We start from the raw sequence: 72,089 nt of genomic DNA, 5'->3' as shown, positions 1-72,089 counted from the left end.
AACCTGCTCCAGAGAGCTCTGGACCTTAGACTGGGGCGAAGGTTCATTTTCCAACAGGACAATGACCCTAAACGCACAGCCAAGATAACAAAGAAGTGGGACAACTCTGTGAATTTCCTTGAGTGGCCCAGCCAGAGCCCAGACTTGAACCCGATTGAACATGTCTGGAGAGATCTGAAAATGGCTGGGCATCGACGCTCTCCATCCAACCTGATGGAGCTTGAGAGGTCCCGCATGGAAGAATTGGAGAAACTGCCCAAAAATAGGTGTGCCAAGCTTGTAGCATCATATTCAAAAAGACTGTAATCCAGGGGTGCCCAACCAGTGGGCCCGCAGAGCCCTCTGATGTGGCCCGCGACCTCCTGCTCTGGAATACAATATAATAGAATACTGTTATTAAAGGTAAGTTTATTACTAAAATCACAGTGTATATAAGGACATATCTGTTCTGCAGTGGTTACTGGGCTGCTTTTAAACTGATTACCTGCACTGAGCCATAGACTTCTATTACCTGAGAGTTTGGTGAGCTTTCTGAAAGTGCACCAAACCTACAAGATATAATTGAAGTCTTTGGCAAAGTGCAGCTAACCTGCAGGAAAGCCCCAGGTGAACTGTGCTGCACTCGTGGTGTGGGTTAACAACCATGCATCAGTGTGAAAGCAGCCTTAGGCCCCTTTCACACAGTCAGTCCGACCCAATCGAACCCGCCATTTACCTTTAAGAAGTGGCAGATGTAAATGGCCTTGTGTCTATTTACAAACGCCTACCTCCATTCCGATCCACTAAAAAAAGAGTAGAGTGGGCTGCCTGCCATCCACCCACCCACTCCGCTCATTGTGGCTCGCGACTGGTTACCAAGTTGCTTACGTGGCCCTCGCTCTTCAAAAGGTTGCGCACCCCTGCTGTAATTGGTGCCAAAGGCGCTTCAACAAAGTATTGAGCAAAGGCTGTGAATCCTTATGTACATGGCATTTTTTTCATTTTTTATTTTTAATACATTTGCAAAGATTTCAAACAAAGTTCTTTCATGTTGGCATTATGGGGTATTGTTTGTAGAATTTTGAGGAAAATAATGAATTTATTTCCTTTTGGAATAAGGCTGTAACATAACAAAATGTGGAAAAAGTGAAGCGCTGTGAATACTTTCCAGGTGCACTGTAAAACCTGTATAATAATAATAATAGTACTGCTTCCATGAATTGCGGAGCTAGGAGAGAAGGGCGGCATAGTTGGGCACCTTTGATGAGTGCGCATCAAAGCCCTTTAGTTCTTAGAGGTAGTAAATCACGTTTAAAAAATAAATAAAAAACTGGTCCCCCCCACAGTATAATGTCATCTGTCCTCCAGTTCACAATTCCTTAGATAATTTTGTATCGTACTTTAAAGCGGGAGTTCACCCATTTATTAAATTTTTTTTTTCTCCCCTTAGATTCCTGCTCGTTCGGTCTAGGGGAATCGGCTATTTGTATTAAAATATGAGCAGTACTTACCCGTTTTCGAGCTGCATCTTCTTCCGTCGCTTCCGGGTATGGGTCTTCGGGAGCAGGCGTTCCTTCTTGATTGACAGTCTTCCGAGAGGCTTCCGACGGTCGCATCCATCGCGTCACTCGTAGCCGAAAGAAGCCGAACGTCGGTGCGGCTCTATACTGCGCCTGCGCACCGACGTTCGGCTTCTTTCGGAAAATCGTGACGCGATGGATGCGACCGTCGGAAGCCTCTCGGAAGACTGTCAATCAAGAAGGAACGCCCATTCCCGCAGCCCATACCCGGAAGCGACGGAGAGGATGCATCTCGTAAACCGGTAAGTACTGCACATATTTTAAAACAAATAGCCGATTCCCCTAGAGAAAACGAGCAGGAATCTAAGGGGAAAAAGTGCCCTCTAAGGGTGAACCCCCGCTTTAAGAAATGTTTTAAGACCCCTTACTCGGGTAACATTTTTAAGTTGCAATTATTACTATAATATTAATGAACAAAGTGCTTTACACATATTATTTTTTTTTCTGCAATGATGTAATTGTGATCTTCAATAGACACAGTCCTTTGGGAGATTTACTAAAACTGGTGCACATAGAATTTGGTGCAGCTGTGCATAGTAACTATAGTAATGACAGACTTACCTGTGAAACAGATCCCTTCAGGGGTGCACTTTTACCGCTAACAGGGAATCCACTTTCACCCGCGATGACGTCACTCCTGCACGCAGGCCATCAATTGAGAGCACAACGCACATGCGCAGGTGACATTGCATGTTTAGGAGATAGTTACTGTACCTACAGGTAAGCTATATTATAGGCTTACAGTACAAGGCAACAAATTGATTTTACTCCCACTTTTACCCCCACCGCACTGCAAGATTACAGCAGTGGGGATGAGGGGCATTGAAGGATGATTTCAGCTAAAGGATGACACAGCAGCACATGGGACACATCACATGTCCCTTGTGCTGATTTTTTGTTTTAAGTAAACTTTGGGTTTAAAAGGCCAGATTCACGTAGGGCAGCGGCGGCGTAACGTATCACTAGACTAGCGGCGACGTAGCGAACGCGAAAATCCGACGCAAACTCCCCCCAGCGGCGGCCGCGGTATTGCATCCTAAGATCCGACAGTGTAAAACAATTACACCTGTCGGATCTTCTGGCTATCTATGCGTAACTGATTCTATGAATCAGTCGCATAGATAGAAACAGAGATACGACGGCGTATCAGCAGATACGCCGTCGTATCTCTTTTGTGAATCTGGCCCAAAGTGTTAATAAACCCACAACAGTAAAATCAGTGGGCTAGATTCAGATAGCCCGGCGTAATTTTCTGCGGGCGTAACGTATCTCAGATAGGGATATTCATAAAGAACTTGCGCCCTAAGTTATGGCGGCGTAGCGTATGTGGTCCGACGTAAGCCCACCTAATTCAAATGTGGATGATGTGGGCGTGTTTTATTAAAATTACTTATGACCCCACGTATTTGACGTTTTTTACGAACGGCGCATGCGCCGTCCGTGAAAGAATCCCAGTGCGCATGCTCGAAATTACGCCGCAAATCGTCAATGCTTTAGATGTGAACGTAACTTACGTACAGCCCTATTCGCGAACGACTTACGCAAACGACGTAATCGACGGAAAATTCGACGCTGGCCCGTAACTTTACGCCGGAAAAAGCCTAATGTAAAAAATGCGCCGGGCGGACGTACGTTTCTGAATCGGCGTATCTACCTAATTAGCATATTCATTGCGTAAATCAATGGAAGCGCCACCTAGCAGCCAGCGTAAATATGCAACTAAGATACGACGGCGTAAGAGACTTACACCAGTCGGATCTTAGCCTAATTTCGGCGTATCTTGCTTTCTGAATACAGAAAAAAGATACACCGGGGCAGCTTTGAATTTACGCAGCGTATCAATAGATACGCCAACGTAAATTCTTTCTGAATCTAGCCCTGTCTGTATATGCAGTAAAGCATGCTTGTTATACTAAGAACTATACTGCGGAACCTAAGGGGTAATCTTCTGCATTGTGTAAAAACGCTGATCCTGTCTTTTCTGATCCTGCCCTTCTTCTACTGTCCCCAATCCATTTGTTGATAGTACAGAGTTCTAGGAGGCACTCTGCACATGCTCAGTTTGGTGTGTATTGATAGAGGTTTTTTTTGGGGAGGGTACATGTGATTGACACAGAGCCAATCAGCACTGTCCAGACAGAGGGTCAGGGCTCCTGCAGCCTAATAGGACATTCAGAAGAGAATGAAAACTCCTCCTACAAGCTTTACCTAGACACTGATAGAAGTCACAAGACTGGTATATACTGCTGATCAGAAAAGGTATTTAGCGGTTTATATTCACTAAAATAATTGAATTTCCAGGACAGTGGGAGACCAGATATAGTGAATGCAGGCTCCTGGGTTAATAACACTTTAACTTGTGATATTCTTGTGTATTCTTTGACTTTCATCATTATTTGGAAAGGAGCAGATAACGGTTTCCAGGAAAATTGATCCTATAAATTTGCACTTCAAGCATTTTTTACATATTTCCGATCTCCTTCATTTACTTCCTGATATCTTTGTTGGATTGAACTAAAAAATTGTCTCATCTATCAAATTAGCTGGCAGCACAAAGATGTGAAATGTCAGCGACAGAAAATGCTTTTCTTTATTATGTAATAAGATCAAAATCTTTGTTAGCAATCTGTTTTTTAGCCCCAGGCCTGAAAATGACACACAATAGGGATCTCAACAATAAACAGCACAATACTTTGTCTCTTCCATTATTTACATGTCGGGCCTTGTTGTTCTGCATATACATTAGGCCCCGGGGGCAGAGGCAGAAACAGATGTATGGCAGGAATATGCAGCGAAAATGTCACAATTACAGGAAAGAACTTTCTGAAACTCTTTTTTTTTTTTTATCTCCTCTTTCCTGTCAAGTGACTAAAGTTCAGCCTGAAATAGGTTTCCGATAACAAAAAAAATATCAAATAATATTTTGAGTTTGGTTACTGCAGGGGACATTAGCAAATTCTTAGTGAAAATATGGCATGCAGTTAAAGTGACATTAACCACTTCCAGCCCAAGGACGTCATATGACGTCTTTGACTTTTAGTGGGGATATCTAAATGATGGGTTCAGCTACAGGCATCATTCTAAGATCATCTTTTTACAGCTGGCGATTCTGTGCACCCCAAGAACAATCATAGCAGCAGTTCAGCCACTTGATCGTTCTTACAGACGGCGCAAGGGGACACCCTTCCCCACCCTCCCGCCACCCTTCTGTGCTTCTACCGGATCAGCAAGAAGAAATCCACCACCACTGGACATTGATCATAGAGATTTCCAGAGACCAGATGGTCCCAAGTCATTTCTATGACCTTTGGATGCCCGGGTGCGACGTGATGACGTCACACACGGCCGGCAGAAGTAAACGATGCAGTGGAATCGGCAGGAAAGAAAGAGATCATTCATTTTTTTTTTTTTGATCTCAGTATTTCCAGCCTAGAGGAGAGATCTGGGGTCTTTTAGAACCCAGATCTCCCCATAAAGAGGACCTGTCACGCACCATTCCTATTACAAGTCCTTGTAATAGGAATAAAAGTTATCAAAACAAAAAAATTTAAAGAGAAAGTGTAAAAGTAAAAAAATATAAGCAAAATAAACAAAACTTTTTTTTAAATGTAAAGCGCCCCGTGCCTGCGCGCGGAAGCGAATGTATACGTAAGTCGTACCTACATATGTAAACAGCATTCAAATCACATATGTGATGTATTGCCACGTGCATTAGAGCGAGAACAACAATTCTGGCTCAAGACCTCCTCTTTAACTTTAAACTGGTAAGCTGTAAAAAAAAAATATTAAGCATTGCCTATGGAGGTTTTTAAATACCAAAGTTTGGTGCCATTCCACAAGTGTGCTCAATTTTCAGGCATGACATGTTAGATATCTATTTACTTGGTGTAACATCGTCTTTCACATTATACAAAAAAATTGGGCTAACTTTACTGTTTTGTTATTTTTTAATTTATGAAACATTTAAATAAAATGTTTTTTAAAAATTGTTGCGCAAATACTGTGTGACATTAAAAGTTGCAATGACCGCCATTTTATTCCCTAGGGTCTCTGCTAAAAAAAAAACATATATAATGTTTGGGACTCTGAGTAATTTTCTAACAAAGAATCCTAATTTAAACAAAAAGTCCAGAAAAGGCCCGTTCTGGAAGTGGTTAAATAATATCCTTACTTTCCAAAAAAAATAAAAAATCCATACACATCCACTACTTAATGGCTCAGTAATGCATTTTTCGTGAAATTGTTTCTTGCTGTGTTATTCTGCCTCCTTGTAACATCATCTCTGAGCTCCCAAACCTCTCCTTTTCCCCTTAGTACCCTTTGTTTGCAACAAGTAGTGTAGGACAGTTACTGCTCTGTGCACACTCCAAATCCCAAAGCCCTTAGTCCATCTCTGGAGTTACACCGTTGCCCAATGATGACGTCCTTTAGGACAAAATGCGTCGGACAGAGCTACAGCGATGACGTCATCACGTCCGCTGAGGCAAATATTGTATTTCTATCTGCCTACGTTTGTAAGTAGTTTTAACTTTAATAAACTTTGTATTTTGTGATCTACTACCCTATGAGATACTTTCTTCCTCTTGCCCAATATTGAGCTTTATATACCATGTGGAATGTTCTGGCTGGTGGAATGAGTTCCATCTGACACCTGGGATCATCATCCATCCACTCCTGTGGGCCTCCTTCTTCGAGGTCCTATTATCTGGTAAGCAGCTTGTGAGTGGCGGTGCACACCTGGATGAAGAGTGGCATTTACTTTTGTTGGATCACCGGAATTTAATGGCACATGAATTTGTTATGGACTTTGCTCTAAACACTTTTTTGATGATGTGGAACTTATTTGGATGATTTTTTTGAGCACTTATATGGAATCTTTATTGATTTTCTTTTTGAGCACTTATTTGTTTTCATTTATATATGTTGCAATCTTCACTTAATAAAAACTGTTCAGGCTCTGGTTGCTCAAGAGAACATATGGTCACTCGATGAAGTTGGAGAAGTGATTAAACCTTAAACTGTATAAGTGGTGCTTTACTGTTATAACAGTAAAGATGTGCAAATCCCTTCCACAGTTGGTGGTGTCAGCGGGAAGTGTTAACAATTTAAAAAAACTCTTAGACATCTTAGCCTAACCAATATGCAGGGATATGGTGTCCGGTGTCACATTTGGTACCATTTAGGGGGGTGAAGATATCTGTATAATACAGGTATTTGCACCCACTTCCAGGAATAGACTCCCGCAGGAGTCACACCCTTTCCCCCCCCCCCCCCCCCCCCCGCTGTCTTCTGGAAAACACACTGGAGATAACGGGGACCAATGAGGACGTGCCGCGCCAATCACACATGCACAGTAGGGAACCAGGCAGTTAAGCCGCAATGCTTCACTTCCTGATTCCCTCACCGAGGATGGCGGCGGGGCCAGCCGAGAGATGAGCGATTGCTCGGCTTTGGCTGCCGACATCGCGGGCACCCTGGACAGGTAAGTGTTCATTCATTAAAAGTCAGCTGAAGTATTTGTAGCTGCTGGCTTTTAATAAAAAAAAATTGAGTGGACCTCTGCTTTAAATCCTAACAGTTAACTCCTAACCTTTGACTCTTGGTCTTATCCTAGACCTTCTAACAATTAAACCTTAACCCTTAAAAATCTGCTTTTACCTGATTGGCACAAAAATACAACAATCCTGCTTTGACAGCTGTCAGTTTCAAAAGACGATAGTACATGCAGCCTACATAATTATCTGAAAACAGTAAACTGAGGAAAAGGAAATACCTTGCCTAAAATAGCAAGCAACACTTCCAGGTTGCAGCATCATTTGTCTGGGTCTCCTAGAGGACAGTAATGATCTTTTCTTAGTCAGAGGACTTCCAGAGAAAGTTGAGGAAAGCCCTTTCTCTTCCCAAATGAGTAGACAGCTTCCCACTGGTTGTTCTCAAAAAGTCCACCTTGGCCAGCCTTAGTGTACCCAGGTATATAATGCAAATGTAGACGGAAATGTAAAATCTCAAGGTGATGCTTTTCTCTTGGTAGCCCACACAACAGGTTACTCTGAGGCCTCGTACACAAAAACCAGCAAGAAACATGCTGGGAGATATTTTTTGCAGAGGAAACCGGTCGTGTGTACATTTTCGTTGAGGAAACTGTCAAGAAACTCGACGAGCCAAAAAGAAAGCATGTTCTCTATTTCCTTGATGGGAATGGAGAAAATTGGCTTGTCGACGGCTTCACAAGGAACTCGACGAGCAAAACGATGTGTTTCGCCCGTCGAGTTTCTCGGTCGTGTGTACGAGGCCTCACCTTCCCATTGCTCTCTTTGAGAAGAAACCCCATGTAAGCTTTAAGTCATGACATGGAGCCTACACTGGTCTGAAGACTTGCCCACCAGTTATAGGACAGCACAGAGTGCATGACTGGTCAATCACAAAGCTTCTGTCACATCGAAAGATGGGGAGCAAGTCACATGCTCCCCATTACCGGATGTATTAGACATTTCATTTTTTTGCTTCCTTTGGCCATGCAAAGGGAAGGAGAGTATGTTATGTTACAGTAGTGACCTCTAAAGTGAACTTGCATGGTCAAACCCCAGGTTCACCTAAGGGTTGAGATGAAACAAGTACACAAATGCTATGTACACAAGAAGCATATATCACGTGGTACTTACAATAATGGTGGGATTGGGAACTCTAAAACCAAATTGAGGACCTCTTGTCTTGAAAAAGTATAAAGAAAAGCATACATGATAATTACAAAAGCATTACTGTTCCTTTAAATAAATCCTTTTTCAAGTCTTGTGACATTGATTATAAAATGTAGAACAAGAAAAACAAATTCCACTTTTTAATTCTATCTATTCACTTTTATTGGAACAACCAGATAAAACGTTCTCACTGCAGCTTCCCAGCATGCAACTTTTAAACAAGTCTTTCATAAACATAAATTAAACCATTCTTCAAGGATACAAAAATATTTATAGAGTGCTAACGGTGTACGCAGTGCTGTATAGGGTTTGAAAGAAAGGGTAGTGAGCATGGCGCCGACAGTATAGAAAAGGGCTGGGTTGTATACATCCATCCAGCTGCTGGTGGGCTACAACTTTCAGTATGTCTTTCCAGCATCTGGAGGGTCTTGGTTTAGATGGAACATCCAGCAGAAGGGCACAGTTTCCAAGCAGTCACCGAAAAAAACGTTTTACACAGCTTAGCCAAGGTCGCTTTTCTGCAACTCCCTAAAAAGGGGCATAGGGGCGTAGAATTTAAAGGGAATATTTTCAGAGCATTCAATTTTTAAGGTATTTGAATGTGATTGGATTTCATCTTGGAAATTGAATGTTCATTTTCGCTATAGGTTTTGACATAAACATTCAAGGAGCCATATTTGCATATTAAATATGTGTCTTGTGCTTCCAATTTTGCAATGCAGCAGTGATAGTTCAATATATCTATTCTCAACTCGGTGCACATTAATGGACTGAGCTGTCAATGAAGTTTTATTGGAAGTCTTGAGCTTTGTAGAAGCCTGTCCTGTATTTTTTTCACAGCAAGGTAATTATTACTGACACAAAGAAGGTACAAGCAGCTACAAGTCTGTGTAAAAATAAAAATATGGAACATCAGTGAAATGTGGAAAAAAAACTATTTACTTGAAAACTACTTTCAAAGTAAGGTTTAAAATATAAACTCCAAATGGGTACCGACTAAAAACATATGTTTCTCTTTGATGCAGACAGACTGAAGTTGGGTTGGCTTTGATCTCATGGGTAAGTAGGGGGGGGGGGCACAAAAAAAAATTAGATTAGATTTTCTGTCTCAGGTTTTACGACTTGAAGTCAGTACATCAGGTCACATGACCACTAACAGCTGTGGGCAGCGACTTTAGAGTCTTTCCATTTATAATGAAGACTTTGTTGCTGTCAGCACTCCAGTGCACTTATGCCATGGCTTCAGTTCACATGATCCTGGTTAAAAAAAAAGGCAGCTTGATAACCCTGCTGCTCCCTAACCCCTACCTGTGTGATTAAAATGGATGCAACATTATGGTTACAATGCCCTTTAGATTAACCCAAACTTTCTTAATCATTTGATATTGTAAGGCAGGACATGAACTAATCGGCTTTGTTATCATGTTTTCTTGCGTAAGCTGTAGCCAGAGTAAGGTCAGAATAGCATGCATAATCTGATAGTTTTCAGATTTTTTTTTTTGCCAGTTTCTGCCCAAACAGGAATGCCGTATTTGCATGAGCGTTCCTGTTCAAGACGATGGAGAATGGAAGAGGAGCTGTACACAGGAAACGGTGATAAGCACTTTTAGGCTTATTGGTTATTAAAACTGGTTGAAAAACTATAAAACCTATGCTGAAAAACATCTGCTATTTGATCAGCAAGAATCGAAAATGAAATATATATGGTATAATCACTTTTCCGAAGAACTTGAGTGAACCTGAAGGGCAGAGTAATGGGCTCAGAGCCTGTGCTGGTGAGCTTTTGTTAAAGGAATGTTTTGCATTCTCGCAAGTCTATGGGAATGCACCTGCCTGATGCAGGTAAAATGCAGGTCAGAAGGAGGTCAATTGCAAGACAATTCACCCATGAATGAATTCTAAATAATTTCAAAAAAGTATCAAACTGATGCCATCAACACAAGCCCAAAGCCTATCCACAGAGGCCCTAACTTAACTTCTGTCTTCCCCAGCTGCACACTTACCTTCCCTCTGCAGTGATTGGCCAACAAAAGCCCTGTGTAAACGCTAGGTCATGACTTGGAGCTTACACAGGGCTGATGACTTTCTCCTCATCCCCATGTGACAGGGCAGGGTTCCTCAGCAGCCAATTACCAAGCATAAGTGCAGCCACTTTGTGGAGTGAGTCACATACATCTCCATCTCGGCATTTGGTTAGTGGGGGATTGTTTTAGAACCACTGTGCAGTTGCTCTTATGCCTCGTACACACGGCCGGACTTTCCGAGAAAAAAAAAATTAGACAAGCTTTTTTTCTCGGAAAGTCTGGCCGTGTAGTGGCGCTCCATCGGACTTTTTTTCTCGGAAGTCCGACAGACCTTAGATAGAGAACCTGTTCTCTATCTTTCCGTTGACTTCCGACGGACTCACGGCGGACTTTTGCATGGTCAAAAGTCCGATCGTGTGTACAAGGCATAACTGTCCTGATCACCTGCGTCACTGGAAATAAATTTCTGAGCTGTCACAAGAACAAGAATAAGAGGAAATCCTCCAATGTTCTCATCACGTCTAAGAGGGGATTTTCCTCAACTTAGAAAGCTATCCTTTAAAATCCTGTTGGTTCTAGAGGACAAGAAGAGAACAGAAATCTCTCTAATAAGCCCCAGTTGGCAAAAAACTTGAGAGCGGCATTAATCCTTCCCTATGCTATCTAAAGCTAAATAAAAAGTTTAGGCTTTAGTTATACGTTGAGTCATGCAATTTTTTGAAAAGTTAAGCTGGGAAAGTTGTGGAAGCTACCGTATACCATCCAAGGCCTGGATCATCTTATTAGGAACAAGCGTTGAGACCTCCACCTATCTTTAGTGGCATTGCTGCACCACTTGGATTCTTTACTACATTGAACTGGCACCGGAACCCACCACAATTCCACTGGTGCATACAGCACACACATGCTGATATATCTGTATTAGAAAAATTATCAATCCAAATATGCTTAGACCTTTTTACAGTAGAGAAGCACTATACTGGGTGTTGCCGGCAGTTGGATGTTCTGGTTATTGCCTTTATGTTACATGAGTTCTTCACAAGTGATGTTTGCATCCAACACACAACTTGTAACAATCAAGCCATGCATGGTGACCTTTAGTTTTCAAATTTGTTCAGCTCACAAGCAAAATTTGAACTTTCCCTTTGGCCCCAGTGGATTCTTTAGAGCATGTACAGGCCTAATAGAAAAACATGGGTAATAAATACAATATACAAAGTTCCAACTTCACTATCCTGCCTTACAATATCAATTTTGTTTTCAGAAGGCTGCAATCAGGCTTTAACCCCACCAGCTGTGATCAACATAGTGCAAGTTGTACTAATAAAACACATCCTTCAAATCTTCTGAGATGCCTCAGGTTTGGACATTTTTGACATATGTCCTTGAAGGCCAGCGCCGGGGTTTCCATCAAGTTTCCATCAAGTGTCCACTGAACCATACAGAATCCATTTTGCCTGATCCGTGGAACAGATAACATTGGCCGCTTCTCACTGGTTGGTCTGTGCTGTAATATCACCAGCGATGTCCAGCGTTGGACAGTTTACAAGTCCTGTATAGAAATTAACATCAACTTTTCAGTTTTTTTGTCCAAAAAGTTTTAGGCTGGCTGTACTTTGCAAAATAGTTTTATTTTACAGTTTATTTACAAGTTTTTATCCTCCTCCAGTTTTTAAATAGTCCGTGTCAGGAAGAAAGGATGTGTGCCAACACTGTACGTTGATTAAACTTAAAAGGAGGAAAATATATATTTATGTATATAATATTTAAAGGTTTTTTATATATGCCAACATTGTGTCTCTGATGAGTTATGAACAGAAGGCACAGAGGATGGACAGCTTTCACTTCCTTAGCAAACCTGAAAGAATAAAATAAATAGGATTTAGGAATAGACATTTATATTACATTTATGATTTTAAAATTAATCTATACCAAAAACAATGTATGTTTAATTTTACATACAATGGGGAAGGGTTAGAACTCTTGTTGAGTTTTACTGCCATCCAGGGCTCTATCAGAGAGATTTCCCCTCACTGTCTGTTCTGGGTGGGGATGTTTTACCAGGCAGTAAGTGAGGGGGAAATCTGCACCAGGGAAACAGTAAAATAAAACTAAAAAATATTCTGTCCGTGTTCATGTTATAGACGCCATACATGCTTTGATAAACAATTGATTTATTTTCCGATCGGTCATAGTTGACAACTTGTTCAATCAATACGGAAATACATACATACAGGGAAATAAGTGATCAATAGTTGGAGTGGAAGAAAAGCCCAAGTCTAGCTATTCCAAACGTTTTTATTTTTTAAATATGTTTTTAAAGTAGAGCAGGGATGTGGTGTCACCTCTGTCAGGATTTTATTTTTGTCTGTGATCTTTTTTTCTTCTTGTTTGGGCTGTGGGACCAACGGTGAGGTGGCATGTCTCCAACAATAACACATACAGTGGTCGTACCCATTCCATACTCTATCCAAAACTAAAAATATGCTTGGACTTTAAGTCCTATGAATAGTTTCAGTGTGCTCAGGAGTACGGTACACTCCAAATTAAACCCTGTCCCCTGATGGAGACAAGACCTTCCCTGCCATTTAGGACTCCAACACCAGAACCTCTAGTACTTATTAGCTGAATGGTAAAGATAGGGCTTCTTCTTAAAGTGGAACTTTAGTCATTTTTTCATCTTTCCATCTATTAAATTCTCTGCCCTTGTTGTTTTAAAGTGGATGTAAACCCGAATTATTATTTTTTAATTAAGGCTTACACCTTGTACAGTATAGGATTGTATGTCATCTGTGTCTAGTTTTGCCACAAAGAGTTAATCCAGCTCTGAGCAGTCCTCTTATGTTTTTTTGGTGAGATGAAAACTGACACACACCTGCCCTCAGAATGTGCAGTTTTTCGGGTCTCATAATAGACAGAGGGGAGACATTTGACAGGTGAGGATGCATGCAGGATGCATGTATATCTTTATAGATACCACTATGGAAATAGTTTAGAAAGGGCAGGGGTGGGTTTACATCCACTTTAACTTTGGATAGTAATCATTCTTTTTCTGCCAGTAAATACCTTAAAAATAAGTGCATATTTTGTTTAGAATCTAGTAATACACTGTCTCACCCTGCTCTGCACCCTGCTCTATTTTCAGGCACCGTGCCAAATTTTTAGAGGCCGATCTGCTAACAGCCAAAACATTTACTGCTGTTCAGGGGCTCTGGGCTCCAGCAAAATGGCAGCCTCCAGCAAGAAGAAACAGGAGCAATGCTGAAGGCAATTTTCAGCACACATTCGTTTTAGTAGCATTATCATTAATGTGGAATGTATGTTCATTGCTAAAGAACATTTTTTATAAAGTTGTTTTGGGTAACGTTTCACTTTAAAGAAGATTAGTGCAGGGTCACAGAGGTTGGGGGCAACTACGTAAGGACAGTGCAACAATGATTGGGTTGCCCAGATGCACCAAGGCTATCTGGCGATGAAACAGTTCTTGCAGACAGCTAAAGACAATAAGAGCAAAGTGACAGATTATCTTAAAAGAAGACCCTCAACTCCTACAATCACAGTTAGTGCAAAATGGCCAAGTCTTAGTTCACCTTTACCAAAAAAACATCTATGCAGATAAGGGGCGTCTGTAGATAAAACAAACTCCGCAGCCTTGACTAAAGATGGATAAAGCCCTTGCTATAGGTGTAGGCCATTTATGCAACTTATGAAGCCTGACTGGAATACTCCCAGTACGTTGCTAAGTGAAGCTTAGACGTTACTGCTCATCTCCACCATCACAGCTGTGAGCTCTGGAATGCTGAGCTCGGAGCTACTGCATCAGGGGAGAGAAAGAGCATTTGAGGGGGTTTGAATCAGAGAAGCAGCACATTCCTGTGGTGGTGGAGGTGAGCAGTGACGACTAGGCCTCATTTAGTAACGTCCTAGCAATGTCCTGGGAGTATTCCAGTCAAGTTTCATGGTGTACATATATGGTCTACATCTATAGCAATGGCAATATTTAACTTTAGTCAGAGCTGAAGAGTTTGTTTTTATCTACAGGCACGACTCATCTGCAAGGGAAGTTTTTTGGAAAAGGTGAACTAACCCTTTAATAAAGGTGAAGTAGGTTTACTTTAAAGGTAGAACAGTCAGCTACAAACTAAGGAGTCACACCACATGATTCTCTATTATTATTATTTTTTTATTATATACAATGTAACGGTAGGAGTTGAATCACACTAAGAGCCCATTCACACAGGGGCGACTCGTCAGGGTCGACAGCCGCCTGACAAGTAGCGTCCCGCTCTGTTCAATATAACCGTTCTAATAGGAGCGATGCAAGTTGCTCCGACTTAGAAAAAGGTTCTTGTACGACTTTTGGGGCGACTCGGGGCAACTTGCATTAACTTCTATACAGAAGTCATTTTGCAAGTCGCCTTGCCGAGTCGCCCGCAAAGTCGTGCCGCCGCAGTGTGAATGGGCTCTAAGGTGGACAGGAACATCCAAAACTTCTAAGTGGATAATTATAGCAGGGAATTCTCTCTGTTTGGAGTATCCAAGACATATAAGAAGTTAGGGGATGACTCAGCCCACCTTATTATACCTATAATTTACTAAAATATCAATTTACATTTAGTTAACTATAACAAGGGAAGCTACAAAAGCATTTATAAAAGTTGGTATAACAACATAATTGATCTTAATCCCATCACAAAGTGTGAACTCACTTTTTGATCAGGTAGCATGGGGCTACTCTGAAGCGGGTTGCTCTGAAGACTGTTTAAGTGTCCATTCAGTAAACCGGAAGGCCGGTCATGTTCGCAGAATATTGTGCCATTGACGTAGTGAAATCGGTCTCCTGGAACGAGTCTGTTCCTGCATGTGGCACATGTGAAACACTGAGGAGGGAAAATAAGAAGAAAAAAAAATTACTAAATGTATACAGATATACAAATGTGGACATCACTGAGCAATTAATTGGGAATTGGAAAGCTACAGTCAGAAAGCCCAGCCTATCTGTCTGAACTAAGGAACACAAACTGATGATAGCAAGGGCTCAATATATTACAATTACCTTGAGAGTAAGGGCCCTTTCACACGTACGGATCACGTGAGGATCCATACCTTTGTCATCCGCTTGCTCAGCGGGGATCGCTCTGCTGATCCCAGCTGAGCCGGCAGATGACAGGGTGGTCCCTGCACACTGTGCAGGGACCGCCCTGTCAGCTCTCCTCTATGGGGGGGATCGGATGAACACGGATCGTCTGTTCGTGTTCACTCGATCCGCAGACGGATGGAAAAATAGGAGTTTCCTCCGTCTGCAGAATCGGACCGTAGCGGGGACCGATGAGATCGGGTGTCAGCGGATGTTCATCCGCTATCCCATAGGGATACATATATCCATCCGAAAACGGATGGATGAAATACGGACATACTGTCCGCACGTGTGAAAGGGGCCTAAACCTCTCTTACCCCATTCAAACATACAGTATATTCTTCTGGTTGACTTTAACAATATGTTTATCACCTTCATTCTTCCTGTCTGGAAAAATGTAAGCAAGAACCTGATTAGCTACTAAAAGCAACCTTTCTTCACTCACTCTTACAAATGCATCTTACTGTACTAAACTTACAGAACCACCCCCCATTGATCATAGCCTTACCTTCAGGTGGTATACGCTGCCTTGTGCCCTCATCACCATTTCGCTGGCTGGTATGGACTGTCCACACGCACTGCATGCCCCACTGCTCCCAAATAACCTGGAAGAGAAAACAGGTAAGTTATTGGCTGCTATATGTAGGTTGTTGGCTGAAAACTTCAAATTCACTTAAAATAATGTAGCCAGTTTGTTTTTCCAGCAGTTTTCACAAAATCGCTTCTATCTTTAAAGATTTCTTAACAATGTCATATTCTATATCACTTAACAGCAAGTCTTTTCAAGTACTTGCAGGTATTTAATGTACAACTGTAGTCCCCTAAATGTGTAGGCATTTTCCAAATTTTCCAAATAAAAGTTTTATGCTTGGAAAATAATGACTATATAGAAGATTCAGATGGTAAATTATAACTATAAAAAAGGGGCATACAGAAGTTCATTGGGTACTATTCATTGGAAACCTCTGCACCCCATGGACACAAAGGGGTTGATTTACTAAAACTGGAGTGCAAAATCTGGTGCAGCTGTGCATGGTAGCCAATCAGCTTCCAGTTTTTAGTTTTTTTGTCTAAGCTCAATTGAACAAGCTGAAGTTAGAAGCCGATTGGCTATCATGCAAAGCTGCACCAGATTTTGCACTCTACAGTCTTAGTAAATCAACCCCAAAGTGATAGTTTTGCTATGTGGCCTATGACAATGTGCTCCGTTAAGGTTACATGCAACAAAAAACTTTTTTTTTTCTTAGCAAATTGTTGATAACCATAGACAACCGAAAAAAAAGGCCTTCTTTATCCTCACAAATATCCCTGGCTCTTCACTTCTATAGGGCAGGCTGACAATTAGGCCTTCCATAGGAAAAGCAATTTTAGGCACGGTTTTCATGTTTCAACCAGAATTCTATACGTATGTAGTAAACAGATATTGCTGCAACACAAGGTAATGGTATTCAGATTTATGGACCCCCTACAAGGAGGTAGAGCAGCCTCACTTCTTCATGGGGGTAACACACACACAGGGATATCGTTATGTTATCTAGAGATCTAGCTAAAAATGAACAGATAAGTATGCATAGCTACAGACCCCCTGCCAGTCTGATCTTTGAGTGGGAGGTTTCATAAGCTATTTTTTTCTAAACAATCACCATCATCTCCAAGCCCAGTGCCAAGGGCATCTACTTGCAGCATAAACATGTTGTCCAAACGATCATCCCTAATAAAGAATTGTTTTATGTCACGGATCTTCTGAGCACATCTCACATCTATTGCTAGCTTTATTGTAACTGGAAGGCCCTGTGGGGTTTTCTTAGCCCCTCAACATCTTAAGACTGTTGAAGTATTGGGGATCAAGTGTGCAGTGTAATCAAGCAGCATCAATCTATCAACCAATCAATCAGACTGCATCATCCAAGTGCCAACCTTCAGTGCTATTGTTCTGCATGAGAAGGTTGCCATGGGGCAGAAGATCAGAAGCCAGTCCACTTATACACATTTTTTTGAATCTTCCTGTGAGGAGGAAATATATGGTTTCCAGATGCAGCTGGTCATTACATTTCACTCTCAAAAGGTATTTTTAGTCCATGGAGCTTATGGGGTCTATTTATTGAAGAATGATTGGTTCAGAAACCATTAGTTGATGAATGCTTATTGTACCATTTGCCATAGTTATGAAGTGCATTTGTTGCCTTTAAGTTTGCCTGAATGCTCTTCATTCACTGAACGTGTAGTGTTTCCATTCATCAGGAACTCAAGGTCTTAATAACAGGCTCTGTATTCTTAGCACTAAGGCCTCATGCCTCATGCATTGAACAATGCTGCTTAGATATGGGGGTTTGGCAGGGTTTTTTTCAGCCTGTAGAAGCAACACTATGTTAGCCTGTGTCTATGCACATTTGGGCTTTACAGGGATATTTGTAGAGGTGCGTTTAAAGGCAGAAAAAAAATCACCACAAGTGCAATTTTGACAGGAGATTTTGGGCAGAAAAAATGTTTGACGTGCCCAAGCCCGGCATTTAAGCACGTCAAGCATTTTTAAATGCACATTTTTTTCAGAGTTTTGAGGGAAAACATTTACAAATGTAAATGCTCATATAAACACGTGTTCAATATGCTCCATGGGCAAGTTTTTATGCCAGCAGCTCTAGCATTTATTCTGCTGCCTAGTGTGCATAAACCCTTATTAATGTTTTACCTGTCAGACTCAATCTATTTGTAACGTTTCTCATTTAGACATGTTAAGTTATTGATTTTTATCAATGAATTACCAATTGACTCCCTGCTTGGGGATCCCGCATCAGACATCCTGGCAGCTAAGGCTTCACACTGACCACACATGTATGTCGTTTTGATTTTCTTATCTCATCTTATTCTCAATCTACACTAAACCACCATTTTAGACATCCAACCAATTAAAATGTATAGAAAGGTCAATCACATGGAAAATAATAATTAGCCCTAGAATCCATGTTTGCCTTCCCATGTTTGCAACCCACGCCAGTTTTGTAACATGCCCTATTTGTACAGGGTGAATGTGCCCAGATTTACTTTTTGTTATTAAAGGTCCCTATACTATTCAAACACTTGCACCATCTCTTTTTAATAATCTGTTTGCAAGTCATCATGTAGGTGATGAGACTTTAGAAGTAGATGAATATTGATTGATGCTGCTTGATTACACTGCACACTTAATCCCCAGCCCTTGCTACCCTGTAGCACTAACTCTAATTAATTGGAAAGACCTGCACACTATGAAGAGTTTGTCCCAGGAGGATCGTAAATACCAAATTCCGAGGGAAAGATGAGTAACAAAATCAGTTCCAGTGTAATTATAGGAGAAGCTGACTTTTGGCCTGTTATGGGTTAATCCTGGCAAAGCAGATCAATCCTGAAACTCTGGGAGAATGACAAGTGATCATTAATCCTTTTTTGACCCCTTACAGAACAACGTTGCAATAAGCTGGCTTTTCCGGTGTCAGGGTGGACTTCTACATAACTGCTGAGTGTCCTCCTGGGTATGATCCCATACACCCACTTTCCATGGATCCAGAATATCTCTTCTCTCAGCTTGTGAACAATCATTCAGCTGCAGTCATTTGTTTTAAAGAAATGCTGGATTGACATGGTTGCTACATCAACAGTGGGCCATAAGGCTCGATTCACACCTATGCATGTTGCTTTTTAGCATTTTTGTGGTGCTTGCTGGGTTTTTTGATGCACGTTTTTACCGCGATTTGCGTTTTGTTTTTTTACATCAATTAAAAAATGTTTAGATTTCCTTTAACAACCAGCTATAAACAGGTTAAAAAAAACGCAAATCGCGGTAAAAACGCGGTACTTGCGTTTTGGATGCGGGGTCCATTGAATTCTATTACATGCAAAACGCTGCTTTTTGCGGGAAAACAAGTCCCCGACCCTTTCCAAAAACGCAGAGGCACAAAAAAGCATTGATGTGAAAATGTTCCATAGGAATCCATGTTAAAAAATTTCCCTGCTTTTCTGCAAAATGCACCAAAAAACGCATTAGTGTGAATCGAGCCGAAAGATCTATCAGCATCAGAAAGGTGGCTCTATGGAACAGGACTTTTTTTTCCCATTTTCGTATTGATCTATCTTGAGTATACAACACGTTGCCTGTACATTATTATTTTCGGAGACAGATTGACAGATACATTTATTATGGTTTCCTTGAACAATTCTAAGAAACATTATTACAAGTTGAGTGAGCACTACTATTTATCTATGAGCAACCACAAAATTTTCACTGGTCATATTTTTAAAGAAAGGGGAATCAGACAGGTCAGAAAACCTGGTCCAATCACTATTGCCCATCTTACACCAGGTTATACAGCTCTGCACCTGTCTGCCCGAACTGCTCTTCTCCTCCCTAATAAGGAAAACATGGAGGGTGTTTTTTCTGACCTGTTTGTGAAAATACGTGTTGCCTAGCTAGCATAATGCCCCTCTGCCTTTAATACTCTGAGTAAATGACCCAGAAAAAGTATGCAGTAAGGAACCTCCGATTTTTCTTAAAACTGCCCTAATATATCACATATATATATATATATGTGTGTGTGTGTGTGTGTGTATGGTGCTAAAATTAGCACCATGTTCGGTCGTGTGTACGGGGCCTAAGATTGCGCTGTATTTGGCTCAATCTTCCTGACTCTGACCAGCTTCCCTGTCCCTGCTGAAAAAAAATATCCCCACAATATGATGCTGCTACCACCATGTTTCACGGTGGGGGTGGTGTGTTCAGAGTGATGTACAGTGTTAGTTTTCCATCACACATAGCGTTTTGTTTTTAGGCCAAAAAGTTCAATTTTGGTCTCATCTGACCAGACCACCTTCTTCCACTTGTTTGCTGTGTCCCCCACATGGCAGATTTAAATACACCAACAAATTTAAGCCAAATGCCAGGTCGCACTTTATAAACAGTTTTTTTTCCTTTTGGGATAAATGTTTTACATAAAAACTGATCATTGTAAGCTCCCCTTTTAGTGGTAAATGGTTTGTCTCATCCCTGTAACTGATACATTTGCAAGAGAACTTGTTCTTTATAAAAACAGATTTACTGGCTGAATCACCAAATGAACATAGAAAAAAAGCCCCAAAAAAAAAACCAATGCAGCCATCATATCTAAGAATTGGTAAGCTGCAATACAGGTACTACTCACTTAACGACTAGGTTCCATTCCAACAACGAGGTCGTTAAACGAGGAGCCACAAGTAATCAATATTTTAAGCATTCTTAACTACTGTACTGTTATGTGAGAAAAACTCCAACTCAGTAACGTTGTTGTAATTTTCAGAAGTACAGAACACAAACGAAAATTCTGTACTGTAAAATTCAATGATGATAGCGTGTCGTTTCAGGTGGGGAGAGCTGGTCCTAAGTCCGAGTGGTCATTAAACAGGTAAGTTATTAAACGAGGAGTATTTGTATAATAAAATGTTTGCTTTTGGGTTTAATACCGGGTTAAGAGACAGGTGGTCACATAAGGCAGAGCTTACTGCCTATCTCCTGGAACCTGCCCTGCAATGTTACCCTCAACTCTGCTAATGAACTACCAAAGTCTTATGCCGCGTACACGCGATCATTTTTCAGCATGAAAAAAAATGTTGTTTTAAAAAAAATGTTATTTAAAATGATCGTGTGTGGGCTTCACATAATTTTTCGGGTTCTGAAAAACGACAACATTATTTTTTGAACATGTTGCATTTTTTAACGACGTTTTAAACAATGTCGTTTTTCGGGTTGTAAAAAATTATCGTGTGTGGGCTAAAACGACGTTAAAAACCCACGCATGCTCAGAAGCAAGTAATGGAGCGGGAGCGCTCGTTCTGGTAAAACTACCATTCGTAATGGAGTAAGCACATTCATCACGCTGTAACAGACAGAAAAGCGCAAATCGTCTTTTACTAACAAGGAATCAGCTAAAGCAGCCCCAAGAGTGGCATCATCCGCATGGAACTTCCCCTTTATAGTGCCATCGTATGTGTTTTACGTCACCACGCTTTGCTAGAGCATTTTTTTTAAACGATGGTGTGTGGGCAACGTGAAGTTGGAAAAAACTTTGTTTTTTCTACATGCCGAAAAATGATCGTGTGTACGCGGCATTAAGCCTCATACACATGGTACGATTGTTGGCCAACCGAGTGTCTGATTTTCATCAAAAGGTTGTGTGCCAGGATCTTGTCTTGCATACTAACGGTACACAATTGTCGTGCCACAAACACAAACATAGTGATGTACTACGAGGAATTTTAGCTCTTGAGCGCCACCCTTTGGGCCCCTTCTGCTAATTTTGTGTTTGGTGAGCATTGATTCCGAGCATGCATGTTTGTACTTTCGACTTTTGTGTGACAGGTTTGTGTACTGGCCATACAAAAATCTGACGTGCAACCATTGTCTGCCGAAAATTTACTAGCCTGTCATCCAACATGTGTTTGCCAAAACAATTTTCAAAAGGAGCGTACTAATGGTCAGATTTTAGGACACCAGTCTGTCAACAGACAATCCCCTGCCAACAATCGAACCGTGTGTACGAGGCTTTAGTCTCCATTCACACCTAGGCATTTGGAATCGCGGGCGGAATTGCGGGCAGAATCTCCTTGGAACGCATTTGCGATGCCATTACTTCTTAACTTTTCTCCATGAAGAAGGGAAAGATCGAGGTGGGCTACAGGATTTTACAATGGTGAAAAGATCCTGCCTTATAGTGTTCAGTAAGCTTGTTCCTGCTTGCAAATATCTGTCTCTGTTGAACTCCTAATCAGCCCAATAGCCATATATATATATATATATATATATATATATATATATATATATATATATATATATATATATATATATATATATATATATATATATATATATATATATAGATCTATGTAGATATATATCTCTCTCTATAGATATCTATCTATCTATCTATCTATAGATAGATATAGATATATCTATATATAGATATATGTTCCATCCCCACCAGCAAAGCCAAGACACCCTTTAGCAAACACTACCAAGAGAAAGTGGCTTGAAAATTACACAGCTTTCTCCACTTCCCTCCATATCACTTTAAGGAAAGAGAAAAAAAACGTCCTCTATTAAATGAGCTTCTGCCTTTATTAAATGTTTTCCCTCCGTCTCCTTGAAAATCTCGTCTGAATCGGGCGTGTAATTGATGTGAGTTTGCCTTTAATATCCTGTTCTCTGGCTCTTTGACACAATCCTAGCGCAGCCGCCAAACTGCCGTCCAATCTAATAAAGAGGCCCCCGTAATGAATTTTCGATCTTAATTTAAACAGTAATTTAAGCGGGGAAGGGGGAGGGGGGGTGGACAAGAAAGCCCTGTTATTTCTTCCAATTGAAATGTGTCTTTCAGAGAGATGAAGAAGTGAGAAGGGAGGAGGGGGAAGGATGAGAATAGGACAACGCTGGTCCATGGAACTCAATCTGTAGACCACTCACACCAGTGCCTCGTCACGGGAGTAGAAGAGAGTTAATTAGCTTGATCAACGTTTGTCGCTTACGCTGTTATGGAACAACAGTGTCAGTCTCTCACAAGTGGCAACCGTTGTCTATACACAAAGCGGCCAGTTGATGATATCACATTTCAGGTTGTGGCTTTATTTGATAAGACAAATTAACATAGAATTCTAGACCTCTGCTCTCCAAGTGACAGTTTTAACCAAGCTATTGTTGCATACGTACGCACTCTTGTGCTACCCAAATGTGCATGTTTGCATTAAAAGGGAAGAGGGGCAGACACGTCCAGGGCCTTCCTTATCTTAGGGAAAACACCTGTTATCTGCTTAAAGAAATTACAGTTCAGCTGATTGACTCGTATACATAAGCACTTGGCAAAGTATTTTATTGTCTGCGCCATGCTAAAGGACCACGGACAGCAGCGTCTGTCAAGGCTGGCACTATAGGGCTTGTTTAGTTAATTGATTCTAGGGGTCACCTGTGATGGAGCAAAGAGATAAACCCGGGTATGGTTGTTCTGATTGATGGCTGTTTTTAGTCGCAATAAGGCTTCATATCATGGGCGTTTTTACAGCCACTTTTCTGAGCGTTTTTTGCAGCTTAAAAACGGCTCTCCATGTTAGTCTATGGCCTCATGCCCACCATGACGTTTTTGAGCTGTAGATGGCTGAGCCGTTTTTAAGCTGCAAAATAAAAAAACAGGACCAGTGCGTTCTGAAGCTCCAGTGTTAGAGCTGTAAAAACACCAGACGTTAAAAAAGGCTCAAAAAGGCGCAAAAACGCTGCCACTGCGTTTTTGAGCTCCAGCTCAAAAAACAAAAAAATGGACAGGCGTTTTTAAAGCGGGGGTTCACCCTTAGAGGGCACTTTTTCCCCTTAGATTCCTGCTCGTTTTCTCTAGGGGAATCGGCTATTTGTTTTAAAATATGTGCAGTACTTACCCGTTTACGAGATGCATCCTCTCCGTCGCTTCCGGGTATGGGCTGCGGGAATGGGCGTTCCTTCTTGATTGACAGTCTTCCGAGAGGCTTCCGACGGTCGCATCCATCGCGTCACGATTTTCCGAAAGAAGCCGAACGTCGGTGCGCAGGCGCAGTATAGAGCCGCACCGACGTTCGGCTTCTTTCGGCTACGAGTGACGCGATGGATGCGACCGTCGGAAGCCTCTCGGAAGACTGTCAATCAAGAAGGAACGCCCGCTCCCGAAGACCCATACCCGGAAGCGATGGAAGAAGATGCATCTCGAAAACAGGTAAGTACTGCTCATATTTTAATACAAATAGCCGATTCCCCTAGACCGAACGAGCAGGAATCTAAGGGGAGAAAAAAAAAATTTATAAATGGGTGAACTCCCGCTTTAAGCTGTAAAAAAGGCTAAAAAAAAGTGTCTGTAAAAACGTCCATGGAAATGAAGCCTTAGGCCTCGTACACACAACCGAGTTTCTCGGCAAAAACCAGCAAGAAACTTTGCCGAGGAAACCGGTCGTGTGTACACTTTTGGACGAGGAAACTGTCGAGGATCTCGTCGAGGCCAAAAAGAGAGCATGTCTTCTTTTTCCTCGACGGGAATGGGGAAATTTGGCTCGCCGAGATCCTCGACAGCCTAACAAGGAACTCGACGAGCAAAACAATGTGTTTCGCCCGTCGAGTTTCTCGGTCGTGTGTACGAGGCTTCAGGGTGATATTTTTGAACACATGTGAACATAACACCGCTAAATTTCCCACCCAAGAATTGATGTGAAAAAATATGGAAAATGAAAAGATCACACTTGGAAATCAAAGTATTGCATCTGAAAATGTAAAGCGAAAGTTGGCCATAGTTGGATCGAAATTTGGCTAGTTCAGCAAGGACCGGATGGATTTGGCTTCTTGCGTGACAGAAATTGATCTAATTCTCGACTTCTGTTGAATGGAAAAGTTGAAGAATTTTCATTCAATCAGTGGCTGCATTCGGAACTTTACCCCCCTGCCCTGCCCACATTCCCCTGGGAATACTCACATGTCCAAGGAGACTGCAGGATCCATCAGAAAGCAGAATGAGTCTCACGCATGCACAGTAGGGAGCTAGCAGTGAAACACCAGGAAGTCACAGTGGGGGTTAGACCCCATACACACTATACAACTTTTGTTATCTGATTTCCTTTAGATTTACCAAAACCATGTAGTGCAAGGGCCTGCCTGATTGCATACAAATTAAAACTCTTAAGGTTATATGGTTTTGGTAAATCTGAAGGAAAAAATCTGCAGAAAATTGTATAGTGTGTAAAGGGCCTCATTTACTAAAGCTGAAAAGTGAAAAAAAAAAGGTGCAACTCTGCACAGAAACCAATCAGCTTCCAGGTTTTATTGCCAAAGCTTAATTGAACAAACTAACGTTAGAAGCTGATTAGCTACAATGCATATCTGCACCAATTCTGAGTGTTTTAGTAAATCTCCCCCAGTCTGCTTCCCACATACAAGATGGTGGTGCCTAAAGAATAGTGAAACCTGAGTGAGGACAGCTTAGGATTCCAGGGCTGGTAAGTGGCTGTTTATTTAAAGCTACTAAGTAGCCAAGTAGACTTTACATTTTTCGGAAACGACCGAAGTTCCTCTTTAAAGTGGTTGTAAAGGCTCAAGGTTTTTTACCTTCTGCATTCTTTGCATAAAGGTACGAAAAAAAGCCCCCCTAAAACGTACCTTCGCCTTGCCTCGATGCAGCGATGTGCATGAGAGCAGCGGCTCTCATGGGTCTCTTACTCTTCATTGGCTGAGACAGCAATCAATGCCAGTGAGCCAATGAGGACAGAGCGGTGGCGGGTCCAAGCCGCACTCCCATGTGTGAATGGACACAGAGCAGCGGCTCGGGACCAAGCCTGCTTGGGTGCCCCCATAGCAAGTTTCTTGCTATGGGGACACTCAGCAGGAGGGAGGGGCAAGGAGCACCGATGTGAGACCCGAGAATAGGAGGATCGGGGCTGCTCTGTGCAAAACTGTTGCACAGAGCAGGTAAGTATAACATGTTTGTTATTTAAATAAAAAAAATCTGCCTTTAATATCACTTCACTTTACCTGTCACACATAAGTGCTTCAAGAGGGGGAGGGTTTTTGTTCTCTGCATTGAGGTAAAAAACCTTGTGAGTGCAGATCCCGCTCTGCCCCCCTATATGTACCTGGGCCCGATCTCAATCCAGCGCTGTGCGCTCCCTTTCTTCTCATAGGCTCAGAGACTGTAGCAGGAGCCAATGTCAATCACAGCCAGTGAAGTAGAGGTGGGGCTGAGGTGCAATCTATATGTCAATGGACATACAGAGCACTGCTCAGGAGCAAGCTCACACATATGCCCCCATAGCAAGCGGCTTGTCATGGTGGGCACTCGGAGGTGGTGGGGACCACAAATCCTGACGGGAGACCAGAAGAGGAGGATCAGGGTAAGTATGACATGTTCGTCAAAAAAATATATGGGTTTATAATCACTTTAATTTGTATACCCCTGGATGGATTTTCAGTGACACTGTTATGAGGAAGGTTCCAGACACCAACTTTTAACAGCTTGGCTACTCAGTGCCTTCACTTTACACATAGGACAGGTGAAGAAGCAGGAGGGAATGTAGTTGGTAATGAGACAAAGATGGAACCCAAAACTAGTTCCAGAAATACATTTTAGGGATTAAGGGGGTTTAGAACAGGGACAGGCCTGTGGACCTTAGGTGGTTGTCTGACTTTAAGTCTACTTTGAGGTTAAAGAGCAGGGTTAATGGCTCCTACACATATGAAGTGCATCTACAAGCTGTGGACCAGAGTATTAATGTCCTGGCAGAAAATCTTCTCCTTCACCTTCTTAAAAAGGCCTGCAAAAACTGATGACCAGTAGCAACCTCCACACTCACACTTCTGCCAACTGGCTATCCAACACGTCAAGTCATGAATCATCTGAATGGGTTCAAGAAATAATGGGTTAGGCCAGCCCTCAAAATTTCCACTCGCCTACTAGCATTTGGCGAGTGGATTTAAGCTGGGGGCGAGTGATGACAGGGCTGCATGACCAATCTCCCTCCAATCTGTGCCTACACTTAGAGTCCAGATGAGATTGGCGGCCAAAGAGGAAAGGTGCATGCCCGGGAAAAGTAGTCTGGTGAGCCGCGCACAGGCAGAGCAGTACACAGGTGCTCTCCTTACAATTCTTATTAAGCCATGGGACCTAACAGTATGACCTCTCTGAGCCTGCCCCCCTCCCCCGGGCCCCAACCAATGTAGCTGGAGAGCAGAAAGTAATGAGTGAGGTGGAGGATTGCAAAAACTACCACTCCGGTGCAGCACTCACTGAAAGTTGCCCTGACATGAGAGCGGCAGCCTTCTAGTTTGTGCAGTTTTCTTCTCCTTGTGCTCTATGTAAGTGTCCAACAGTTTAGCCTGAGCACTGTGAACAGACTGGTCTCAATGTGTGCTGTGCGCTGTCAGTGTGCTCTGTGCTATGGTGTCAATGGCTGTGCAGTTGTGTGGATCTCAGCGCTGGATTGTACTCCCTCCCGCTGTGCTGCACCTCCTCTCTGCCAGCCTGAATAAAAGGGGGAAGTGGGGACATGCAAGCGTGGAGCCGCACACACAGGCTCCTGATGATGAGATGAATGGGAGAGAGAGAGGATGGATAGGAGTTGCAGAGGAGACAGCAAGAGAATGGGGAAGAGACCCAGTTCTAGTGCCCTGTCCCTCTGGTCTGCCCCCAGTGCCCTGTCCCTCTGGTCTGCCCCCAGTGCCCTGTCCCTCTGGTCTGCCCCCAGTGCCCTGTCCCATTTTGTTAAAGTTGTTGTTGGTAATATTTAATTTTGTAACTTGATTCTGCATAAAACATTGTCATTCCATGAGATAATCTACAAGGGCGTGTTTACGGGTGCAATTAGGCGCAGGGCAGTGTATGAATTAGGTGGGGCAACTGGTGGCGAGTAACTCTTGAGGCCTGGCTAGTAGCTCAGGACTTGAAATTTTGAGCCCTGGGTTAGGCAATGCTGGAAAATTATAGAGATGCTCCAAGAGGAAGTATCCTCATAGCCACTTCAGAGAGCGGATGCACAAGGGTGTAAGTGAAGTATCCATTGACATCAGTAAGTCTGAAAAAAGCACAGGGACCAAAAGCCTTTGAGGTAGAGCTGCCCTGTAGGTTTTCTGCAGCTTCTCTGCAGAGTTCTACGATGTAGAGTCAGAACTCGACAGGAAGGGAAGATTCAATGCCCAGCCATGCACACAAAGGGTTAATACAGCTAGCTTCAGGGAGAGGAGGAGATGGTAATTTTGGAGGTTTTTCGAGCCCTCCTGGTGAGGAACGGAATTGAACTTAATAGAAAATAACAGCGGCTTAATTGATGCCATATGTTTCAATAACGCCAACAAGTAACTTCACCTGCCAAAGGGCTGGGGGGGAGGGGGGGGTTCGGTTGTTTCAGAATTAATATCCAAAGACCCTTTTGTGTTGATGTGACTAAGCTAGGAGTGCAGCGTTCCGAATGAACTCTGCAGGGTTTAATACAGCTGGGGGGGGGGGAGCTGTGCGAGTTTAATACAGCAGTACAGTACAAATTCTATTACACAAGCATGGATGCCCCACTATGAGCAGCGGTGCTGTGACGCTATCACAGGACAAGTCTTTCAATAGCAATTTTCTGCCACTAAACAACGAACCCTAGATCCTTACCCCATCGGGGGCCTTAAACAGCACCTTACATGTTTGTATGTAATATAAAAAAGGAATGAAGTCACAAAGAAGGTGCCCCATCATATACAGCAGAGTGAATCCTACCACCATTAAAGAAATCATCCACTTCGCACGTGTTAAAAAATTAATATATTGTTTTAGGAAAACACGCATTAAACTTAACGTGTTTACGCACATTTTGTAATACTTTGCGCACCAAGGCGTTTAAAGTCATTTGTCCGTTTTCTACTCATGACATTTTAAACACATTTTTATCACCATGACCTTTCACAGGCCAGTTCCAATGAAAGCAACAATTTTTTTTATTTTTTTGTTAGTCTGTGCCTTGTAAAATGCAGGAACATGCATGAAAGGAGGCCGCAGGAATAAACCAAACACATATATGTGATGGAGCTAAAAATTGGATGCCTGGACTGTTATAGATCATAAACAAGGGACAGCAATGAATGTAGAATGATAACCAGACAAAATGGTCCATAGTAATAAAGTCTCCCCGTCAACTGGTGTTACTGGCAGAGATTTCCTAAAACTAGCTGGAGAGTGCAAAACCTGGTGCAGCCAATCAGCTTCTAACGTCAGCTTGTTCAATTAAGCCTTGACAATAAAAATTTAAGAGATTGGGAGCCCTTATATAGACAAAGGAATGGCAGATTGCTGGATATATACCCCTAAGGGGAAGGCGCCATTGGACCCGATTGTGGGTCTTTGGAGGTGAGCACATATGGTGACCGGTGGAGGGCACTGTAGTGTGCACAGCCTTAATTATTATTTGGATTGTCACTATTGGATACTTAGGCACTATAAAAGAGAGCACATATTGATTTGAATTGATGAATCACCATATCAAGCTCAACACCTGTATCAACTGCTATTAATTCATGGATTTTAATGTATAGCAAACATTTTGTATAGAAAACCGTGATCTTTATGGGATAGTGTAGATTGGTTATTGGTTTACACTGACCTGATTAATTTATTCACCATTTGGAACCCAACAGGGAGTAGTTGGGTGAGGCGGTATAGACGACAAAACGCATTTAACTGAAATACTGTTACAGGAGTCAGGTGTCTCCCCTTGTAAGCGACTTTCATTTTTATTAATCAACATCTTCATCATTGTTTACTTCACTTTGGACTGGTTTTCATATGTGGACTGGCTCTTCAAGTTGTTCCTTTTGTTTACTACAATCCACACTAAGGAAATGGTGGCTTATTATAACAATCATAATCACATCAATTGACATATTTTCCCATTGTATACTTGGGAACTTTGACATAATACAGTGGAACCTCAGTTTAGGAGTAACTTGGTTTGAGAGCTTTTTAATTCTGACTCGGTTTGCGAGTGTTGACTCGCAAGACAAGCAGAATTCAAGCTAAATATGCCTGCAGTACCTCATCTGGCCTGAGGTACGGGGGCGCAGAAGCAGAGCAGAGACAAAAATAGGCCTGCAGTACCTCATTTGGCCTGAGGGACGGGGGCGCAGGAGCCAAGAAAAGCTGAGCATTGGCCTGCTGTGCCTCATTTGGCCTGAGATGCGGGGGCGTAGGAAACAAGCCAAAGTGTCCTCGGGCCTTTTCAGGCATTCTCTGCCACCCCCAACCTCTGGCCGGAATTGGTATTGCATCCCATGGAACGGACTTTGCTCGTAATCCGAGGTTCAACTGTATATTGATATATTGGTCACCACTGTTTCATGTGTGGCGCAATCAAGCGGTTATCAGACTATTCTCAGTAAGTTTGTAATTCCCATCAAAGCTGAGCGCGCTGAAGGTTTTGTATATGGGAATAAGCCAAAGCAGCACATTTCTCGGGCCGGGATGTCCACAGAAATTTAAGAAGGTATGGATACCTGTTGGCTAGATGATAAAACCATGGCAATTGTTGCAGTAACTAAGGCCCCTTTCACATTGGAGCGGGAGCCGCAGTGGCAGTATAGCGCCGCTAAAAATAGCGGCGATATACTGCCGGGATTGCCGCGGGAATCGGCCGCTAGCGGTGCAGTATTAAAGCGGTCCTCCACCCTAAAGTGGAGTCCCGCTGATCGGAACCCTCCCCCCCTCCGGTGTCACATTTGACACCTTTCAGGGGGGAGGGGGGTGCAGACACCTGTCTAAAGACAGGTATTTGCACCCACTTCCGGCCACACGCTACGGGCGAAAGACGGGCATTCCGTCACATCCCGTCTGTCGCCCGTTGTGTGCTGGGAACACTCGGCTCCCAGCACACAGCGTGTGAGCCAATCGGCGGGCGCAGCGCGACTCGCGCATGCGCCGTAGGGAACCGGGCAGTGAAGCCGCAGCGCTTCACTTCCTGGTTCCCTCACCGTGGATGGAGGGGGGAGCAGCAGGGTGACGAGCGATCGGCTCATCCTCTGCTGCGATCACCGCTGGACTCCAGGACAGGTAAGTGTCCTTATATTAAAAGTCAGCAGCTGCAGTATTTGTAGCTGCTAGCTTTTAATATATTGTTTTAGTGGCACATCCGCTTTAACCACCGCTAGCAGCCGATAAAGGGTTAATGCAGAGGCACATTGCAGGCGGTATTGCCGCGGTTTCCCATTATTTTAAATGGGAAGGAGCGGTGAAGGAGCGGTATACATGCCGCTCCTCTCACCGCTCCAAAGATGCTGCTGACAGGAGATTTTTTTTCTCTCCCGCCAGTGCATCGCCTCAGTGTGAAAGCCCTCGGACTTTCACATTGAGTATGCAGTGAAGGAGTTTTTCAGGCGGTATAGCAACGCTATTTTTAGCGCTGTACCGCCTGAAAAACTCCTCAGTGTGAAAGGGGTCTAACTCCTAGATTGACTATTTATTTCTAGTCTGTTAGTATGTTGACCCAACTATTCTCATGTTGCACTATCCTGTCGGTACCAATTTGAACACGGATCCTCCTGAACTGAACCTCTCCCCACATTGGGGTTATAGTATAAGTCAGGTTATTTATGTTGAATGTTGTGCCCTGTTGCGGTATGTTGCCGCAACGGAGGACCTGCCCCTGCGAGGGCGAATGTTTGGCCCCTGCGTGGGCTAGTTTTGTGTACTAATGAAAACTTCAATAAAAAAGATTTTGCAAAAAAAAAAAAAAAAAAAGCACATTTCTTTAATAAATGGTCTCTTGAAGTTTTTGGTGTGACGTTTACGGTGAGAATAATCAGTAAGACCAGAAAGTGAAGTTCTTCTCACCTCTACAGCTAACTCTTGACTTTCACTTAAAAGCTTAACTCTCAATTTGAAACGTACCCTCATGCCTAACCATTATCATACCAAAACTCATTATAATATTATTTAGTAATTATAATAGGGAGGAGCAAGAGGAGACTATGCAAATACAGACTTTAACAAAGTCAGTATTTGAATAGAAATACTGGGTGCTGAAACCCCCAAATGATGTAAGTGGCCTTATGGTGTCTGCTATATAATTACACCCTTATATTATATTCACCCTCTACATGCTTTCTCATGTGACGCAAGATCAGTGTATTCTAAGAAAGTGGTAAGGTAGAAATGAAGGGACTACACCCAACTTTCTGTCCAGTATTCCCACCATTGGACAACACAAGCAGTTCCTCATAAGCGTTCTTCAGCTCAGGCCCCGTACACACATCCGAGAAACTCGACGGGCAAAACACATCGTTTTGCTCGTCGAGTTCCTTGTGAAACCGCCGAGGATCTCGGCGAGCCAAGTTTCCTCATTGACTAACGAGGAAATAGAGAACATGTTCTCTATTTGGCCCGACGAGATCCTCGTCGGTTTCCTCGGCCAAAAGTGTACACACGACCGGGTTTCTCAGCAGAATACGGCTCCGATCGAGTTTCTGGCTGAATTCTGCCGAGAAACTCGGTCGTGTGTACGGGACCTCACAATAGTTGATCCAGAAAGCTTTCCTTCCTATCATTGGATATTCAAACAAATATTTCTAGTTATCTATGCATATGAGAAAAGTTACATCAATATTTGCATAAATAGTATGCACTGTTCTGGATGTTCTAACACAAGAGTAAATATTATTGCTTGTTACACCCAAAGTTTGCTTGAGGGCTGAAGGCAGAGTGCAGGAAAAGTAATAGACAGGGAAAGTCTTATGGGTAATAGTGCCAGGATCAGCATGTGCCGTGTTTTCAGTACAGAGCTCCTAGTACCATAGACAATATAGATGTCCAAGGCTTCTATAACCCTCTATCTATAGCTATATCCCAGCTGGTTGAAGAATACAGTCACAACTGGTACTTTCGAGCTTGGAGTAAATTATGTGGTTGCTCATTAGTTCCACATGAAATCCTCAGATTGATCTGAAAATAGATTTGTAATTATATTCTGCCTGGGGTTTAAAGGGCCATATAAAAGTTGAGCAACACCGCAGCTGCTGTAGAATAAGTTCCAGCTTGCCTGCGGGATAAAAATCTGAAACTTAAAGCAGAACTTCAGGCCAAAAAAACTTTAGTCTACATTGAAATAGCTTTCTGTAATCTCGCGCACACCAGAATGGGCGTGCCTGAACTGTAAGCCAATCAGGTTTTAATGTATAGCAAACCTATATTGCTCAATCTATCAGGCAGTGGGAGCTTGAGGTGTTGAGGCAAATTAAAGGGCTTATTCTAGTTTGGTGATACTCATGTATAGTCCTATTGGTTGGCCAGAGGAGTAAGAAGGGTACGGGACACTGCAGGCTGAATTATGCTGTCACGCCAGCTACAGAATGGGTGTGGGTAAATCACAAGAGTGGCGGAACTCAATTAAAAATCCTACATTAATTTTTCTAAATAACAGGCAAAAATGTTCACAGACTGCATTTCTACTGTGCAGTTAGTAGTTTGGCTGGAGTTCCACTTGATATATCCAGACTGGAGCTACGTGGCATTATAGCTGTACTCACAATTAGATAAATAGGGCCATCGAAAAATGGGGAAACCTGCAGACCAATGATGGTAGATCAATTAAGATGTCAAGGCAAGACCCCCCCACCCCACAAGTCTACTCTCCAGAAGCTGGTTGAATCGTGCAACGGTCCTACCGTGTTTCCCCGAAAATAAGCCCGGGTCTTATATTAATTTTGGCAACCAAAAACACGGTAGGGCTTATTTTCAGGGTAGGGCTTACTATTGTGTGGTCTTCTCTACCCCTCTCCCTCTCTGCCTGACGGGAATCCCCTGTGTGAAGTAAAGTAAAATGTATTGTGTCAGGTACCTTATTATAGCACTGCTCCTGGCTTCCATAGCCTGCCTGAGCTCTCTTCCACAAGCCAAACTTTACAGATGGAGGGGGCTGACATCTCCCACTGACAGGAGAAGGAGATCTGAGTGCCGCTCTGGGCTTCTATGGCCTGTTTGAGCTCTCTTCGCCGAGCATTGCAGAGGAAGGGGGGCGGACATCCCCCACTGACAGGAGAAGGAGATCTGAGTGCCGCTCTGGGCTTCCATAGCTTGCCTGAGCTATCTTCCACAAGCTGAGCATTGCAGAGGGGGGGGTCGAGGACCCCTGCTAACAGGCAGGAGAAGAGGAGGAGACAACCACTTCAAACTAGGTCTTATTTTTGGGGTAGGGCTTATATTGCAGCCCTCCTGTAAAACCAAGGTAGGTCTTATTTTCAGGGTAGGTCTTACTTTCGGGGAAACACGGTATGTAATGCTCCCTGTTCTTGCCAACCACATACTATAGGCCTACGAGTCTGTGATTAAATCACTTGTTTTTTCCACCATCACTGGGGAATCACACTATGCAGAACAGTCCAAACTTTTTTTAGACCAACAGATTGATTTTTGCATATGTCCCAACTGGGGAGAGTTTCCCCTGTGGTGGAACAGGATGCGGTGGGAAATCTCTCCTGTGGGGACACAAATAGCAACAAAAGATGATGGGGAAGGGTTAGAAGCTCTATCAGATTATTATTATTACTGTGCAGGTAACAACTAATCTCTTTATTTCTTGTCCTGCTGTCAAACAGAATCTGTGGTGACATCGCCTTGGAAGAGTAATAGACTGGGGGAAAAAACACCATTAGACAAAGGTATTTATTGTCCACGAGTCTGTCCAAAACAAATGAAAAATGTTCTGGCTGCAGTTGGGCTTTAACTAATCATTTTGTTAGTCATACCAAATTGCTCAAAATAACACCTGTAGTGAGAAAAATGTGAAGGTAACCATTGTCGACCTCTTTCTAAAATACTAATTGCCTGGCTGTCATGCCAATTCATCAGATTCAATGCATTCTAGTAAATTTTATAAAGTGATAAATAAATATGAGAAACGTCATTATTTCCTTATAGCTGATGACATCAGATTACACACTATTATGCAAATAAAATGGAGAATCACTCCCAAATAATAAATGAAAAATGTTAAGGGATTTCTTATAACTTTAATTTTCAGTGGGTAGGTAATCTATTTACAAATTACTTACTTAAGGGAACGTACGGTAAAAAGCGTTACGCAAACTAGCAGCTTTATCAGACAGTTATGTATCCAGAGCTCCCCTACAGCACCTATGCAAATACCAACATAATATTTTGTAAAGCTTGTCGCCCACTCTTGTGGCAATGTTTAGGTTGGCAGATTGGTAACGTACATTGCTGGATGTAGGTGGGGCAATCTACACTGCCAGTAAGTGGAAGTCCTTCAGCCAAAGTGAACACTGCCAATTAATTTGATGCACAGGTTGATTTTAGTGACTTAATTCTCAGTAAAGCCAGAATTGCAATTTGAGTGTTGTAGAGGGAAATAAAAATGTTACAATCTATCCTTTGTATGTCTCTAATATATTTGGATAATGTAGTCCCATTAGTAAAGGTTTGGCCTAACATATCAGTAAGTGATGCCATGCTGCATAAAATTAAAGCATATTTAAATTTTTGCAGTCAAATTTGAGAAACCCCCAGCAATGTTTGTTCTATGTTCCTATTTGCACAACATGCCTAAAAATTGTTTCTAAAAAATAAATACAAAATAAAATAAAAACCTCCTACCTCTCTAGTTGTTTCTTGGAGCAGGTTTATACATAGGAATTTATAGGCAGCTTAAAATTGTTCAAAATAGTTTGCAATGTGTAACTAGAGGACAGTTGTAGATACAGATTTTTAAAATGCATTAACATACAATATACCACTGAAGCCTTGAGATTTGTAAATCTGTTAGGAGAGACTGTGTGCACACCTAGTTTACAACTGATAATGAGATCTGCTATTACAGGCACTGTTAATTAATGTACAGTAAAACCCTTGGATTGTGAGTAACGCAGGTTAAGAGTGTTTCGCAATAACAGAAAACAGAAGACTACATAAGGGAAATCAAGACTACTTAAGCTGGCATAAAAAGCATGTTCCTTTTTTTTTTTTTTTTTTTACAACAAAGCAAAGAGAGAAATCTATTCAAACTCATGATTTATTAAGATCTGTTATCTCTGAAACTGTTCCATGTTCACTCACCGGATATAGTCGTTTCGGCACAGGATCATACCGCTTTTTGTGTAACACGAAGTGCCAATTTCCCCCAGCTGAGCCTGGCAGCAGGAACACTTCAGGCACCGAGTGTGCCAATACCGATCCATGGAATACAGAAGGAACCTGTCGGCAATTTTCCCCCCACAGCCGGCGCAGGCTTTGGGAGGGGAAGTGTTACTGGTGACCGCCGTGGTGCTTTCTGATGTCCGGTTATTCACCATTCCTGATTCTGTAAGAGAACATAAAAAAAAAGAGAAAGGTGAGCATGATTAAATGCGGTTCCCCCAAGCCTGCGCGGCCGAGCAGCGCTGCTGTTGTAATTCTCCTGTTACAGTTTACACGGAAGCATAAGTGATTGAAAGAAGCACTTTGCTCAAGCACCAGAAAATAGCTTATTATACAGACATCCCCTGAGAGCACAGCTAATCACCCTTGTATCGGCTCCCACAACCCATTTTCAGCAACTCATACTGCCTGGAGCAGCAAAGCTCTAGCATGTAACCCATTACTATGTACTGCCAAGGGGCTGCAATGTGGTTGTATAAAGGCGTTCTTGGGTGTACAAGGGACATCAAGGGTGCTACATGGTAAACAATAACTAAGTGAAAAAACAGGATACTATTTTAATACAAGTGACTGTGAAAAATCACTAAATGACCAGCTAACATTACTTGTAATAAGAGAATCATGCAGTCCAGACACCCTGAAACATTTTGTGCTCACCCCCTCTGTTTCATTATACATAAAGGACAGTTTGTGCTAGGGCAATTTTTATATACATTTCCTAGTGAACAATGGACATAAAGATATCTGCCTGACTTTGGATGGGAGAAGGGATGGATCCTCTGCCAGGATATTATTCCTGTATCCTCATTGGTAAGATTCTTCTCTATCCCAAACAAAAATATGCTTTTGATTGGAGCTCCAGTTTAAAGTGTCTATATTGGAAATTAAGTGCTTCCTGGTTTTAAAAAACAAGCATTATATTTGAATATGAAAAAAGATAATGTAACTTTATGTACTGTAAACTGAGGCATTGGTCACTTGGTCCCTTGGTGGGGAGGGTCGCTGTTCAGGCAAGTCCCTGTGGCAGATCAAATGACCAATGTCGTCTTACTGGTCCTGTAACAGGGCACAGAGGGAGCCTGATTTACTGCACGTTTCTACTAAGAAGCTGTGTATAGAGTATAGGTTTCTTGTGGGATATGGCTCTCCCATATTTATAAAGATGGGTCTACCAATATTCTTCTTGTGCCAAGGTAGTATGAAACTTGATCTACCAATATTCTTCTTGTGCCAAGGCAGTATGAAAATTGGTCTACCAATATTCTTCTTGTGCCAAGGTAGTATGAAACTTGATCTACCAATGTTCTTCTTGTGCCAAGGTAATATGAAAATTGGTCTACCAATATTCTTCTTGTGCCAAGGTAGTATGAAACTTGATCTACCAATATTCTTCTAATGCCAAGGTAGCATGAGATTGGGTCTACCAATATTCTTCTTGTGTCAAGGTAGTATGAAAATTGGTCTACCAATATTCTTCTTGTGCCAAGGTAATATGAAAATTGGTCTACCAATATTCTTATCATGCCAATGTAGCATGAAAATTAGTCTACCAATATTGTTCATGTGCCAAGGTAGTATGAAAATTGGTTTACCAATATTCTTCTTGTGCCAAGGTAGTATGAAAATTGGTCTCAAGAAGCACAAGAATGAGTCTACCAATATTTTTGTCCCAATTGGGCAAGACGTATTGGCCAACTAGTGTCGCAGATAAAGAAGTCCTAAATGCCATGAACAAAATAAATGAAAAGCCTTTAAGTATATCTGAAACCAAACATTTTTTATAGCTTTGTATAGCGGGAAATGGTTAAAAGTCATTTTAAGTTTTCTTTTTAGTCTGTGTCCCTCTGGAATGATTTCCCTCCACTTTCTGTCCTAGGGACACAACAGGACAGAAGAGGAAATCCTAAGATCGCAAAGTGTTTCCTCATAGAGGTCACCATAGGGAGCACTGCCAATAACCTTCTTTACCTGTATAAATGCTGAGGGTGATGTCATACTGGATTTTAATTATATCTTTCCAATTAAAAAAGGTTCACTTGAACTGCACAATCCACAGCAATCTGCCCCTCCTATTCCAATCATTTCAGGTTTTAAGTGACCAAACAATAAAAGCTGGGGTAAACATTAATCAAATGTTCCAGTTGAAAGGAGTTTCAATCTCCACCCCAAATTTCCATTATTTGGTCAATTGAACCTGGGAATGAGCGCATCTGCAAAGGGCCATTGTGTTTTCCATCAATAGCTGGGGAAAGCTTTAGAGATTGCTCACTGTATGCCCAGCAATCTGGAAATGTCCCAACTATAAGGTGTCATGTAGCCCCCAATTAATACAGCGTTGGTACTCAGCTATACAATCTTCAGGCCATGCATTGGACAACATAAGTGTAATCAGAACAATCACATTCAATTTAGCGCTGCATGGACAAAAAGAAGCAAATACCGTATTAGGTCTAACTAAGATATAACGATTGTTTTTTCAGCAGTAGGAGCTGAAAATAATGATCATTACTGCAAATAAGACGTGTGCTCTTAGTGGAGTGGGCCTTTAAGTATGGAGATTGTAAGGGGGCACAGTAATACCATGAACAGCTGGCAATTATCCATCCTTTTATTGCTGCTGACCAAATAATTGCCATATGATGCTGTCCTCCAATTAGTTAGGAATCCTTTACATGAGTGATACATTTGTGTGCCACAATTGCGCTATTCTTCAGGGCGCTAAAAGAATTGCGCAGTACTAGTAAAGGAAGCCTGTTATGACAAAGATAACATAGTCTGCCCTCACTAACATTCTTTTGTAAAATGCCTTTCTGGTTTCACACTGAACACAAATGGTGGTGAGGAGTTTTTACTTCACTTGCTACATGCATGTTCCAGGTTGGTGAAAGTGTTGGAGTAAGGCAGCTGGGCAATAACCATGTTTAGGATTAAGTCAACAACGGTAGCTGTATCTCTTTATGACAGGTTCACTTTAAAAGAAAGAATAATGCTTCTAGAATTTGTTTGCCACCTCTGTACATGGATTTAGTCTGCATTTTTGACCTGACTATTTTTTGGAAAACGCTTGTAAACAGATGCACATACTAAAACTGAAAACCCTGCTAAATAGAAAACAAATTACAAATAATCACATGTTCCTTATTACAAAGTGCTCAAGAATATCATGGCACTTCCCAGGGCAGCCACACAGTGGCGCCAAATTTGTTCTCCCCTAAGTAGCATGTACAGTACACATGAATTCAAAGATTTTTTTCCAGGCCTTCAGCAGTTCATCCAGGGCTAATTATCACCTAATTCCTAGTGGCTGATACCCATGTTACAGAATCACCCCCTAAAACAGCCAAGCTTAAGGTAGATTTTCAGCATCAGGAAAGGCATTCGGATTTCAGATTGTCTCCTTTACGCCAATTAAACAGATTTGTTGGTATCCTGCATGGTAATCCTGGGCCAGATGTTATAACTTGCTAATTTAGCCATGGCGTACGGCCTGTTACCCAAGGTGCTTGCTCCTGTGCAATGTCAACAAACCTTAGCTGTAAATGTTATATTTTCCACAATCTAATAGTAAGCTTTAAAGGGTCACTAAAGGAAAAAAAACATTTGCCTAAAATTAATGTCTGCAAGGTAGACAGACAGAATAGTGTAATGATTCTGTTAAAAAACGAGTAAATACCTATTAAATTCCTTCATCTATATCACCTCCGGCGTTCTAGTTTCTGTTCTCTCATTCACTTCCTGGTTTGCATCATTCGTTCATGTAAGAACTACATTTCCCAGTATGAATTGCGGCACACCCAGTAATTCACACCTCCATGAAGTCTCTAACACTTAGAGAGCGTCCTGCCACACAGATGTAGTTCCCAGGAGGGGGTGAGCACGTTACTGACCACCGCAGAAAAGCCTCCCATCACGGTGGTCAGTAAAATCAGACAAGCAGGAAGTGAACAGAACAGAGAAGAAATAGAGCAACGTCTGAGCAAAAACGAACAATGAGGAAGTGAAAAGAGGAATGTCTGCAGGTAAAGGATGCTTATTATGAAAAAAATAAATTTCCTTTACAACCCCTTTAATATTTTCATAGTGGGCTCCAGAAGGGCAAAGTGTGTTGGCTGATGGTCATCATGATACAGTAGGCAAGGGTTTAACAGCAACATTCAAGAAAATGTTTTAAAAAGTTTGCTCCAATCTTCCAAAATGGTAGCTCAATATAGAATTACATTTAAAAGTTTGTCTGAGTTAAGGATTTAGGCCAGGCATGTCCAAAGTCCGGCCTGCGGGCCAATCATGGCCCGTGTTCTGGTTTTGAATGGCCCGTCTGGTTATTTGGACATATATATCTTTTGTAGCCCACGACGATCTCCCAGTGCCGGGGCCACAAAAGATATATATATATGCTGGCTGCCTTGGAGGGGACAGGTAGGAGGCGGGACGAGTGCCATACAGACAGGAGGAGAATTGCCTGTTTACGGGCGGCCTCAGTAAGAGGAAGTCCCGTCTTCTGCGCCCGAGATTATCTCCTTACCTTACATACATCCACAAAGGCAAGAGAATTCTTGTTGGGCAGTATATTAGTGCTTGAACAAACACACTTAGACCAAATTGTAATGGTTCAAAGAATGTCAGGCAAAATGGTCGGCCCTCACGCATGTTCACTTCATCAAATCTGGCCCTCTTTGAAAAAATTTGGACACCCTTGATCTAGGCTTTAGTAGTGTATAACATGCCAATTTAGAGGTTAGAGGCACCTTGGACATATGTGCCTGGACATGTGTACCCCAAATCCTTTTCTTTATGTCAAGGTTCATATAGGTACGCGTAGTCCTAAGATGGTGACCTAAAAACTGGACAACTGTACTACCATGCACAATATATGGTGGTGACCCCCATAAATGTTTGCCTTATCTACCGGAGAAAAGTGACTGGTCAGGAGTCCGGTCACTTTTCTCCATAAGATTCCATCCTGAGCTTTCACTGGCACAAGCCAGGGTAGTCTAAAGATGTAAATCAATCTCCAATTGGACAATTATTTCTGACAAATGAAGAGTTATCCAACTTCAATTAGCTACAACTACAATTATCTTGCTTTTCTCATATTGCTGTCAATTCTTATTTTATTGTGTTGCCTATAAAGTACTAAAAACTTCTACAGCATTTGACATAGACATTCACATCATACATGCCCCCTTAAAAAATGAAAAACATTTCCTGTAGTACGTTTTTATTTTAGGATGTGGGAGAAATTAGGAATATCTGCAAGAAAGACACACACATAAAGAGAATTATCAGACAATTCCAAAGTTTTAATTACTGTATTTATTGGCGTATAACACTCACTTTTTTACTCTGAAAATAGAGGATAAACTGTGCCTGCGTGTTATACGCAGGGGGCTGTGGAAAGTTTTTTTCTTGAAACTTCCCTCTTAAAGTTAGGGTGCGTGTTATACGCATGTGTGTGTTATACGCCGATAAATACGGTAAACAAACAAAGCCTCAAAGCAAGCAGCTCCGCTACTGAAAACCCATAGTGCTCTGAGTATCCTCTTTCCCCTTTTAAATGTTTAATTTTTTAAATATATATATATATATACACACACACATACATACATACATACACTCCAGAGACATGCTGGTAAGTTAATTGGCTCCTGTGTAAGTTGGCCTTAGCATGTGTATGGATGAATGTGAGTCAGGGACCTTATGCCCTGTACACACGATTGGTTCGTCTGATGAAAACGGACCGATGGACCGTTTTCATCAGACAAACCGATCGTGTGTGGGCCCCATCAGCTTTTTTCCCATCAGTAAAAAAAAAATAGAACCTGTTTTAAATTTTTCGTATGGTTAAAAAAACGATAGAAAAAAATGATCGTCTGTGGGGAAATCCATCGGTCAAAAATCCACGCATGTTCAGAATCAAGTCGACGCATGCTCGGAAGCATTGAACTTCATTTTTCTCTGCACGTCGTTGTGTTTTACGTCACCACGTTCGGACACAATCGGATTTTTAACCGATGGTGTGTAGGCAAGACTGATGAAAGTCAGCTTCATCGGATATCTGATGAAAAAATCCATCGGTTCGTTTTTATCAGACGAACTGATCGTGTGTACAGGGCATTGGACTGGAAGATCCTTGAGGGTAGGGACTGATGTGAGTGTATAATATATTTGTAAAATGCTACGTAAATTGACAGAGCTATAAAAGTACCTGGAATAAATAAGAATAAAATATGTACACCCACACAAACACATATACAAAAAAAAAAATCACACACATTTATGGAGTCCAAAAATAACCCAATAACAAATAAACTTTTTTTTACATTATATCAGTAAATATTATCTCCTGTCCTGAACTTCCTTGGCTAAACATGATGTTGGTACTCAGTCTATAGGACTCAAGCAATTGGACATAGATCTGTCCATACGTTGTTCTAACAACCTATCTAGCCAAACAAAACTTTTAAAATGAGTTTGTTTATTAGTTAGCATTACACTCATCTGATCTTGTGTTCTTACATAATCATCTCACCATCGTCTAAACATTTGTGCCCTCAAACCTTTGGTAGGAAGTGGATTTTCCCAATCCTGCACTGTAAAAAAACGAACAGGGAGCGTACCATAACTCAACCACAACTGCACCTGACAGTTTATTATCCCTATTCTAGGTTTAGAATTTATAGTTTACTTTTAGATTATCGACACAGTATTAAATAAACATAGAAATGTAGTTATATAAAGAATATGCAAAAAAGAAAATATATAGCACAATTTTCTTTAAAAGAACATGTTCTGTAATGTTCTTTTTTTTACCATTAACATTTCCCAATATCAAGAAACAAAAACATACTAAACGTGGCCAGTGTTTAGCCCCGAGATGTTGGCACACCCACACACATTAAAAATATTAGCGGCCTGGACATATTCTACAGTATTGGGGACAACCAAGCACAGCACGCTTGGAATATCTGCCATTAGAAGACTGATTGGTCTGGCTGAAATGTTTGGCCAGTACCCTATTCTCTTTTCTCTGCTTCACAACACACGCTGTACAAATTAGCTGTATGTTTGCGTCTGCCCAGAAAAACTGACCAACCTCCAATTTTGATTAAAAATAAATAAATACAAAGGATAGTAAGTGCTCGTAAAAATGACAGAGCATTGGTACTCTCCATATATATCCTGATTTGGGTGACCGTCTTATGACACGTATGCAGATAAAAAAAAAATATATATTCCTTTTATATGAACAAACTGGAGTGATCCATTTTAGGCAAATGATTTTAACATGCTAGAGGATATTATACTTATTTTTTTGCTGTAATATTTGACTGGCCAAGCTATGTTTGAATTGTTGCACGGCGGAGGAAATCCTCGCAGTGTAGGATCTGTTGCACATGTTACAATCAGATTGTACAATCTTCTTTAGATTAATCAACAGCTGACATTGGTAAGAGCCTACGAGTTATAAACCAAATGTCACGTAGTTGTTGACAAAGCTATCACACAAGATCATACAGGTAAATTGTAACTAATGCGGCCAACTTTAGGCTGCTCAACAATCAACTGGCCATCGGTCCAATGGTTGTCGGTACTTAAAATGGAGAAATAGCCATTCTGTAAGGGCTCAGTGCGCCTGACAGCTGTTGTGGGCTATGATATTTCATACATACAGTATAAGGCTTATTATACAACTCTGCTCTTCTTACCAAGTCCTGAAATTTCCAGAAGCCATTGTATATGCCTTTATTGGCCTAAATCAACCATAATAATTCTACATGTGTTATATAGGGTTAACCTGGGGCATTCTGCTAGAACAGAAAATAGTTTTGCCTTGTGCGCCCAACAGCTGGAGACACGCACAGGTTGCCCCAGTGTCCTCATTAAATAGCCAGCACCCATTAAATACAATGGGGCATAGTGGTCAGCTCTATGGCATATGTTGCAAAAGTTTGGTGCAAGATTCTGCCTACATCTAGTACCTAAAGAATATACTGGGGGGGGGGGGGGGGGGAAGCTTGTGCAGCTCTGCAAAATAACCAATCCGCTTTCAGGTTTTATTGTCAAACAAGCTAAAGTTAGAAGCCGATTGGTTACTATGCACAGCTGCACCAGATTCTGAGTGCTCCCGTTTTAGTAAATCACCCTCAAAGCTTTGTATTTTAGAAAGACCATTAGGACCTTCTATACATATCTACAGATCTATCATTATTTCTGCAATGAGAATTGTTTTATATTAGATCCATAATGGTTAATGCATGTTTATTGCTGGTTAGCTAGGTAGGGATGCAAATTTACAAACTCACATCAGCAAAAGGCATATTTACTAAGGTAGTCAGTGAGGTACAAAAGGCAAGAACATGGATTTTTGGTTGTCAGTGCTGATTGGATGCCAAGGGGTTCTAGTAAGAAACCGTGCCTTATACTAGGCACTAAACAGTATACTTTATAGGGATCTATCCTGCATTCTGTATTTTTGGACAAAAAAGCACAGAAAGGATAAGACTTTTTATTTTTATAAAGATTATTTCTAATCTCATCGAGCGCAGACTGGATGGCTATGTTGTTTTTATATGAAAGTGTCCCCCAGCTTCATGGAGTAGCGGGTTACACTCACCATTCAAACTCCAAATTCCTTGCAGTTACCCCAAGGGGCCTGTGGCAAACTCCCCTCTTTGCCCCTATTGAAGCACCCAGGTCTTGTACAGATATAGATCCCCTTTTATCATAATAATCATCCTTTGTAACCCTGGCTCTTATAAAAACTGTGTTCCGTATCCAGTACTGGGCACCTCTCACTGGCCAACTCAAGGCCAGCATGCCAAGAGTTAAACACTTAGGGATTTCGGTACAATTGCCCCATTATCTCCTTGTTTCTCAGCCTGCGTGAAACAGTTGCAGCTGCTTGTGAAACACAAGAAGGGATGTATAGATTCCCTTTTCTGGCAAGAGAAGCCAGGCTCTTCTCCCAGTTCTCTCAATCTCTCGAAATAATTACAAGCTTTAAGCACAGCAGTGAGCATGTTTACAGCGTCGGTGCTGCGGTCACTTTACCGCTCAAGTTGGTTGGAAAAGGGTCCGGATGACCAGAAAACGTGTCAGCTTTTCTACAAACTCCATGTTTTTTTTTTTTTTTTTTTACTGTATATAATAAACCATCAACATTTTGTATTCATGTCACCTTCACCGCACCAGCAAACGCAGCAACTTGCCTTTAGCAAAAGCATGTTAATATTTATTTTTTTATCTTATAAATAGTTGCTTGGATAATTCCCAGCATCCTGGAAAATTCTTGCAATCAACATGAATTCAATTTGCTTCACGTGCACGCTCATAGTTGAGTAACTGTATGCGCGACTGCAGCATTATTGCTAGCTATGACTGTTTCTAGATAGACGGGGGCAAGTGTCTAGCAATTTCACCACTTTCAAGCAGATTTTCATAGCTATAACCGTAGAATGGATCAAGTCCACGCACCGACAACAGTTTAAATATTGGTAGATTGCCCAGATCTGTTCACTAATTTTTGTAACCAAAAACAATGTGCAATGGCCAGTGGAAGAGATTCACACACCAATGGCAGCCATCAGACAACCGCTGGACTGCGCATGGCGATAAATTTTGTTTTCAGACGTTTCGCAGCATCTTTTTGGAAGTGAGCGCCGAACATTTATTTTCTATAGAAAAAAAAAAAGGCAAAGGGCACCACGGGTCAGGCACATGTTTTACTACCCCATCACTTCCAATGGAAACATATGCCCAACGCCAACCAACCCAAGAAACGCATTTAATCAGGTAGTGTCACGAGCCAAGATGAGCGCTAACCAAATTCAACCAAATTTCTATTTTTATTAGACAAGACAATATAAAAATTAAAAAAAACGGTCACTAAATTTTTACACCTTGCTCCTTTTCTTTACACTGATCTAGTAGTTACTGTTTTACGGATTCTTTACTACAAAGCAGAATGGAATTTACTAACAATACAACATGCATCATTACACTGACCTAAGTGTTTACTACTGATCCTTTGATCGAAAGCAGAGTGCAATTTACTAACAATACAACATGCATCTCCATATCTATTGGAACCATCAGCCTGTATTCACACCCTGCTCGCTCCGTCTAGGCTTTGGGGGCTCTATGACAAAGTTAGGACAAAACCCTTAAATGAATTTTGTGAGTGCAAAGACAAGGGGAAGCCCTCAACCGGCACCACCATTTCCATTTACAAGTCTAATTAATTTTCACTTACGTTTGCAACGCTATAAAAAAAAATATATATATATATATATATATATATATATATATATATATATATATATAAAACAATATTTATAAATAGCAATAAAAAAAATATATATATAAAAAAAAACAATATTTATAAATAGCAATAAAATATATATATATATATATATATATATATATATATATATATATATATATATTAATAAATAGCAATAAAAAAGAAATATATATATATATATATATATATATATATATATATATATATATATATATATATATATATATATATATAACAATATTTATAAATAGCAATAAATATATATATAAAACACAATAATAATAAATAGCAATTAAAAAAAATATATATATATATATATATATATATATATATATATATACACACACACACACATATACACACACACATATACACACACACACACTTTTTTTAAGCCAAAAAAAATAAAATATATATATACACACACATACACATACCATCTAGGTCTAAATATAGAGCAAACATGACCTGACAACTTTGTGTATTTTATGTTGTCACCCTACAATTTCCATTAGCAACGTACACAACCACACAACCACACACACACAATAAACACAAGCACATTGTAATGCAGTCCCTACAAAGATCTAGTGTGTAAGCATACAAAGTCAGCAGAACAACTCCTGAATATTTCATTTAGAAAAAGTGAAAAGTGTCTTGGCTGAACGCACACAGCAGCTATTGCAGTGAAGCTGGATGATCTTTACCTGGGAGCTGATCCTGATCTTTCACAAAGTGTCAGTAAGATCCACTAGATCCACAGGCTTTTTGCACTGACAAGAAGAGTCCAAGCACACACGGACAGGCTCCTAATCTCCAGCAGCACAAGATCTTTCTCCTACAAGGGAACATCCACTGAGTGCAGCTGCCTGCTATCCTCTGTCTATATAACCAGCCTGTGACATCAGCAGCAGCCCCAGCGAGCTGCCAATCCAGCTGCAGAGGGGCGTGGCCAGTGTCAGAAAGATAGATGGACATTTAAATAGTTAAAGGGCCTCTTTCCTGCCCTCATCAGGCTTTTTGTGTAATATTTCTAGAGCAATCACCCTGTGCTTCTTCTTTTTCTTCATCTTCCTCTTCATCATTTCTATTATCATAATAATAATTATATTGTCACACGAAATGAATGAGCACCATCACTGCCAGCTGACTATAACACTCCCTATTACACAATCATTACTTGTAATATTATATGGTATTATTTTATTTATTTTTTTTACTATGTGCACATTAGTATTCATAGAATCCTGGGTGTCTGTTATGAATGCATTATTAGTATTATGAGTATAGGAGCTAAAAAGGATTGCGCCTTAAATATTGCTAATGAGAATTTTCTGGTATTATCATTAACACATGCTAAGAACAATTTACAACACTATCAGCCCTGTGGTGCTATATCATTTTTATACAAATTATATTTCTTTTTAAGGATTTTTTAATAAATCCATTCATTTGTTAATCAGTACAGGAATACTTAAGATAATATTGTTTTAAGGACGGCAAAAGGTAGTAAATGGCTTTGTGATACCATATAACATTTTATTGGTGTTTTTTTTGTTTTGTTTTTTAATTACAATTTTTGTAGATTATTGTATTATTTATTTTTCTTATGGTTTACAATATAATGCATTCACTGGAAATAAAATAATACAGTAAATATAAATGTAAAACATAATTTATGGCAGTATAAACAACAGACACAATGTTCTTATTTGCAATTTTGGTATTTCTTTTTCAGTTGTTACAACTTTTTATATTTTGGTTTTTAGGATATGTAGGTAAATTTTTTTTCATTGCTTTTATATTTGTCGGTTTTTAATTTTCTTTTTTATTAGAAATTATTATTATTTTTTTTATTTTTTTTGTCATTAGAGTCTTTTGCAGTATATCAAGTCTTTTCCTTTTTTTTTGTACGTTTTTAGATATGTTAGTGCAAGTACATAGGGCCAGATTCACGAATATCTACGGTGGTGTAACGTATCCCCTTTATGTTACGCCGTCACAAGTTTTCGGCATAAGTGCCTGATTCACAAAGCACTTGCCTGTAAACTTGCGGCGGCGTAACGTAAATCTGTCCGGCGCAAGCCCGCCTAATTCAAATGGGGCGTGTCTCATTTAAGTTAGGCGCGCTCCAGCGCCGAACGTTCTGCGCATGCTCCGTGTGAAAATTTCCCGCCGTGCTTTGCGCGAAATTACGGCACCCCGATGTGTTTTTTGAACGGCGACGTGCGTAACGTACTTTCGTATTCCCAGACGTCTTACGCAAAAAAATAAATAAAATTAAAATTCGACGCGGGAACGACAGCCATACTTTAACATGGATGGTGTAATTTTACACCATCTAAATAGCACTCTTAACTTTACGACGCGAAAAACCGACGTAAGAGAATGCGACGAACGCACGTACCTTTGTGGATCGCCGTAAACAGCTAATTTGCATACCCGACGCTGGAAAACGACGCAAACTCCACCCATCGGCCGCCGGAAAATTACACCTACGATCCGAAGGCGTACGAAGCCGTACGCCTGTCGGATCTTTGCTAAAAGCCGTCGTATCTTGGTTTGAGGATTCCAAATCAAGATACGACGCGGCAAATTTGAAAATACGCTGGCGTATCAGTAGATACACCGGCGTATTACTGCTGTGAATCTGGCCCATAGTACTGTATTACCTTATAGGGTTTAAAGCTTGTTTAAAGTTTTTCCCTTTTATTTTTTAAAAGTTGGAATCAGGTCTTTTATTCCAAAAGTTTCCAATTGCAAAAAGCAACAAAGAAGCCCAAATGTTACTGGGCAATGGCCTATCAGAGGGTGCCATGCCTCTAAATTTTGCTTTACAGTTAAAAAGATTTGTCAGTAGGTCAAGACTAGTTTCTTTTACAGCCAGCCAAAACTTTTTTTTTCTTTTTTTTTAGCTAGAGTGTAGTTAGCTTTACTGTCTATGCTCTATTTGGGGAAATTTGCCTTCATTTCCTGTCCCAGCAACAGTGGGGCAGATCCACGTACCTGCGCGTAAGAATCCGCCGAGCGCAGCGTATCTAAGATACACTACGGCGCCGCAACTTATTTTTTTTTTTCGAATCCTCAACGAATTTGCGCCGTAAGTTACGGCGGCGTAGTGTATCTTTGGCAGCGTAAGGACGTGGAATTCAAATGGATGTAATGGGGGCGTGTTTTATGTAAATACGTCGTGACCCGATGTAAACAACGTTTTTTTAACTGCGCATGCGCCGTCCGTGGTGCGCATGCTCCAAATTAAACCGGAACCAGCCAATTCTTACGACGGTGACGTCATTCTACGCAAATCCCTATTTGCGAACGACTTACGTAAACTGCGTAAAAAATTTGACGGCCATACTTAATATTGAGTACGCCACCATATAGCAGCTTTAACTATACGCCGGAAAAAGCCGAACAAAAACGACGTAAAAAAATGCGCCGGACGTACGTTCGTGGATCGCCGTAAATCGCTAATTTGCATACACTACGCGGATTTCGACGGAAACGCCACCTAGCGGCCGCCGAAATATTGCACCTTAAGATCCGACGGCGTACAAAGACGTACGCCTGTCGGATCCCTTCGAGATGCCGTCGTATCTTGTTTTGTAGATACAAAACAAAGATACGACGCAAGAATTTTAAAATTACGCCTTTTTAATTCTTTTGTGGATCTGCCCCAGTGGGTTTAATCCTACCCTACTCTGTCCACAGATAAGAACTACAATTTGGCAAGTTGAGCTTTGATTTATCCAGTTTAAAGTCATAACAATAAAATTAGAGTAGAATAGTAAATAGTTACATAAACTTTGTTTGCTAAACAAAATGTGAATAAACAATTGCGACATTTGAATAGAAAGAGAGGACTCAAAAGGTGCATGATGACTGTTTCAAATACAAGCGGTTTTAGGACTATTTGTAGCCATCAATATACTAGTGCACTGACCTCCGTTAAAGATAAGTCTACCTAAAATATTGCAAGGGGATATGACCACTAGAACTCTAGAATTCCCAGCTAAACTCAACCATTATGGCCAGTGTAAAGCCAACTGATGGTATCACTCTCGTCCACTGCATTCTTAAGAATGTAATGTAGATCAAATATACAGTGTATATATAATATATACAATACACACTATATTACCAAAAGTATTGGGACACCTGCCTTTACATACACATCAATTTTTGGCATCCCAGTCTTAGCCCGTAGGGTTCAATATTGAGTTGACCCACACTTTGTAGCTATTACAGCTTCAACTCTTCTAGGAAGACTGTCCACAAGGTTTAGGAGTGTGTTTATGTGAATGTTTGACCATTATTCCAGAAGTGCGTTTGTGAGGTCAGGCACTGATGTGGACGAGAAGGCTTGGCTCACAATCTCCACTCTACTTCATTCCAAAAGTGTTCTATCGGGTTGAGGTCAAGACTTTGTGCGGGCCAGTCAACTTCCTCCACCCCAAGCTAATCCATGTCTTTATGGACCTTGCTTTGTGCACTGGTCCAAATCATTTGGTAGAGGGGAATTATGATGTGGGGTAGATTTTCAGAGGTTGGGCTTGGCCCCTTAGTTTCATTGAAGGGAACTCTTAAGAGGTGAGCATGACACTCCCACCACCTTACTTAACTGTAGGCAACACACACTTGTCTTTGTACTCTTCACCTGTTTTCCACCACACACGCTTGACACCATCTGAACCAAATAAGTTTATCTTGGTCTCATCAGATCACAGGACATGGTTCCAGCAATTCATGTCCTTAGTCTGCTTGTCTTCTGCAAACTGTTTGCGGGCTTTCTAGTGCATCATCTTAAGAAGAGGCTTCCTTCTGGGATGACAGCCATGCAGACCAATTTGATGCACTGACAGGCTGACCCCTTCAAACTCTGCAGCAATGCTGGCAGCACTCATACATCTATTTCCCAAAGACAACTTCTGGATATGAAGCTGAGCACATGCAATCAACTTCTTTGGTCGACCATGGCGAGGCCTGTTCTGAGTGGAACCTGTCCTGTTAAACCACTGCGTGGTCTTAGCCACCATGCTGCAGCTCAACTTCAGGGTCTTGGCAATCCTCTTATAGCCTAGGCCATCTTTATGTAGAGTGACAATTGTTTTTTTCAGATCCTTAGAGAGTTCTTTGCCATGAAGTGCCATGTTGAACTTCCAGTGACCAGTATGAGAGAGTGAGAGCGATAACACCAAATTTAACACTTAGCATAGTTGGACCATACAGTAGCTGGATCAGAATTTGGCTGATTCAGCAGGGGCTGGCTGAATTTTGATTCATCTATGGCCATCCCTGTTTTAGAGGAGTTGATCTAATGATCAACTGACCCCCCTTAATGGGACTATTGGTATATTCGTGTTCAGTGTATTCTGACAGCAGAAGAGTTCTGCTGTCAGAATACAAATGCACAGCGGGAGGAGTTCTCTATGCACCTTGCTTGTGTGGATGGCTGATCAAAAAAAACGTCATTTATGGTCAGCTTTATGCCGGGTACACACTACAGTTTTTCTTCGTGCAAACCATGCGAGGTTAGTCCAGCAATCTACCCTGCAGAGCTGTTAAGTATTAACAGGGGGACGCCCCCCGCCAGAACACTCTGATGAGTGCTCTCTGCAATTGGCTGAGAACGCTGATCGGAAGTCAGTCGGCTGCTCGTTTTCCAGACAGACCAACATACACACAGGCAGAATGTCGGATGTTTTATTTTTTTTAACTAGCAAATGTCTCCCGACATTCTGCTTGTGTGTACGGGGCTGTCGACTCTCCAGAAACTCTAATACTGTGTACACACGATTGGAAATTCCGACAAGAAAAGTCCGATGTGAGCTTTTGGTCGGAAATTCCGACCGTGTGTATGCTCCATCGGACTTTTGCTGTCGGAATTTCTGCCAACAAAAGATTGAGAGCTGGTCCTCTATTTTTCAGACGGAAAAGGTTCCTATCGGAAAATTTGCTCGTCTGTATGCAATTCCAATGCGCAAAAAAAACACGTATGCTCAGAATCAAGCAGAAGAGCTGCCTATTGAACTTCATTGATCTCGGCTCGTCGTACGTGTTGTACGTCACCGCGTTCTTGACGGTCAGAATTTCCAACAAGATTTGTGTGACTGAAAAAGTGGAAATGTACTTTAACCACTTAAGGACTGTAAGGATTTAGCCCCTTAATAACCAGGCAATTTTTTTGCGATACAGCACCATGTCGCTTTAACTGACAATTGCGCGGTCATGTGACGCTGCACCCAATTAAAATTTATGTCATTTTTTTCCCACAAATAGAGCTTTCTTTTAGTGGTATTTGATCACCTCTGCAGTTTTTATTTTTTGCAAAATTATTTAAACAAAAAAAGAGTGAAAATTTTGAACAAAAATATACTATTTACTTTTTGCTACAATAATATATCCCCCAAAAATATACAAAAAAATGAATTTCTTCCTCAGGTTAGGCCGATATGTATTCTTCTTCTACATATTTTTGGTAAAAAAATAAAATATTGCAATAAGCCTATATTGATTGGTTTACGCAAAAATTATTGGGGCAGATCCACAAAAGGATTACGCCGGCGTAATTTTAAATTTCCAGCGTCGTATCTTTGTTTTGTATCCACAAAACAAGATACGACGGCATCTGGGATCGATCCGACAGGCGTAGGTCTTCGTACGCCGTCGGATCTTAGATGCAATTTTTCGGCGGCCGCTAGGTGGCATTTCTGTCGAAATCCGCATCAAATATGCAAATTAGCTATTTACGGTGATCCACGAACGTACGTCCGGCCGGCGCATTTTTTTACGTCGTTATCGTTCGGCTTTTTCCGGCGTATAGTTAAAGGTGCTGTTATGAGGCGTACTCAATGTTAAGTATGGCCGTCGTTCCCGTGTACAATTTTGCAATTTTTACGTTGTTTGCGTAAGTCGTTCGCGAATAGGGATTTGCGTAGAATGACGTCACCGTCGGAAGCATTCGCTTTTTCCTGGGTTAATTTCGAGCATGCGCACTGGGATACCCCCACGGACGTCGCATGCGCAGTTAAAAAAAAACGTCGTTTACGTCGGGTCACAACGTATTAACATAAAACACGCCCCCATTACATCCATTTGAATTCCGCGCCCTTACGCCGCCAGAGATACACTACGCCGCCGTAACTTACGGCGCAAATTCTTTGTGGATTCGAAAAAATAAATTAGTGGCGGCGGCGTAGTGTGTCTTAGATACGCTGCGCCCAGCGTATTAATGCGCCCAGGTACGTGGATCTACCCCATAGTGTCTACAAAATAGGGGATCGATTTATGGCTGTTTTTACTAGTAATGGTGGCGATCTGCAATTTTTAGCGGGACTGCGTCATTGCAGCAGACAGATCGGATACTTTAGACACTTTTTGGGACCAATGACATTTATACAGCGATCGGTGCTATAAAAATGCATGGATTACTGTATAAATGTCACTGGCAGGGAAGGGGTTAAAACCAGGGGCGATCAAAAGGTGAAATGTGTTCCCTGGGAGATGTTTCTAATAGTATGGGGGCTGGGCTGACTGGAAGAGGAGAGAGATCACTGTTCTTAATCACTAGGAACAGACGATCACTTTCAGCTCCCCTGTCAGATCGGGGATCCACCGTCTTTACACTGGCAGATCCCTGTTCTGCCTCTGTGTGGAGCGATTGAGGGTGGCCGGCGGAAATCGCACCCACCGGCCAGGTGCATGGGCTCCAGGGCCGCCGGCGCACACGCGCGCCTGCTATATCTATTACACTGAGCGACGTACAATGAGGGCGATTCGCATAATGGAGCCAACCTGCCGCAATACAACTGGTCTTTAAGTGGTTAAATATATGTCCATGTTGAGTACATATCGTAAATCTGTAATTTGGGCCCCTGAATAATGTCACTCTGACATTAAGGGCCCCCGGTTGAATATGTTTCTGTCTCACTGATTTGCCAAGTTCTTTTTTGAAATCTTCGATGTCTTTGCAACCTCAATAATGGCGCCAACCACACTCCATCCCTCCAGAAATAATTGCTTCTATTGTGTCGACAAATAATGATACTTAGCATTGTTTAATATTTGCTGTTATGGCCTTCTTGTCAATATTTTCAGTGCATTGTTTCAAGGGCAGCCTGTTTATGTGCACAATTGAAGTGTCACATTAGGGCAAATTTATTAGAATAGATATGAGCTCAGCTTTAATATACAGTACAAAACAGAGGCAATTGTTCTGATAGTTTCTTTGTTCTACATAAAAGATAATAATTCTTATTGTATTAACGTCACGCGCGCCTTCGCGTTTGACGAATATGGCAGATTTACGAGTTTGGTCCAGGGGGCTTTTTGTGTCTTTTTCTTCATTTTCCACCCTATTAAAGACATCAATTTCTTTCCAATAAAATCGGAACAGATCAGCCATTTGAATATTGACCACAAGCAACAGAAAAATAATGATATACTTATTTTTTAAAGGCACCTCCTGCCTTTTAATGACTGTAGGAATTGTCGTTCCTCCATTGATATGGTAATGAGCTAAAAAAAATGTTCTCAAGATAAAATGTTTACAGAACAGGGAAATAGGTTTATTTAATGCAAGATGTAGAGTATTTTCAGTGATGTAAGATTCTTTAAAGCGGAGCTCCAGGCTCCTTAAAAAAAAAAAAAAAATACTGTAGCTGCTGACTTTTAATATGAGGACACTTATCTGTCCACGAATCCAGAGGTGTCTTCATCCTAGCCCGCTGACAGCTGATGACTCGTAGTTTGTTAAGGACACAGCAGGCATCTTCCCGACCTGCTCCTTGGCAACTAGCTATATACAGTGAATGTAAAAAATCGCAAAACGCAAATCGCGGTATAATCAAAGCAAAAACACAGAATGCACCGCAAAAAGCACTGCAGAAACACTCAAAAGCAACATGAATAGATATGAATTGAGCCTTAGATCCCACTGGGGCACCCCATGCGTTAGCAGTAAAGCGTGGCTCGTTTTAGCGACGCTTTACCGTTCTTTAGCTGCGCCTTTCAGCTGCTAGCGGGGCACTTTTAACCCCTATGCATTGAGGTGAATAAACTTCTGACACTGACCAGCCCCCCCCCCCTGTTTTACTCACCTGAGCTTGTTCGTTCCCTCGCCGGAGACGCACTGTACCTCTCTGTCCAGGGTTCTCGGCTCTTGATTTGATAGATTGATAGCAGCGCAGCCATTGCCTCCTGCTGATGTCAATCAAATCCAATGATGCGGGCACCGGGGGGGGGGGGGTACGTGGGGCCGAGTTGGCATTCGGTCTATGGATGCAAATGCTGGACTTGGGAGCGCGCCTGCACGGTAACCCCCAGGGAGAGCGCTTCTCCTAGGGCAGGGATGGCGAACCTTGGCACCCCAGATGTTTTGGAACTACATTTCCCATGATGCTCCACTACACTGCAGAGTGCATGAGCATCATGGGAAATGTAGTTCCAAAACATCTGGGGTGCCAAGGTTCGCCATCACTGTCCTAGGGGGTTTACTGACGCGGGGAGGAGCCACGAGTGCCGTTAGGGGACCCCAGAAGACGGTGATCATGGCCACTCTGTGCAAAATGAACTACACAGTGGAGGTAAGTATGACAGGTTTGTTATTTAAAAAAAGAAAAAAAAAAAAAAAGGGTTTACAAACACATTAAGAATTAGAACTCTTTGTATTGCAATAGGCTGATAAAGAGTGATTTCAATAGGTCAAACCTGATTAGCAAACTTTAATTGGCCATACATGGATCAAAGTCATTGCAGAACCGGCTAAACTTCAATCTATCTAATGGCAGGTTGCACAGAAGGCGATCTACCAATTGACTTCTATACAACTGCCCTGTCGGATTTTTGCAGCAGGAAGTCTCCCTGCTGTCATGATACAATAGCTCAGAGGGGGGAATTCCCCCATCCACACACTTAATGTGGATCAAGTCTTTTTTTTTTTTCAATCATGTTGAAAACAGTGACTCATCTATGGCCAGCCTTAAAGTGATTGTAAAGTCGTGTTTTTTTAGTTTTTTTTTGTAAACAACAAACATGTTATACTTACCTGCTCTGTGTAGTGAATTTGCACAGAGCAGCCCCTATCCTCCTCTTCTCGGGTACCTCTTCGCTGCTTCTGGCCTGTTGAGTGCCCCCACAGCAAGCAGCTTGCTATGGGGGCACCCGAGCTGAGCTCTATGTGTCTTATGAACACATAGAGTGGGGTTCGGTAACAAGCACTCCAGTGCCCTTTAGCAAGTGGCTTGCTATTGAAAGCACTGGTCCAGGGGGGGGGGGGGGGGGCTAGGAGTGCTAGCAGATGACCCGAGAAGAAGAGAATCAGGGCCCAGGGGTGCTCTGTGCAAAACCATTGCACAGAGCAGGTAAGTATGTTTTTTGTTTTTGTTTTTGAATATGCCTTTAATATCACTATAAACTGACAATAAACAATATAATTACTAGTACTAAATGGCTTTGAAACCCCCCCAGAGTCAATGGCCATATACTAGTAGAAATAATAGAAAACCTTTATTTTAGGAACAAAATGTTCATTAATTTTCCAATCAATAATGGAGTTAAATGGATGTTCGTTTTTGACAGCAGAGAATATTTGAAGGAACAAGGAAATTTCTTCTTGAATTATCAAATTTCTAAAAGCGAATTTGGATTTAATTTGTTAAAGTCCATTCACTCCAAAATCAAATGTTTTTCAAGCACTTTTGAACGACATGCGTCATGTCATGGTATGCACTGGTGTATGGCCAGCTTTACAATGAATGAGCCTAATGCCGCGTACACACGATCGGATATTCCAACAACAAAACCGTGGATTTTTTTTTTCGACTGAATCTTGGCTCAAACTTGTGTTGCATACACACGGTCACACAAATGTTGTCGGAAATTCCGAACGTCAAGAACGCGGTCACATACAACACTACGAGAAACATGAAGTTCAATGATTCAGAGCATGCGTCTGTCTAATTGATTCTGAGCATGCATAGGATTTTTGTGCGTCAGAATTGCATACAGGCGGTCGGAATTTCCGACAAGAACGTTTGTTGTCGGAAAAATTGAGAACCAGCTCTTAAACATTTGTTGTCGAAAATTCCGACAGCAAATGTCCGATGGAGCATACACACGGTCGGAATATCCGACCAAAAGCTCACATTGAACGTTTGTTGTCGGAAATTCCGATCGTGTGTACGCGGCATTACAGTAATGGTTCATACATATACTGGACAGCAGTTGGCAATAGCATAGGTTTCCATATAAACTCTAAGGGCTCCACAAGTAGCGCACTTTCCATTTAAACAGTAAAAGTGTTCTTGGCGTTCTTTCAGTCTACTCTAGGGATCTGGGATCTGGTTTTGCAGGTGACACTCTGCCTTATAGCACAGTCTGCACCCTGTACCATGCTCTTCTATACCAGCACTTCCCTGCATTGTGTGGAGTTTACACAGCAGTGGATGACCCCTAGCCTGTCATTGTATCTACAGCCTGCAAGTTCCCCCACAGCTGTGCAAACATCAAATACCAGCATCATACTGTACATAGAACATCCTGCATACCTGCCTCTAACTCATGTGTGCAGACAATTCCTAGATGATTACACTTTACATCTGTGGATGAACCTGGGGCTGACACTTATGGGAAGGGGGGGGGGGGGGGTCAGCCACTTAACCTGTGCAGAGGAACACAGAGGGGGATAGGTTCCCATTTTGCCATAGATAATACCGCTACAATACCATGATTTGGATATGAAAAGTATTTCCTGTTTTTATTTAAAGTCTGTCTCTAGCCAAAAAAAGGAAAATTGGCCATACACTATACTAATAGATTTACCAAAAGTATGTCATTTGTGACAATTGTGTAGTGCAAGAGCTTATCTGATTGAATAAAAATTGATTGGACACAGTGGGGTGGATTTACTAAATGCAAATAGGCTGTGCACTTTCCACTCATATTCCCCAATTAATCCATTTAAATATCAAATTAGGTGGGTTACTGCATTACAAAGTTAATAGTAGATTGCGAAATCTGATTGTACAGGGTGGGCCAATTATATGGATACACCAAAAACAAAAGTTGGATTCAAAATGGCTGACTTCAAAATGGCCACCATGGTCACCACCCATCTTGAAAAGTTTCCCCCCTTACTAATACTAATGTGCCACAAACAGGAAGTTAATATCACCAACCATTCCCATTTTATTAAGGTGTATCCATATAAATGGCCCACCCGGGTGGATCCATATAAATGGCCCACCCTGTATAGTGAATGATTAGCTTATAGCCTAGTATATAGTTTTTTTTCGTTGAACGCAGCGGGCTGAATGAAAAAAAAACTGAAGAGCTCAGGAGGAGATCCTGTACTAACAGTCTGATGTTAGTGTAGCGATCACCCGACTGCAGGGCCGTTTGAAGGAATTTAGGGGCCCCAAGCAAAATGGGGGCCCCCAAGCACCCCCCCCGCATGCAAAGCCTACGTTAACGCTACACTAATTTTTTTTTTTATTCTTACCTCCCGTTCTTCCCTGTAGGCTGCCGCTGTAGCGTGGCCGAGGTCCTCTTCCCCAGTCCCCTATCAGATAGTGCCGGGTACCGCGCGTGGTACAGGAGATTCAGTTTCCTGTCTTCCCGGCCGGACTGAAAGGAAGCAAGCACTCAGTGTGCACTTCCTGTCAGTCCGGCCGGGAACAGGAAACTGAATCTCCTGTACCACGTGCGGTACCCGGTCAGACTGACAGGACTCCAGGTGGAAGGAAGAGGAGCTCGGCCACGCTACAGCATGGGAAGGGGAAGTTGGGGACAGCTCGGGGCCCCAAGCAATTGTTTGTTTTGCCTGTCCTGTAGCGACGGGCCTGGCTTCAGGTGGCACATGGGCCGAATGTCAGCTGGCATCGGTTGACAGAAAGTCTTCTGGCATGTTATGCAATGTTAATATTGATCATATAAACATCAAAATAGGAAATTTTTTGGGCATAAGCAAGAAATGTATTGAAGATGGGAGCATTAAGGGTAGTAATCAGAGGGAATGTGTGGTAGCCCGTAACAACCAAAGGAGGATGCCGTTTGGTTACTATGGGTTACCTTCACAGTTCTTTTCTCTGCCTCCCCAGATGAGACAGAAAATATCACATAGCAGATCTAATGTGAATTCCTCACCGTCTATATTATACACAGAATTTGGCCTGTGGCACTGCGGGCTGGAACCTGCTCTCTAGCTAAGCTGGTTAGGAGTTGATTACTGGTTGTTATATTTCCTCCTCTGCTCAATGATTACCATCTTCCAGAGCAGAGGCTGACAGTCCAACTCTCCAGCTGTGGGGGAACTCTAAATCCTGCTGGGAAATGTAGTACCACCAGCTAGAGATACTCACGTTTCTTTGTCCTATAGGTGTCAAAATTGTGTGTCCTTGGGTTGGATTTGTGGTCCACTAGGTTTAAACTGTATGAGACCCCTTGTCCTTCTAGAGATCATATAATGCTGAAACTTGCAGTAGTTGTTATTACTATAGTATGTTCAAAGAACTGTTGCTTGAAAGAAACTTGGAGGCTGCCATTTTTTAACTATCCTCCCGAAAATTCCAGTTGCCTGGCTCTCATGCTGAAATCATCAGTGACATTAAGTCACTGACCCAGTATACAAGTAAGCAAGTATACAAGTAATGATGGTTTTCCTCTGACAGAGAGCCAACATGACAGCTGGCAACCTGTATTTTCAGAAGGCCAGCAATGGCGGCCCCCATGTTCTGTCATGACAGGTGCACTTTACGTGCAAACGTGATGTAACAGTTTCTACAATATGGATTGAAACCCCTTTTATGAAACCGGCTTTAACCTTATCTCTATAAAAAAAAAGCTGGCCACATACAGTACATTACATTTGGACTGTTAAGTTTTTCTATAACTGTGTAGTGTGAAGGCCTGCAAACCCAGATATAACTTGAATAGATTTTTTTTTTCAGCTGGCCCTTTGTTGCTTGTAAATCGAAACAAGATCTTACAGAAATTGCACAGATTATGACATATGTGGCTATTTTTGGATTTAACAAGAACTATGTTGTACAGGGGTCTATCTAAAACATAACATTAGTCGATCAGATAGGCCCTCACACTACAAAACCAATTCCAAAAAAGTTATAAAATCTGCTCAAAAGCATACAATGATTTGGAAATCTGCCTCATACACACGATCAGAATTTCCGATGGAAAAAGTCCAACAGACTTTATCCATCGGAAATTTCGACCGTGTGTATGCCCCGTCGGATTATTTCCATTGGAAATTTAGAGGAATTCCGTCGGAGTTTAGATAGAGAACGTGTTCTCTTTTACTTCGATGGAATTCCGATGTGATTTTGGTCGGACAAAGGTCCGATCGTATGTACAGGGCTTTAAACCCATATTTTATTCAACATTCCTCTCCCAAAACTCCAGCAACTGGTCTCCTCAGACATTTACAGAGTGTTGGTAAAAGAGGGTTGCTACACCGTGGTAAACATGGCCCTGTTCCAACTTTTTGGAGAAGTGTTGCCACCATCAATTTCAAAACTATCTTTTTTTTCTCCTAAAATTTTACATTTTTTCAGTTTAAACATTTGATATGTTTTCTTTTTTCTATTGTGAATAAACAATGGGTTTATGAGATTTGCAAATCATTTCATTCTGTGTTTACGTGGATTCTTTGGAATTGGGGTTGTACATGGTCCATGCTAAACCTAGAGAAGATTGTAGGATCAGATTGCAGAATGCATGGTCAGTTGGTAATAATGTCCTTGCTGCTGCAGTTGGCAAATTGGCTGAGCATGAAAGGTGTTGTGGTCAAGGAACCCAACATCATAGGTGGGGAATAAACACAGAGGTTTCGACCCAAGAAAAGTAAATAGTAATGGTAAGCAGAAGGCATCAAGGACTTACCACCAAAGAGGCAATGGTGGGAGTTTCAGTGCATCATATGCCAGTCGCATTCTCAAAGTTTGATACCAGTTCACATATCATCTTCTTACCGCAGAAAACCTACGACAAGCACCAGTTTCTTTTTTCTTTTGGTGAGTGCTAAATTTAAGTGGGGTCGCCCTGATTCTCCTGTACTTGTCCTGCTGCATGTTGGAACCATTGATGGTCCTAATGTGTGGACTGCATTAAAAGTTATGATGTACTTCTGAATTGTTTAATAAAACATTTCTGAAGTTCCACTACAGAAGGAGCCTGGGTAAAGTCTCATCCACTCGCACTAGCCATCACATTATTATACTACACCTTACATGGTGTCACGTAGTCATAACTCCCAACTTTCTGAGATGGGAATGAGGGACACCCATTAGCAAATGTATGTAGGCATAGGACACATCCCATGTCACACCCCCCTTAAAGGAGAATTATACAAAAAAAAAGATTGGTTAAACCCACAAGTACTTTTTTACCACTACTATTCCTTTATACTGGCTTTTAAAATGTACAAATGTGGCAAATTAGAAATTGGATAAGTGCCGGTTCACACAGGGGCAACCCGACTTACAGTGTGACTTTGCAAGGCGATTTGGAGGTGACTTCAGCGCGACTTCAGCGTGACTTTGAGCAACTTACAACGTGACTTAAAGTTGCCCCCAGGACAGGCGACTTTGGCTGTGGCCAATCACAGAATAATCAGCTCTGTGGGAGGGAGGGGTTTGCCTGGGTAAACTATTTTATTTTCCTGTAAAGTTGCTTCAATTAAGATGGAGATCCGACTTTGGAGGCGACTTCTATTGAAATCTATGGGATAAAGTTGCCTAGAAGTCGCCTTGAAGTAGTACAGGAACCTTTTCTGAAGTCGGAGCAACTTCAGTAGTGTACATTAAGGGCCAGTTCACACCAGACGCAGTTCCGTGTGCATTTTTTCTGCACAAAATGCATGCACAGTGTTTTCCATGTATTCCAATGGCTCTAGTTCACACCATGCAGTCAGTTTCTGAGCAGTTTCTCCGCCAGAAACTGACTGCATGGTGTGAACTAGAGCCAACAAGAGCCATTGGAATACATGGAAAACACTGTGCATGCATTTTTTGCGCAGAACAAATGCACACAAAACTGTACGGAACTGCGTCTGGTGTGAACTGGCCCTAAGACAGCTCTTATTCACTTCAATGGAATTTCTTATGTCCAGCGACTTGGGGAAACTTGAGGTCTAACAAGTCGGATCCCAAGTCGCTGTAGTGTGAACCGGCACTAAAGGGTTCAGCACTGGGAAACACTTTTTGAAAGGTAAATAGTGCATTCTATATACAACTATATAGATCAGACCAAAATTAGGAGGAAAGAGGGATTTTGTTCCAAATGAGGGTCAGTCCCTCAAAATCAGAGACAGCTGGGAGCTATGCATAGTAACCTACGGAATCAACCCAGCACCAGGGAAAATGTGAACCCTCATACACACGACCGAGAAACTCGACGGGCAAAACACATCGTTTTGCTCGTCGAATTCCTTGTTAGGATGGCGAGGATCTCGGCGAGCCAAATTTCTCCATTGCCGTCGAGGAAAAAGAGAACATGCTCTCTTTTTGGCTCGACGAGATCCTCGACAGTTTCCTCGTCGAAAAGTGTACACACGACCGGTTTCCTCTGCAAAAAAAAAAAAACAGCAAGTTTCTTGCTGATTTTTGTCGAGAAACTCGGTCATGTGTACGAGGCCTTAGGCCCCGTACACACGGCCGAGGAACTCGACGTGCCAAACACATCGAGTTCCTCGGCCAGTTCAGCCCTGAAGCCGCCGAGGAGCTCGGCGGGCCGAGAGCTCCCAATAGAACAACGAGGAAATAGAGAACATGTTCTCTATTTCCTCGTCGAGCTCCTCGTCGGCTTCCTCGGCCGAAAGTGTACACACGGCCGGGTTTCTCGGCAGAATTCAGCCAGAAACTCGGTCGGAAGCTGAATTCTGCCGAGGAAACTGGTCGTGTGTACGGGGCCTGAGTTATTTAAACGTAGCCTAATGGTTGCAAGCAGCACTATGGGTTTTAGCATCAGGCCATGAAACAGAATCTTTTCAATTTTTAAAGAAATCTTCCTCTCCTACTTCCTTCCCGGTCTCATCAGGTCCGTAGGATTCCCGTCTTGCAGGGAAGTTGGGATTCTCATCTTACAAAAGGAAAGAGGTTTCTAGTCTGGCACAAATTTCCTCCTGCTCCCTCTTTGATTCCTTCATATTTTAATGGAGTCTTGAGGAGAATGAATGGGCCTTGCCAGAGAACAAACAGGGATAGAGAGGGATTCCAGCTGCCAAAAGGGCTGTAACTCTTTGATGCACTTAATGGATAATATTCAGGCCTTTAAGTAGCACTGTGAATGGATGTTTTGGTATTACATTGGAATCCAGGGGACCCAACACATTGTCAATGATTTCCACTGAGTCATTGTTTTACAAAGAACTTCAAACCCTTCTGTGGAATCTAGGAACAATGGCAATCTTTTCAGGCCAAGCTCAGTAAGGACCAGTGGCCGAAGTACTCCTCCCAAGATGCACCTCTCTCACAGTGATTGACCAGCAACACTTCATTTATAAACCAAGGGTAGGGCTGGATTAACTATCAGGAAAATAAGCACATGCTAAGGGCACCAAGAGAAGAGGGCCTCGCAAAGTTTTCACCCTAGCCTGTCCTTAAAGAATAAATACACTTTAAAACAAAGTGCAGATATCTTCTTTTGCCCCTTTGTCCTAAACTAACCAATTCCACCTTTCCCCGACACAAGGGGTACAGGGCCGGCGCAACCACCAGGCGGACCAAGCGGCCGCTTGGGGCGGGCAGGTCCGCAGCCTGGGATGGGGCGGAAAGATTACTTTTTTTTTTTTTTTTATTGTCCGGAGCAGAGGTGTATGTTGTGTGGGACTCGCAAGCGGCGGGCGCGCTGCACACAGCCGCAGAGTCCGGTCCGCGGCGGCGGACGAGGGACAAGACTTTACCATTCATAGTGGTGGTGGGCACGGCTCAGGCTGCCTGCATCCAATAGCAGGCTCCACCGCTGCGGCGCCGTCCTCCTAGCCTTTCCCCTAAAGAAGGCGACGGCAGCCCCAGAGCATGGCGGGAGTTGTAGTTCTCCAACAGAGCACAGGCACACAGACTTCACTTGGCCCTCTGGTGCCTGTGCTCTGCAGTGACTACAACTCCCAGATTGCACTGCATGGCACTCAGAGAGAGGGAGAACGTCACATGTTGCTTCTTCTGCAGCAAGTAGGGAACCAAGTCACCGAGGCGAGGAGCAGGTAAGTACATTTACTACACACACGCTGTGGGGGGACAGTGCTGTGTGTGTGTGGGGCAGTGCTGTGTGTGTGGGGGGCAGTGCTGTGTGTGTGTGGGGGGGGGGGGATGTGTGATGGGGAAATACTGTGTGGGGGGTATGTGATGGGGGGATATGTGAAAGGGGGCATTACTGTGTGGGGGGGATATGTGAAGGGGGGCAATACTGTGTGGGGGGATATGTGAAGGGGGGGCAATACTGTGTGGGGGGATATGTGAAGGGGGGGCAATACTGTGTGGGGGGATATGTGAAGGGGGGGCAATACTGTGTGGGGGGATATGTGAAGGGGGGGGGCAATACTGTGTGGGGGGATATGTGAAGGGGGGCATTACTGTGTGGGGGGATATGTGAAGGGGGGGGCAATACTGTGTGGGGGGATATGTGAAAGGGGGCATTACTGTGTGGGGGGATATGTGAAAGGGGGCATTACTGTGTGGGGGGATATGTGAAAGGGGGCATTACTGTGTGGGGGGATATGTGAAGGGGGGCAATACTGTGTGGGGGGATATGTGAAAGGGGGCATTACTGTGTGGGGGGATATGTGAAGGGGGGCAATACTGTGTGGGGGGATATGTGAAGGGGGGTAATTATTGAAAGAAACATTTTTGCAAGGGAGGTGGGTGGCTGTTGGGGGGGGGGGGCGCCAAAATGGAGCTTCGCTTGTTTAGGCAGAAATCCTTGCACCGGCCCTGAAGGGGTATACTTATTGAAATCCAACTGCCACAGCCTCAGTTTCTCTTTTATATCTTGCGCGGTAAGTAGAGTTGCCACCTCATCCCTTTAAACCCAAACACATATGAATTCCACAGGTTCTGAGGCTAATTTAATGCAGATAAGGCACCAAGTGAATTTAATTATCACCTTAATCAGCTACAGAACCTGTGTAATTAAAATGTATTCAGTTTTAAAGGGATGGAATATCCCAGAAGAGCATGCTCCAATTTGCTACGGCAGGGGAAAATATTCCTTCCCGATCCCCCGAGGGGCAATTGGATTTTCCCTAGATCAACTTTACCTATAGATGTTAGTATCCAGTTATATTATGTACATTTAGGAAAGAATCCAGGCCTTTTTTAAAGCAATCTGCTTAGCTTGCCAGAACCACCTCTGATTCTATTCCACATTTTCACAGCTCTTATGCCGCGTACACACAATCGGAATTTCCTACAAGAAAAGTTAGATGTGAGCTTTTGGTCGGAAATTCCGACACACAAAAATCTGTGTTCACCAAATGCAGCCTGTGTTCACCATGCAGGTTGTGTCCACCAAATGCAGCCTGTGTTCACCAAATGCAGCCTGTGTCCACCACATGCAGCCTGTGTCCACCACATGCACCCTGTGTCCACCAAATGCAGCCTGTGTCCACCACATGCAACCTGTGTCCACCACATGCAACCTGTGTCCACCAGATGCAGCCTGTGTTCACCACATGCAGCCTGTGTCCACCAAATGCAGCCTGTGTCCACCATGCAGCCTGTGTCAACTAAATGCAGCTTGTGACCACCATGCAGCCTGTGTTCACCAAATGCAGCCTGTGTCCACCAAATGCAGCCTGTGTTCACCATGCAGGTTGTGTCCACCAAATGCAGCCTGGGTTCACCAAATGCAGCCTGTGTCCACCACATGCAGTCTTTGTCCACCACATGCACCCTGTGTCCACCAAATGCAGCCTGTGTCCACCACATGCAACCTGTGTCCACCACATGCACCCTGTGTCCACCAAAGGCAGCCTGTGTCCACTACATGCAGCCTGTGTCCACCACATGCACCCTGTGTCCACCATTAAGCATATGTCCACCAAATGCAGCCTGTGTCTACCATGCAGCCTGTGTCCACCACATTCAGCCTGTGTCCACCACATGCAGCCTGTGTTCACCATGCAGCCTGTGATCACCAAATTCAGCCTGTGTTCATCATGCAGCCTGTGTCCACCAAATGCAGCCTGTGTCCACCATTCAGCCTGTGTCCACCATTCAGCCTGTGTCCACCATTCAGCCTGTGTCCACTATTCAGCCTGTGTACACCATGCAGCATACCTGTGCAGCGCAGGGAACACAGGATAACAGTTTTCATTTTATTTGCCGTGTTCCTGCCGCTCAAGGTCATATTCAGCCCTGCCCCCTGGCCGGGGAACTTTGATTGACAGATCACCCTTCACCAGGATTGGACGGGTGATCTGTCTATCAAAGTCCGGGACCAGGAGGCGGGGCTGGATCTGACAGCGAGCGGCAGGGAACATGGCAATTAAAAAAGGAAACTTATCGATGTGTTCCCCGCACTGCGCTCTAAACATCCGGGCGGCTCTCTCTCTCTCTTCCCCCTCCACAGTCACTGGGAGAAAGACCCCCATTTCACACAGGCTGCCGGCGGTGTTCGCCCCCCGGCTCCCAGGCAGCCCTTCCTCATCAGCCCTCAAAATCCGTTCGCAAAATGCAAGCAGACGAGTGGATTTTTTGAGGGCTGCCTTATATATTTGTACTTGTTGATCATATTCCCCCTTAATCACCTCTTCTCAAGAGGGAAAAGATTCAGTTCCTCTAATCCTTCCTCATAGATGAGCACCTACATGCCTCTTATCAGTTTGGTTGCCCTTCTCCGCACTTTCTCCAGTTCCCCGATATCCTTTTTGAGATCTGGTGCCCAAAACTGAATTGCATATTCCAGATGAGGTCTTACTAATGATTTGTACAGGAGTAAAATGATATCTCTCTCTCTCTCTGTGGAGTCCATACCTCTCTTAATACAAGAAAGGACTTTTGAAACTGCAGCTTGGCATTCCATGCTATTATTGAGCTTATGATCTACCAAAACCCCCCGATCCTTCTCCACCATGGATTCCCCCAGTTGTACTCCCCCTAGTATGTATGATGCATGCATATTCTTAGCCCCCAAGTGCACAATTTTACATTTATCAACATCAAACCTCATTTACCACTTAGTTGCCCAATTAGACAGTGCATTGAGGGTGGCTTGTAAATTGGAGACATCCTGTAAGGACGTTATTCCACTGAATAGCTTACTGTCATCTGCGAAGACAGAAATGTTACTTTTAATCCAAGATCCTATATCATTTATAAAGATATAAAAAAAGCAAGAGCCCCAACACTGAACCTTGGGGTACACCACTGATAACCTCTTAGACCATTCAGAGTAAGAACCATTAACCACTACTCTCTGAATTCTGTCTTTTAGCCAGTTTTCTATTCATTTACTAACTGATATTTCCAAGCCTGTAGACTTTACCTTACAAATGAGCCATGTGTGGGGAACAGTTGTAACCAGATATTGTGAGAGGGTAGGAATGTAGGCTGTAGTATGTGCACTGACGAGTGTAGGGCAAAATATCTCTTTCAGTAGCTGGTAGGGTGAGTCCAGGGCACCATGTTTTGTTATATGGGTTCAGGACCTGCCACTGCCACTGAGTCCACCCACAGCTTATATTGAGATGCCAGAAACATAACATATCACGTTGCCTCCCCGCTGCCCTTTAAAGCGGAACTAAACCCTCCTATCTTAAGCTGCCATCTTGGCCTCTGTTTAATCTTCAACTGCCATGGAACACATGTGATCAGTTATGACACCAGCCATTTGATAGTTTGACAGTTTGGTTGAGAGCACAGCCAATGTGATAGTTACATTATAGTCGGGAATGTAACTGTGTTTTGAAACTGTTAAATCAATGGGTTTAATTCCAATTTAAGTGAGCTTTTATGTAGGGAGGCTGCACAGCGATTGGCTCTCACAGAGGTCACGTTTTTTTGGGAGTCAGTTGGCCATGACCAAGAGCTATCTGAGACAGCTCGATCATTGTGCTGGGAACGCACACTAAGTATACTCTCAATACACAACCTCAGTGGACACATATGTGTGGCGGTTGGGCATTGCAGCTCACTTTTGCTGCCACTGCATATATATCTTGAGTGGTTGGATAGAGGTTAAACCACCTGACATTTTCTGTTAGTGAGATCCCTGTGCATGGTTCCCAGGTTTACACACCTACTGTGCTCAATATGAGGGGCTCCCACCATCCCTGCTGTATTACTTATTCATTTTATAAGATGGGAAATTTAACAGGAGGAGCTAGAACAAACCCAACACTTCCACGTGGATAAGAACAGAACCAGGAATTATACCAGGGAGATCTCATTGTTGGAGAGTATCCAAGGCACATAAGAAGCCAGGGGCTGACTCAGCCACTGGGCTCCACTTATAACAAAATAGAGCTTTCATGTGAAGTGATTCATTAAAACTCCTATATTACATTCAATTATGTTTGCAATAGCAGCCTTTTGCTACCAAGCAAAAGATGTGTTGCCAACAACATTTAGGCTACGTTAAGACTTGCGTCTAAACTGCTGTGTCTCTGAAAAGTGATCCTCGTTCGGATTGCTTTTCTGAGGGATTTGACAGGTGTTTTTTTGACTCATAAAACGCCACACCAATGTGCTGTGTCTCCATGAACTTGAATGGGTCATGTTCGTTGGTAGTACTGCCTGCTGATTGCAACAGGGGCGATAGTTTTTGCCGCAGGCATGAAGCAAAGCATCGGGACCACGGTATGTGAACACCCCCCCCACCCCCCCCCCCCCCCCATCTAATGCAGTTTTAGGAATGGCGGGGGGACTGGGTGTCTCTAGAAACATGACTAAACTGCATGTTTTTAGCGTCCCCAACCACAAGTGTAAATGAGCCTTTAGAAGCATTTTCTGTGGTCCCATCTCTAGATATTTTTTTTAAATGTTCCACATATTCTGTGGTGCATTGTGCATTGACTCTTACCATGGAAAATCAAAGGCACATCGCTATAAGAGCATACCAGAAAATGCTCTAAGACCCCTGGGATGGGGAAGGAGGAGGGCAGATCTCTTTAATAGTGGTTGTGTCAGCACCAAATAACACTGCAGGCATCTCACCTGCATGACACACCTGCCTGTTTTCTGTATTCATATCCTGGCCATGCCACCGAATAACCTGGCATGTTCAGCTGCCCTCAAGCATTTAATTCCACGATGAGGTGCCCGCTTCCACTCATTTCATTCCAGGTTTGCAATAAAAACACTCGCAGCTCTCGATTAATTATTGGTACATACTGACGTCGCCATAAAACAGCCACGCTAATCTCCTTCCACTCCATTGATTGTTTATTAAATTACTTATTGATCGTTAGCCAGCGGTAATGGGCCGACACGCTTCTTAATAGGTGTATTAAATAGGTAAATTAACCCCTGATGGAGAGGAAAAAACAGATGGAACTGGTTTATAAACATCAGTGCAAAAATTGACTTGTCCAATAATACAACAAGCAATGTGATCAGCAATGTGATCAGTCTATAGGGTTTTCTGGTTTCTGTATTTCAAGGAGTTACAGGTAAAATAGATATCAACAACAACCTATTTGATACATTTTTTGTTTTACGTCAAATTAAATCTAAATTTGATAACTAAAATGTAATTTATCCCTGGTTTATACTAGAATGAGGTACAGGAAACCCACGATCTGTGCACATTTCCTGCACCGTGTTCAAATCACACTGCCCTTGTGATCTGCAGCTGGTGTCAGTGCAATGTTAACAACACCCCAAAACACAGGTCACAGACGCAGTGCATTTGCCTGCACTGGATTGCATGGTACAGAACAACCATGCAATCTGGTTGCAGTGTGTTTCTAAGATTAGTGCATACATGACTTTGGCGCTAAACGGTGCAAATGGGCTCAAATTGCACTACACTGAATCGTATGTGAATGGCACAGGAATGCGGTACGTTTCATAGGTGATTCATAGTATGAACCATGGCATACTCCTTACCATGTTAATGTAATTTAAAAAAAAATATTCAACCTTTTTTAATCTGCTGATTTGTTAAAATGATACCCTGTCATGAAGGCCCTTGTCCAGGCCCTTTCTGTTATTAATGTCCACCCCCTGCACATATGTGTCCATTGCTGGCTCCCAGCAAACTGACGAGCTGTCACTAAAAGTACTCAGTTACAGCTTAAAGGGGTGTTCCAGTATTTTTTTATGTTTATTAAAAGTCAGCAGCTACAAAAAGTGTAGCTGCTGGCTTTTAATAAACATACACTCATCTGCTCCACGTTCCAGCGACGCGCCAGCCGGGGCTCCGCTCCTCTCCCCCCCTCTCCGGCCGGCGTCTTCATTCCAAGTGTGGGCACCCGGCCGTGACAGCTTTCGGCTTCACGGCCGGGCACCCACTGCGCATGCGCGAGCGTCACTGCGTATGCGCCATATGATTGGACATGTGGACGTGTCCCAGGCGATTGCCTACAGGGAAGGGCTGCCAAAAGGCGATCTGACTATTCGCCTTAGCAGCCTCTCGGCGGAAAGGGGGAAGTGGGACAGGAAGTCCCACTCTTCCTGAAGCCCCCACTCCCCCCCAAAAAAAAATTCATGCCAAATGTGGCATGTAAGGGGGCGAGGAGTGGATTAAGCGGAAGTTCCACTTTTGGCTTTAAGATAGGGCTCCTGATCATGTGACCACTATGAGAGACAATCAACATTTAAAGGGCAATTGAGGGGTGACTTGAAGAGCTTAAGATGTGCTTTATCTAGTTAAGACACAATAAAAATAAAAATAAAAAAGGTAAAATGAAAGGGTGGACAAGAGGGTGAGGTGTAGTTAGCAGTTTTGTGGGAAGGGGGGTTGTTTGTATACCCCTAAAATTCAACTGATTGTTCTAGAATTACTCTTTACAAGGCTTCATTACTAAATATACTGCTGAGGCTGTTGTGTAATTTTATATTTTCCTGCAGATTTGTGAATGGGATGTTAAATGTTATTATGTATTTAAACCAGTGATGGCGAACCTTGGCACCCCAGATGTTTTGGAACTACATTTCCCATGATGCTCAGCTACACTGAAGAGTGCATGAGCATCGTGGGAAATGTAGTTCCAAAACATCTGGGGTGCCAAGGTTCGCCATCACTGATTTAAACCCTATGGAATAAGATCCCTGGCCTTGTTTTATCCTGGAGAAACATACAGCCAATATTGCTTGCAGAGTTGCAACAGAACGGTGCCAATGCAAGTGATAATGTAGCTGTTTGATGCATTCATAAACATGCACCTTGGTCAGAGCTCAGGGTTTATGTTTAGCCCTGCACCTGGGGCCATGGTCTTCTCCCAATGAATGAATGGTGCCTACTACCTCACAGTGTCAGGAGTACTGGCACCCTTACATAACCGCCGTCTCACCTCCAATAATAACACAAGTAATAATAACATCGTCCTCGGTCTGTTGCGATGTTTACACTGATTACTATCATTTCTGCCCTACTGCTCCTATCAGCAGCATCTAAAGTCAAATATTTTGTGCTGGCAGACGGATGGATTATGGGGTGTGTGGAGCCATGGGTGAGGTTGGCTCATTTACATACTATAGAGGCCTCTACTGAACACAGACAATACCCAAGGTAATTAGCA

General features: G+C 42.4%; 1 protein-coding gene across 1 annotated transcript; it reads right to left on the bottom strand.

Annotated features, from left to right (window-relative positions):
- Positions 1 to 11,893: 11,893 nt before the first annotated feature.
- LOC120913944 (LIM domain transcription factor LMO4-A) lies at positions 11,894 to 47,276 on the bottom strand. The gene is made up of 5 exons (XM_040324305.1): positions 47,104 to 47,276; positions 36,013 to 36,256; positions 15,927 to 16,023; positions 14,991 to 15,161; positions 11,894 to 12,139 (listed from the first exon to the last, which is right to left on the bottom strand). The coding sequence occupies exons 2-5, from the start codon at positions 36,246 to 36,248 to the stop codon at positions 12,131 to 12,133; spliced, it is 513 nt and encodes a 170-aa protein (XP_040180239.1). The 5' UTR covers positions 36,249 to 36,256; positions 47,104 to 47,276; the 3' UTR covers positions 11,894 to 12,130.
- Between the last annotated feature and the right edge of the window lie 24,813 nt (positions 47,277 to 72,089).

The sequence above is a fragment of the Rana temporaria genome, chromosome 9 (genome assembly GCF_905171775.1).
Source record: "Rana temporaria chromosome 9, aRanTem1.1, whole genome shotgun sequence".
Classification (NCBI taxonomy): domain Eukaryota; kingdom Metazoa; phylum Chordata; class Amphibia; order Anura; family Ranidae; genus Rana; species Rana temporaria.
This window is presented reverse-complemented; position numbering and strand designations above follow the sequence as displayed.

Excerpts from the sequence above, each read along its gene's own strand:
- LOC120913944 (XM_040324305.1), bottom strand. The coding sequence starts at position 36,248 with ATGGTGAATAACCGGACATCAGAAAGCACCACGGCGGTCACCAGTAAC. Across the intron at positions 16,024-36,012 it reads TGCCGAAACGACTATATCCG|GTTATTTGGGAGCAGTGGGG; the intron begins GTGAGTGAACAT and ends TTTCTCTTCCAG. Across the intron at positions 15,162-15,926 it reads GCAGCGTATACCACCTGAAG|TGTTTCACATGTGCCACATG; the intron begins GTAAGGCTATGA and ends TTCCCTCCTCAG.